This window comes from Hordeum vulgare, chromosome 3H (assembly GCF_904849725.1).
Source record: "Hordeum vulgare subsp. vulgare chromosome 3H, MorexV3_pseudomolecules_assembly, whole genome shotgun sequence".
NCBI lineage: Eukaryota > Viridiplantae > Streptophyta > Magnoliopsida > Poales > Poaceae > Hordeum > Hordeum vulgare.
The window spans coordinates 541,462,352-541,534,440 of record NC_058520.1 but is presented as its reverse complement, the minus strand read 5'-3'; the positions used below and the strand labels follow the sequence as shown (position 1 = coordinate 541,534,440).

At 44.2% G+C, this 72,089-nt stretch overlaps 1 pseudogene; it reads right to left on the bottom strand.

Annotated features, from left to right (window-relative positions):
* Positions 1–20,633: 20,633 nt before the first annotated feature.
* On the bottom strand, positions 20,634–64,158 carry LOC123442003 (annotated as a pseudogene).
* Positions 64,159–72,089: the final 7,931 nt, after the last annotated feature.

Sequence of the window (72,089 nt, the reverse complement as noted above, 5' to 3'; positions counted from 1 at the left end):
CCTTTCTTACCCCATACATCTACTGTCAGACTTATACCCACGACACGCACAAACGTACACTATTAAACCCTCTAGCAACTGAGAGAGAAGAAGCACAGAAGACATGCCATGACATACGTGAGAGACCCACGGTCATTGGCGACGCTGAAGAATGCCCAGGTTTATTATAAAGGTAGGAATGGCAAATGTTTTTAAATAATTAGGTGATTTTTGTACTCGTTCAAATCAACAACTAAGCAAAAGGACTAGTTAGGACCGGTCTTTGTAAAGCCCGACCTCAAAATCCCAAACCCAAGCGTGTCCCGAAACATATGAACAGTGCCTTTTTGTTAAAATATTTTTTTCCAATATCTAAAATATATATTATACCTACATTTCTTATAAAATAATGATTTATCCTGTTTGGGAATATTTTTGGGTTGGGTTTCGGACAAAAAAGTTGAGCCCTAGCCCGGCCCGGATGTCGGGCTTTTGGGCTGGGCTGTCCATGCCCGGGTGTACTTCAAAGCATATCATTACCCGTCGTCGAGGGTGCTTCAAGCTGAGTATAAGTTCTGTCCGGCACTCTGCCGGGACAAGAAACAGAGGAGTTTCGGTCAAATACGGTGCATCATTTGCGATCTAAAGCAGTCCGTGTTAACTTATCATTCAATACCGTGAAGGCTTCTTTCATTGCGGTACCCCAAGAAAAAGGGACATCCTTCTTTGTAAGCTCATTGAGAGGTGTAGCAATGATGCTGAAATGTCTCACAAAATGCCTATAAAAACCAGCGAGGCCAAGAAAACTCCTCACTTGTGTGACCGTTTTCGGCTGTGGCTAAATCTCAATAGCTTCAATCTTGGCTTTATCAACTTGAATTCCCCATGGAGTAATAACATTGCCAAGAAAAGATACTCCGTCGGTGAAAAAGGTGCACTTCCCAAGCTAACCAAACAAACGTGCATCGCGTAGAGCAAGAAAAATAGCATGCAAATGTTCCAAATGTTCCTCCAAAGATCTACTATAAATCAGTATATCATCAAAATAGACTACCAGAAATCGTCTAATGAAAGCATGTAAAACCTCTTTCATTAATCTCATGAAAGTGCTAGGTGCATTAGTTAACCCAAAAGGCCTGACTAACCACTCATATAATTCAAACTTAGTTTTAAATGTTGTTTTCCATTCATCTCCCAATTTCTTACGAATTTGATGGTATCCACTATGCAAATCAACTTTGGAGAAAATGGTAGAGCCACTTAATTCATCAAGCATATCATCTAACTTAGGAATAGGATGACGATAACGAGTAGTAATATTATTGATGCCTCCACAATCAACACACATTCGCGATGTACCATCCTTTTTTGGCACTAGAATAATAGGAACAACACAAGGACTAAGGGATTCGCGTATATAACCTTTGTCGAGTAGCTCTTGTAGTTGAGGCATAATCTCCTTCATCTCCTTTGGATTGGTACGGTACGGAGGACGGTTGGGTAGCGATGCACCACGAATTAAATAAATCTGATGCTCAATCCCTCTAATAGGTGATAATCCCGATGGCACGTCTTGTGGAAAGATGTTAGCGAACTCCTGCAAAATGTTAGTGACAGCAGGAGGTAGAGAGGGAGGCACATCCTCGAAAGAAAATAATACCTCTTTGCACACAAAAGCATAGCAAATAGATATTGTAAAATCCAGATCAGTAATATCAGATTTAGTAACAAGTAAACATCCACTCTTGAATTTTAATTTAGATGCAACGCTAGATGATGGTTTATTAGGTTTATTGTGTTGCTCAAATTCCTTTGCCACAATCTGATTTTCACTCTTATTTAGCTCATGTTTTGATTTACTAGCTCTAGCAACATCCTCCTTCATAATATGTTCACGAGACATAGGAAGCAAGGTTATATTGTGATCCTTATGAACAAGAGTATACTGATTTGTCCTACCATGGCGTACATATTGTTTATCAAATTGCCATGGTCTGCCAAGTAAAACAGAGCATGCTTGCATGGGTACCACATCACAATCAACATAATCAGAATATGTAGCAATTCTAAAATGCACACGAACAGTATGTGTTACCTTAACGTTGCCACTATTATTGAACCATTGGATGCAATAAGGATGATGATGTGGTTTGGCGATGAGTGATAACTTCTGCATCATATCCATGCTAGCCAAGTTGTTCCAACTCCCTCCATCGATGATGACGCGAACAGAACATTCCTTCACAACTCCCTTTGTATGGAACAAATTTCGCCGCTGATTTTCCTCAACCTGTGTTATCTGCACACTCAAAACACGTTGAGCAAATAAACTTTCATACATGTCGGCGTAGTCAACGACCATGTATTATGTTTCCTATTCAGTATCGTCGACACCCTGTTTGTCACTAGCAAGAAGAGCCAAAGTCTCCTCATCATTATCACTATCAGAGTCATATCCACCATCCTCAGTAACAATCATCACACACTTGGATGGACACTCTCTCTCATAGTGACCTCCACCCTGGAAGCAACGACATATAACCTTATGTGTTCACCCTGTGGATGCAACGAATGAAGACGCGCTCTATGCAAGCCCGGAAGGTGTGCTCTTGGCAGAAGGTGGTGGAGGTGCCTATTTCCTGCTATCTCAGCTCGAGTTAGTGGTTGAAATAGGTGGTGCCGCAGTAGGACATGTGGAAGTAAATGAGGTTCGTGGCATCCATGATGAAGTGCGACCTGCAGAAAAAATTAGTTCTGGCCAATGCATGTTCATTGTGCACTTCACGTTCAGCTTTGCAAGCAAGATGGAATAAACGAGTGATAGTGTTATACTTCTTGCACTCTAAAATGTCTGAATATCTCTATTCAATTCACCCATAAAACATGCAAGCATAGCTTCATTATCCTGAACTATACCACATCTAATCATGCCAGTTTGTAATTCCTAATAATATTCTTCTATAGTATTTTTTTCCTTGTCTTAAACGCTACAATTTTTGAAGTAATTCACGTTGATAATATGGTGGGACCCAACGAGTACGCATAGAAGTTTTCACAACAGCCCAAGTAGTTGGAATATTAGCATGATGTATTCGACAATGTTCAGACCACCAAACACAAGCAAAACTAGTGAATGAACAAATAGCAGCAGGAACACGTCTATCCTCAGGAAATTGTAAGCATGTAAAATGTTGCTCTGTTTCTAAATCCCAAGTAAGATATATATCAGGAACATATAGACCATCAAATGTAGGAATATTTAATTTAAATTTAGGGATATGGTCATGACCCTGTACCTGAGGGGGTGGCGTTGCCCTACCATTGCGATTGTATGCATGTGGACGACACGGTGCTTGTGGTGGTGGTTGTTGTCCCTGGTGCTGATTTGGAGCAACCTCTCCCTCATCATCATAATCACCATCATAATCCTCATTCTGTTCAGCCACAGAAACCTTGGTAGTAGTAGCAGGAGCAACACCAGGAGCAACAATACCAGAATTATGTGCTTGGCCGAAAGGCACACATCGCGCTCGTCCCACAAAATCCGGGCCTCATTGGTGTCATTGTTGTTGTTGATGGAGAGGGACGGAAGCTGCAACTGGTGGTGGTAGACGGGTAAGCACCTCATTGAACTTTGCGTCCATCTTGGTGTCGAATGTCTTCTCCAAACCGTCTAGCTTCTCCATGGCCTCCCCAAGGCAAGTAACGAAGAATTGTACGTGGTAAGCCATCATTTGCTGAAATTTATCATGGTGGTCCTGGTTGGTCAAGCTCTCCCAGTCGATCTCGTCGGTTTGTGATCCTGGCATGGTTAGCAGCAATATGAACACAGAAGAATATGAACCTACAGACTACTAGGAAGTGGTGTTGGTGTTGGTGTTGGTGGTGTGTCACAAATTCGTCAAGAAAATCTCACATTCTTACCAGTTTTTACCCAACAGCAGGTGGTGATCGGCAACCGGTGTAGTCAAAACTCTCAAAACTTGGATAGAGCGGTTTCCAGGTGGTGTCAAACACACGATGTAGATGTATGTGGACCTGGGAAGGCTTATAATATGGTAGCAAAAAGGGCAACAATAATCATTTCAGAGATGCAAAGTTGTAAGGACGCTCAATGATGGTACCGTGCTAGTCCTAGGCTAGACCATACTAGAGATGTGAGCCTAGAACACCAATAAAATCACGACACGTAATCAAGGGAAGAGCCACTCTGATTTTATTTTATTTTTTTTGCTTTTTTTCCTGAAACCTACTCACGCAAGGAAACGAGAAACCAAAAACAAACGAATCTCGAAACAACACCTAATATGTAAATGACTCGGATTGATGGCACATATGTGGTGGGATAGATGGTAATGATGACGATAATAATGGGTGATGCTATATGGTAGAGGTGATGATAGTGGTGGGTGGCAGCCTGATCGAAGATGGGGGTGGCGGTGGCGTGACAACTTGTGAATAGAACTCAAAACTCTAACGGAATAGACTCTAAGACCAGCAACTCGACACGATGATGCAACTTCAAGTTCAACAAAGCAAAATACTGAACAGAAAATTGCAAAAGGCTGACATTGGCTCGGATAGGATGAACTAACCCTAATTTTTTTGGCTTTTTTTGCATGGACTATAGGTATGAAGAACAAATCGAACTAAACTACGAAAAACTAGTAAAAATCTCACAGAGCAACCTGGAAATCTGATACCACTTGATAGAAGCAAAGTTGTCCCAACTTTCAATGAGATGGTGGCTATCATTTTAGCAATCGCTAAACCAACTCCGAGAGGTTATTGATCATGCCGGAGTATGATCAACCTGACCATGAGGGCATGTTTCCTCCACGCAAACAAAGAACAAGCAAGAAACTGAAATTGCAATCTGGATATTGCAAATATAAGAGGAAAGCTTTATTGATGAAAGTGGGGTTCCGTGATGTCTTGGTCTGGTCGTAGAACACAAACGAAGAACGCGAAGTTGCAAATATGGCGAACTTATAATCTAAAAAAAAATGAAGTCTAAATGGTATCCTAATGGCTGTATATATGAGGGAATAGAGAGGGATTTTCGTCACCCTTGGAGGAGAGGTCCGAAAAACGACCCTAAACTCAGTTTCCCCACACACACGGACTCTAAAAACAGCCTACACGGTAGTATTTCGAAATTACATGGGCCTGGCCCAAAAATAAGGTGACGCAGCACCTATAATAACCTATGGACAAAATTTATGAAGTGACATCTTGTATATTTCATCCAAGCCTTCATGCTTTCCTTATGGTGGCTTCAAAGTCCGAAAATCAGCACTGGAAGCTCCCTTGTTCTTTCCCTGGTGTGCACCTTCCCCTCCATGCTTGATCCCACTCCAATGGTTATCCTCCTTGTCCATGCTAGTTCCTTCATTCATAAGAAAAACAAAAGTATCTAATTTAGGCAGCATCATATGTTCATGAACATTAGAAGGATTTCCAAGAAACAAAAGTACTTGGTAATTCAATTAGCGTACACGAGCTCTAGTAACTGGTCCATTAGGTATAGCAGGTGTAACAATGGTATCGATGTCCTCATCACCCCCCCGGGGGCGCACCCTGTTGGCTTGGCGTCACCTTGTGTGGCGCCATGTCTCCCACTTATGCTTCCAGGTCTTATTTGTGTCCCAAAAAATCACCAAAAAATTTCGTTGCATGTGGACTTTGTTTGGTCATGATTTCCTCAAAAGAAAAATACATGCAAAAAATAGCAACTAGCACTAGGCACTCGATTAATTGGTTATTTCTCAAAATAATATAAAATAGCACATAAATGCATATAAAGCATCCAACATTGATAATATAATAGCATCGGAACAATAAACAATTATAGCTCCATTGGAGACATATCACGTACGATGTTCAGAGACACCATTACACTATGGTGTTCGAGGTGGCATGAGTTGTGAAATAATTTCCACATTGTCTGAAAATCATGCCAAACTTGTAACTCACATATTCCCCTCCACGATCATATCATAGACATTTTATCTTCTTATCATGATGATCTTCAACTTCACTCTAAAATTGCTTGAACTATTCAAAAGTTTCAGACTTGTGTTTCATCAAGTAAATATACATGTATCTACTCAAATCATCTATGCTTCATCAAGTAAATAATGATAAATGTCATGTGCTTCGACACTCATTGGACTACAAACATCAGTATGTATAATTTCCAACAAGTCATTTGCCCGCTACATTGAACTGGAAAACGGGGTCTTAGTCATCTTGTCCTTGAGGTATGACTTGCATGTCTCAAGCGATGAAAATTGGTTGTTTCCAAAAGTCCATCAGCATGGAGTTTATTCATGCTCTTTGCACCAATATGACAAAAGCTTGAGGGAGATGCTCTTCCTCAAGTTGTACATAGTTAAATATCTCCTTCAATGCAACTTGTTTCTTATGTGTAGGGAAATATTTTGAAGAGAGATAGTTCATCATATTTTGGGGACTACACACACAACCAGGAGCACGTGTATTAAATCAATCTTTAGCTTCAACCTTTAGCAACAAAGGAAATAACTTAAGGATATGATATATTTTTATCATGAGGGAAAAGGGTAGCTATTTCATTCAACTTATGAAGATGTGCCACAAATATTTTTAGATTCATAACCATAAAAAGTACTGGATTCTACTAAAGTAATTATTTCGGTGTTAAATGATAATTCATAATCATTATCATCAACAAAAATAGGAGAGGTAACAAATTTAGGATCATACTTCATCATTTTGTTCATAGATTTTTGTTTTAACTTCTTCATCAAAATCTTAAGATCATCTCTATCCTTACAAGTAAGAAATTTCTTAGCAATCTGCTCAGTCATAACATAACATTTATGTATATCAAGCATCTTAGTTTTAGTAGGAGTGCTAGGTGTAACAGGTGATCCAATATTTTCATCATTTTCATAGTTTTCAAGTTCTCTAGTTTTAGTAATATGAGGATCAAGTAATTAATTTACCTAGTGGCACAGTAGTATTATCAAGCATAGTAGTAGCATAATCATAAATAGCATCCATGGTGGAAATAGTGTATTTTACTTGCGACATATCAGATTGGATAGAAGGTGGTGGTGTTCAAGTTGACTTAAAATAGACGGTGAATTAAATACAGAGCTAGATTGTGCTACTTCTCAAACAACAGCGGCAGAAATTGACACGTTGACGGAGATTGGGCTTGCATTGGTTTTTCCCTTGAAGGGGAAAGGGTGATGCAACACAGGAGCAATAAGTATTTCCCTCAGTTTGAGAACCAAGGTATCGATCCAGAAGGAGGGTCTCCTCAAGTCCAGAGTACCTACGCAAACACAAACAAGCTTGCACCCAACGCTTCAAAGGAGTTGTCAATCCCTTCAAGATTGTTTGCAAAGTGAGATCTAAAGGCGGAAAGTGCAACGAGGTAAAAAGTGTAAGGCTAAAAATATGGTGTGGAGTAGACCCTGGGGGTCATAGTGTTCACTAGAGGTTTCTCTCAAAATAGCAAGTAATACGGTGGGTGAACAAATTACTGTCAAGCAATTGATAGAACCGCACAAAGTCATGACGATATCTGAGGCAATGATCTAGCATATAGGCATCACGTCCGAGACAAGTAGATGGATACTTTTTGCATCTACTACTATTACTCCACACATCGACAGCTATCCAGCATGCATCTAGTGTATTGAGTTCATGATGAACAGAGTAACGCCTTAAGAAAGATGACATGATGTAGAGGGATAATCTCAAACCAATGATGAAAACCCCATCTTTTTACCCTTGATGGCAACAACACGATGCGTGCATCGCTACCCCTTCTATCACTCGGTGAGGTCACCGCACGGTATGAACCCAAAACCAAGCACTTCTCCCATTGCAAGAATCATAGATCTAGTTGGCCAGACAAAACCCACAACTCGAAGAGAATTACAAGGATATGAATCATGCATAAGAGATATCAGAAGAAACTCAAATAATATTCATAGATAATCTGATCATAAATCCACAATTCATCGGATCTCGACAAACACACCGCAAAATAAGATTACATCAGATAGATCTCCATGAAGATCAAGGAGAACTTTGTATTGAAGACCCAAGAGAGAGAAGAAGCCATCTAGTTACTAGCTATGGACCCGTAGGTCTATGGTGAACTACTCATGCATCATCGGAGAGGTCATGGTGTTGATGAAGAAGCCCTCCGTGTCCGAATCCCCCTCCGGTAGGGCACCAGAACGTGCCCCAGATGGGATCTTGCGGAGACAGAAGCTTGCGACGGCGGAAAAGTGATTACGATGCTCCCCTGTTATTTTGGGAATATTTGGGAATTTATAGGCGCAAGATCTAGGTCAGGGGACCTCCAGGGGGCCCACAAGCCTGCATGGCCCGCCCCTGGCCGCGGGGTGGGTGCTTGTGGGGCCCCTGGGGTTCTTCTGTCTTGGCTCCCAAGTCCCCCGATCTTCTTCCGTTCCAGAAAAAATCTTTTTGGGGATTTTCTTCCGTTTGGACCCCGTTTCAAAATCTCCTCTGAAAGGGGTCAAAAACATGGAAAAAAACAAGAACTGACACTTGGCACTGGATTAATAAGTTAGTCCCAAAAAATAAATAAAAGGCATGCAAAACATCCAAAGTTTGACAAGATAATAGCATGAAACCATCAAAAATTATAGATACGTTGGAGACATATCAAGCATCCCCAAGCTTAACTCTTGCTCGTCCTCGAGTAGGGAAGTGATAAAGAATGAATTTTTGATGTGGAATGCTACCTAGCATAGTTGTCCTTTGCAACTTCTTTCACGTGGCATGAATGTTCAGATCCGTGCAATTCAAAACAATAGTTTGCTATTGACATGAAAATAGTAATACTTCAAGCAAACTAGCAGAGTAATCATGAACTTTCAAAATAACAAGGCCAAAGAAAGTTATCCCTACAAAATCATATATTCTGGCTATGCTCCATCATCCTCACACAATTAATGTAAATCATGCACAACCCCGGAATTGGCCAAGTAATTGTTTTCGCACTCGTACTTTCTCAAACTTTTTATAACTATCACGCAATACATGAGCGCGAGCCATGGATATAGCACTATAGGTGGAATAGAGTGTGGTGGTGGTTGTGAGACCAAAAAGGAGGAGATGGTCACATTGACTCGGCGTATCAATAGGCTATGGAGATGCCCATTAACAGATATCAATGTGAATGAGTAGGGATTGCCATACAAAAGATGCACTAGAGCTATAACTATGTGAAAGCTCAAGAGGAAAACTAGTGGGTGTGCATCCAACTTGCTTGCTCACGAAGACCTAGGGCAATTTTGAGGAAGCCCATCATTGGAATATACAAGCCAAGTTATAAAACTAAGATTCCCACTAGCATATGGTAGTGACAAAGCAAGAAGCTCTCAATCATGAAGGAATGGTGCTAATATGAAGCAAAAGTGTGGAAAAAGATAGTAGCATTGTCCCTTCTCTCTTTTTCTCTCATTTCTTTTTCTTATTTGGGCTCTTGGGCCTCTTTTTTTCTTTTCTCACTTTTTTTGGGCTCTTTGGCCTCTTTTTTTGTTTCCTCACATGGGACAATGCTCTAATAATGATGATCATCACACTTTTAGTTACTCAAAGCTCAATGATCACAATGATGATGACTCCATAAGAAATGCCTCCGGCAGTGTACCGGGATGTGCAACGATCTAGTATGATCACGCAATGGCAATATGAGTGTGACGGCACAAATCATAAGACGAAACGGTGGTAGTTGCATGGCAATATATCTCGTGATGGCTATGAAAATGCCATAGTAGGTAGGTATGGTGGCTGTTTTGAGGAAGGAATTTGGTGGGTTTGTGCACCGGTGAGAATTGCGCGGCACTAGAGAGGCTAGCAATGGTGGAAGGTGAAAGTGCATCTATACCATCGACTCAACATTAGTCATAAAGAACTCACATACTTGTTGCAAAAGTTTTTATTAGTAATCGAAACAAAGTGCTAAACGCATAGTCCGAGGGGAAGGGTTGGTAGGTGTAAACCATCGCGCAATCCCGACCCCAACACAAAGGATGACAATCAATAGATCAATTATGCTCCGACTTCCTAACATAGCGGTTCACCATACGTGCATGCTACGAGAATCACTAACTTAAACACAATTATTTCTAGATTCACAACACCCTACTAACATAGCTTTTAATATTCCTGAATCCATGTCTCAAAACTAATTGAGAGGAACCGAAACTTTTCTTTCTACTCAATGCACATGAAGATGGGGGTTTTTGCATCCTCTTTGGGTACCTAGCACATGGGACCACTTTCATAGCATAATCCAACTACCAAATCACGCACCACCGTGCTCTAAAGATATAAGTGAAGCACAAGAGCAAAAGTATCTAGCTCAAAAAGATATAAGTGAAGCACTAGAGCAAAAGTATCCAGCTCAAAAGATATAAGTGAAGCACTAGAGCAAAAGTATCTAGCTCAAAAGATATAAGTGAAGCACTATGAGCATTCTAGCAAAATCACGATGAGTGCATGTCTCTTTCTCTCAAAAAGGTGTGCAGCAAGGATGATTGTGACACAACAAAAAGAAAAGACTCCTAAGATACAAGACGCTCCAAGCAAAACACATATCATGTGGTGAATAAAAATATAGCTCCAAGTAATGTTACCGATGGATTGAAGACGAAAGAGGGGATGCCTTCCCGGGGCATCCCCAAGCTTAGGCGTTTTGGTGTCCTTGAGTTTGGCTTGGGGTGCCTTGGGCATCCCCAAGCTTGAGCTCTTTCCACTCCTTATCTCTTTCTCCATGAGAACATCACCCAAAACTTGAAAACTTCACAACACAAAACTTAAACAGAAACTTGTGATAACATTAGTACAAGAAAACAAACTACCACTTCTTTTGGTACTGTAGCAAACTTGAATTCTATCTATATTGATGATGGGCTACTGTATTCTCATTTTTCCATGGCTAGTACACCCCCAATACTAACCATAGTTTCATCAAAACAAGCAACCAACCCAACAAAAACAGAATCTGTCAAAAACAGACCAGTCTGTAGCAATCTGTATACTTCGTGTACTTCTAGTACCTCAAAAACTCTGATAAATTACTACGGTCTGGGGAAAAATCATATCAATCAGAAGCAAAAAGAATCAACTCAAAAGCTCTTTCTCAATAAAAATGAAAAATCATCTTGTGAGCGAAAAGTTTCTTTCTTTTTCCAGCAGGATCAAACAACCATTACCAAGACTAATCATAAAGGTTTTGCTTGGCTCAAACACAAAAAGAAACACAAAAGTCACAATCATAACAGAATTATGATAGTGTGGATGAAACAAAACAGAAAGAAAAAGAATAAAATCATTGGGTTGCCTCCCAACAAGCGCTATTGTTTAACGCCCTTAGCTAGGCATTGATAATTCAATGATGCTCACACAAAAGACAAGAATTGAAGCACAACGAGAGCATCATAAAGCATGTGAAAATTATATCTAAGTCTAACATACTTCCTATGCATAGGCATTTTATAGGAAAACAAATTGGCAAGACAACCAATAGTTACCAAATGCAAGGAAGAAGAAAGAGACAATAGCAATCTCCACAGAACGAGAGGTAATTTGGCAACATGAAAGTTTCTACCACAATATTTTCCTCTCTCATAGTAATTACATGTGGGATCATAATCAAATTCAACAATGTAACTATCACATAGGATATTCTTTTCATGATCCACATGCATGCAAAGTTGACGCTCTTTAAAAATAATGGGATTATCATCAACTAAAGTCATGACTTCTCCAAACCCACTTTCAATAATATTGCAAATATCATATTCATCATGAGGCTTAATTTTTTTTCAAGATCATAAGAAAAATCATCACCCCACTCATGATCATTGCAACAAGTAGTGGACATAGCAAAACTAGCATCCCCAAGCTTAGGGTTTTGCATATTTTTAGCATGATTGTCACTAATAGAATTTATAGTGAAACCATTGCAATCATGCTTTTCATCCAAGGAGCCCTCGTGAATCACTTCATAAATTTCTTCCTCACAATTTTCAGATGCACGCATCTCAAGAAAAACTCCATAAAGATAGTCAAGTGCACTCAACTCACTAGCAATTGGATCAACATAATTGGATCTCTTAAAGAGATTAGCAAGTGGATGAAGATCCATATCAATAGATTTTCAGCAAGCGAAGATGCAAGCATATTGAAGGCACATGGCAACACAAGCGAACCGAAAGCAAGCGAGAGAAAAGGGCGAACGAAAAAGGCAAACGAAAAAGGGAAATTGTGAAGTGGGGGAGAGGAAAACGAGAGGCAACTGGCAAACAAAGTAAATGCAAAATATGAGTTTGCGACACTTACTTGGATGAGTTCTTGACTTGATCTTCCTCCCCGGCAACGGCGCCAGAAATCCTTCTGCTACTTCTCAAACAACAGCGCCATAAATTGACACGTTGACGGAGATTGGGCTTGCGTTGGTTTTTCCCTTGAAGAGGAAAGGGTGATGCAACACATGAGCAGTAACTATTTCCCTCAGTTTGAGAACCAAGGTATCGATCCAGAAGGAGGGTCTCGTCAAGTCCAGAGTACCTGCGCAAAGACAAACAAGCTTTCACCCAATGCTTCAAAGGGGTTGTCAATCCCTTCAAGATTTTTTGCAAAGTGAGATCTAAAGGCGGAAAGTGCAACGAGGTAAAAAGTGTAAGGCTGAAAATATGGTGTGGAGTAGACCCTGGGGGCCATAGTGTTGACTAGAGGCTTCTCTCAAAATAGCAAGTAATACGGTGGGTGAACAAATTACTGTCGAGCAATTGATAGAACCGCGCAAAGTCATGACGATATCTAAGGCAATGATCTAGCATATAGGCATCATGTCCGAGACAAGTAGACCAATACTTTCTGCATCTACTACTATTACTCCACACATCGACCGCTATCCAGCATGCATGTAGTGTATTGAGTTCATGACGAACAGAGTAACGCTTTAAGCAAGATGACATGATGTAGAGGGATAAATCTCAAACCAATGATGAAAACTCCATCTTTTTACCCTTGATGGCAACAACACGATACGTGCCTCGCTACCCCTTCTGTCACTTGGTGAGGTCACCGCACGGTATGAACCCAAAACCAAGCACTTCTCCCATTGCAAGAATCATAGATCTAGTTGGCCAAACAAAACCCACAACTCGAAGAGAATTACAAGGATGTGAAATCATGCATAAGAGAGATCAGAAGAAACTCAAACAAGATTCATAGATAATCTGATCATAAATCCACAATTCACCGGATCTCGACAAACACACCGCAAAAGAAGATTACATCGGATAGATCTCCATGAAGATCATGGAGAAGTTTGTATTGAAGATCCAAGAGAGAGAAGCCATCTAGTTACTAGCTATGGACCCGTAGGTCTATGGTGAACTACTCACGCATCATAGGAGAGGTCATGTTGTTGATGAAGAAGTCCTCTGTGACCGAATCCCCCCTCCGACAGGGCACCAAAACGTGCCCAGATGGGATCTTGTAGAGACAGAAGCTTGCGGCGGCGGAAAAGTGATTACGATGCTCCCCTGATGTTTTGGGAATATCTGGGAATTTATAGGCGCAAGATCTAGGTTAGGGGACCTCCAGGGGGCCCACAAGCCTGCATGGCCCGCCCCCTGGCTGCAGGGTGGGGGCTTGTGGGGCCCCTGGAGCTCTTCTGGCTTGGCTCCCAAGTCCCCCGATCTTCTTCCGTTCTAGAAAAAATCTTTTTGGGGATTTTCTTCCGTTTGGACTCCGTTTCAAAATCTCCTCTGAAAGGGGTCAAAAACATGGGAAAACTGGTACTGGCACTTGGCACTGGATTAATAAGTTAGTCCCGAAAAATAAATAAAAGGCATGCAAAACATCCAAAGTTTGACAAGATAATAGCATGAAACCATCAAAAATTATAGATACGTTGGAGACGTATCAGATGGCAGTTCTTTACCTCCCCTCGTCTTAGAGGGTACAATCTTGGTTTTGGTATCTCTGAGATTCTTCATAGTGATAAGTAGGTAGATAATTCCCAAGTGAACTTAATAATGGGAGCTGAGATCCCCCACAACGGTGCCTGAAAAATATATTGATGACCGCCAACTATAGGGGATCACAACATTCTTCAAGGGAAGTATTTACCCAAATTTATTGATTCAACACAAGAGGAGCCTAAGAATATTTATAAGCCTTAGCAGTTGAGTTGTTAATTCAACCACAACTGGAATATTATTTCTCTGCAGGAAAGTGTTAGTGACACAATAGTTTGATAGTTTTGTTAGCAGTAGTAATAGTAACAATGGTAACAGTGACAGTAGAAATAGAAGTTTTGTTGTTTTCGGAACAATAGTAAGAGCAATAGTAGTAACTTAGGAAGCACAATATGAGAAAAGTGGAGGCATCGAGAATCGATGGATATTTGGATGACGGTAACTATGTAACAGTCACAACCTAGAGCGACACACAACCAGCTACATAATCATATGTAAGGATGTATTCCGTATATAGTAATACATGCTTATAATAAGAGCTTGCATAACATCTTTCATCCAACCCTCCCATGGCTCCTGGGTCTTATTTGAAATCTAAGGGTACTTAAGGCCTCCTTCTGATTGAGAACAAGAACAAAGCATTAACACATACTGAATACATGAACATCTCATACTATAGTCATCACCGGAAATAATCCCAATTATTGTCAACTTGGGGTATCCGGATCATTACACATAGTAGGTGCATACAACTTGCAAGATAGGATCTAAAAGATACTTACGTTCATGAAAATATAATAGGTTCAGATCTGAAATCATGGCACTCGGGTCCTAGTGACAAGCATTAGGCATAGCAAATTCATAGCAACATCAATCTCAGAACATAGTGAATACTAAGGATTAAGGCCTAAAAAATTTACACGATTACATGCTCGATCTCATCCATCTTCATCTACCTCGAGTATGCCTAGAATGAAATTACTCACTCCCGGTGGTGAGCATCATGAGGTTGTCGATGATGAGGACAACAATGATTTGCCCTCTCCAAAGCTCAAAAGTGGCTCGAGCTTTGGCCTCCCGACAAAGAACATGAGGTGGTGGCAGCTCTGTATCATAAAACGTGATGAAACTTCCTGTATTATTTTTTGGGCGAGACAATACATATGGAGTAGGAAGTAGGTCAAACCAAGTTGTGAGTGGACCACAAGAGCAGGGATGCGCCCTGCATCTTGTAAACGACCTCTTGGCCCCCTCCTCCATGTCTCCGTTCCAGTATTTATTGTATTTATTCCATAAAAGTCCTCAAAAAGTTTCGTCGGATTTTGAGAACTTCTATTTCTGGACAAAAACAACACCATGGTAGTTATGTTAAAAATAGCGTTAGTCCGAGTTAGTTTCATTCAAATTATGCAAATTAGATTCCAAAACAAGAGCAAAAGTGTTTGTAAAAGTAGATATGCTTGGGACGTATCAGCTACCACACCTAGTAGGAACACAAAGCTTCTCTATGATCTACGTAGTGGGATCTGATTAATTTATCCAACAATATTGGTGTCCATATTTCTCTAGAACTAAAAACTAGGACAAGATGTTTGATGCCTTGGAGATATCAAAAGATATTCTCGAGTCCCAACCAATCGTGGGTGGGTCCAATGGCACTAGGATATGGAACTTTGTGTCTTAATTTTGCATTTCCATCATCTATGGTTTTAATGGATCTTTATCTACGTCTAGAGATTCAGTAACTATTATAATTGTAGATGAATAATACTTATCCATAATGAATTTCTCCAATATATTCTAGATATAGACAACACCGGTAGCATAATGTATGAGTGAAGGTGCTCAAGGTTTAAACTAAATCCTTCATATAAAATTCCATCATTAGAATAATCACGTGTTTAACATGGATGTGTAATCATCATTGTAGGAGTAATCCTTGTGAATAAGGAACTCAAAATGTGAGTAGTATAAAAATGTACTGACATCAATAAGTTGTATAGTGACTTGTCTATTTTACACACTTATGTTGCGTTTTGCATCTCGATTCAGAAAGTGAGATTCCACTCGGAACCATCTATGTCTGCATCTAGTGATCTAAATGGATATGTAATAACTACATCTATCAACTGCATAGAAAGATGATTTTGTACAACCAATGGTATAATGTATCGAAAAGAGATTCCACCTCTAGAGAATAGTTTGGGTATCTACGTGAACCCTTGTGCTAAAAGACTTGCTATATGTCTCACCACCTCGTTGTTCTCATGTCGTTTTTGTAAGAGAAGTGGGTAGGTATTGCTTTTGTGATACCTTTCCATTATTAAGCAAGATTATTACTACCTGGATTGCACACTTTGCTCGAGCTTAGTCTTGGGTGTTTTTCACACTTCGCCATGTCCATGGTCTTTGGATTTGAATCATTTGAAAGGTTTGTTTGCAGTAAAGTTGAGAAATGTATGTCGAGAATTGTAGACTTTCAGTTATATGTCTCTCTAGAATTGGGTGACTATTCACAATTTCCAATGTGGCTGAGTCGGGTGTTCCAATCTCCTAGTCATTGTGTGCACTGTGAGTTGGGTTGGTGGAGGTTTCCCATGCACTCGGTGTATACTACCCATTAGGTGTCTGTCAACATGAAGTTGACTCTATTTACTCATTCAGAAGCCTCAGTATCCTTGCTTGTGAGAAGCTAAATCCTAAAGTACTGTTGTTGTTCTTCTCCCTCTCTTGCTTTGAACGTACATTTGAGCGGTTTCAGTTAGTACCTCCACTTTTTCTGTCATCTTTTTGCAGGATTGTGTGACACCTTTATATTCAGTAAATGAATTTGGTAGGTTATTTTTGATGTGTTTCAAATCTTTTGTATGTGTGGTTCACATCTTTGAGTACGTGAATTTGAGGTGGAAATGTGTTGAACATTCCACTAATTTCCTGGCATTCTTTATGGTACTTGTAGTCTCCCACTAATGCATGTAAATGTTACCCATTGAATCAACATATTGGCCATAAATAATTACCCATGTGAGGAGCTTGAGATATTGAAGGAAATACAGTTATTGCTCACATAGATCCCAAATAAAATTGAGGGGGCATTGATGTATGACGGGGCGGTGATATCGGTATGTAACCGAATTACTGTAACAAAGATAGAGGGGAATAATGTTATGCAGTTTGTTTATGGGCATGCAAAACTGCATGACTCCAACGTGAAGTTAGTAAGTTGCAGTTCTAAAGTAAGATCATGCAATGAGCTTAACAATTTGTATAATGGATTCTAGCAAACCATTTTTATTCTACACATATAGGACAAAGTCCTAAAATTCAATCCTAGAGCCATAATGAAGGCACACAGGGAGAATTTGCAACATTGTCCATTCAATTTCGATTAAAATTGATGTCTCGACAATGAGCCAATGGTTTAGTGTGGAAAAATCACATGTGAGACCATAGTATAGATGTGTCTTCTAGAACCATGGAATACCTGAATAGTCTAGTCAATGGTTGGGAAGAGACACTTAACCCGACTTGATGCGCTGAAGGAGTCTGAGTGTTTCAGCGTAGACTTTAAATTGCGCAAGCCTTAAAATTAGTTTACTTGTGTCAAATGTAGTACACATAAAATCCAAATATTGTCAGAATTTAGCATCATATTGGTCATAAACAAATGGAATTACTCATAGTTTCTATTTTAACCCAATGTCAGAATGATTAAGGTGAGTATGGAAGTTTGTCATGTAAAATACATTTTGAAATACTATCCTATACGCAACAGGTGTTATGGGTTTTGTATTATGTGTAATACAACCTATATGATAAGGAGATAATTTGTTTTCCATATCGGTATATGGTGAAGAGAAAATTTTCTCTTTGTTGTCATCATAAATTTTGGTATGGAAACTATTTTTACGGATACCTGTATATTAGGGTACAAGTTGAATGTGATGTAATAAAGCTTCATCGATGTTGCTCAAGGCCCATAGGTATAGTAATTATGACTATACTTGAGTCAACAATTACATCATCACATTGTGATTGTTAAAAATGCCTCATTTTCTCTTAGTAAGAGTGAAAACATTTACTTCCCCTATTATAGAGTTTGTGGTGCATATGTCCACAAGGCACTTATCTTCTTTCATGGGATTGACCCCCCGTAGAAATCTATATATAGACATGAAGATTCTAAGTATGAAAATCTCAATTAGATACACATATATATGAATTTATATCAAAATGTCGATACAATATATTGTGATGTACAATATATGATGACAACAATGCTTATATTGCTATTACAATATCACAAATGGACAAAAATAAATAAATCACTTAGGAGATTGAGAGACTAGTTGAAGTCTCCAAACATGTCAATTTAGGCTTACTCAACCAACATGTTCTCCATGGGAGTAAGGTCCTCTCGCTGATGGAAAGTCATGGTGTTGCTCGGTCCAGGAGGAACATCGTGTGAAGAACCAGTTGCATTTGCACCGTGTGGCTGAAGGTTAAAGTTGGATTCAAACCTTTTGCATCCACGCATTGTCGCTATCCCACGAGAAAAAAATGATCTTGAGGTCCAGGACCCATATATTGTAGTTGTGGCCGTTTAGGATGAGTGCCTCAAATTCTTTAGACATCAGTTACTTACATGGGTAAACTAGAGATAATTAATTTACGGGCGCTAAAATAAGGACCATCATGATTGATGTTGTAATGAACTTTGCAATATTAATGAAATTTCAAGAAGTTGGCTTGAAATCATTAGTATGAACTTCAAATTGTTAACATAACACTTGGCACATAATCTCCAAATAATTTGAAGTAGATCTAGCAGCATCATTAGAGGAGTATAATCCGATGGAATTGGTAGATTCTCACACTTCAAATGCCTTGTGTCACGACTTAATGAAATGTATGGTACAACACTTTGGCCATTATAATGTACAAAAATACAAAAGTATGCTGAAAGAGTAATGGTAGATAATCTGCAATGAAGTAGATGTACACTCTACCTAGTGATCTCAGAAAATCAATTTGAAGAAATCACTTATAATTTTGCATATATGCTCGTATTAAGCCAAAAAGTATCACCTAAGATGAATTGATTTTTATTGATAAGAAATTGAAAATCTCAATTGAAAATAATACATGTAAATAGGCTGCAAATTTCATGCTCAGGTGAAAAACTATAATTGTGTAGATCTCAAATTATTCAGCATTACACATCATTGTGCCTCAAGTTTGCAATATAATTTAACCAAATGATAATAATATTCTCAATCGCAAAACAATGTGATTATTGTACACATAGAAACAAGTTATAGATATTAATAAATTAGCAATCATATTAAACATGTTAAGCATTAATAGACACCCATTTTTGAAATTTTGAACTCAACAGAAACTGTATTAAACGCATCACTTAGATTGCCTCCACTCTTTCTCGTGTGCGGTTTCGCGATAGGGGTTTTTCTGATCATTGTCGCGACCGGCCTCGAGGGATCGCAGGTCCTAGAAGACACACGCTGGGGTGGCCACGGGCATTGGCTCGCCGCCACATGAGTGCATTGGTTACAACAAGGTGAAAGATGAGCAAATCGCTTGATTTTATTTCCATTTTATCTCACGGAGAAGTGCTTTGAGTGTTCAGTGCCGCGTCCTACAACCGCCTACATGTTGCAGCGCTACGAGGCGTTGGGAGTTACGTGGTCGATGGAAAACGGTCGTCTAGCTTTGCGCCTCCGTGATGTGTCGCAGCCGATCCATAAAGGGGCCATGGCTGGCTACACTGTCGTAATGTGTGTGCAAATCCTGTCGCCGGTGCCAATTCGTCTCATGCTTCGCTCCTATACGCCTCTTGTTTGGCCTTTTAGGTGTGCGAGGCGACTGATTCATTAAGAAATGACGGTAGATTTGGTTTTGAAGCAAAGGGTGGAAGCGGAGTAGGTGATACCCAACAGAGTGTGGTTTTCTATAGCTCGACCTCCATGGTACCCCTTATCTAAGCCATTCATTTTAGCATCAAGATCTATGCAGATACATTTGTCTTTTTTCTTTCTCTCAAACAAGACAACATATAAACTTCAAATTTGGCAAGACAACAGAACTTTCTAATACGAATGGGAGAAAAACTTTCGGATTTTTTCATGCATTTTAAATGCTTAGAGCAATTTTTCAATCAAAAAAATCTCATTTTTGTATATTTATGTCAAACCAAAAAATCTAAAAAAAATTCACACATTCTTATTAGAAAGGTTGTTTGACCTGCAAAGTTTGAAGTCCATATGTTCTTTCGTTTGAAAGAAACAAAAAAAGCGAAATTTTCTCGTAGTAAGTTAGATGAAGAGAAGAGATCTCAAAGAAATTGTTGGAGGGTGAGGATAAGGGGCTCTGTGTAGGACGAGCTACAAATAAACTTTACCGAACATAATCCATACACATGCATGTTCAAGTTTCATGATCCATACACATGCAGGTTTCGACACAGTGATTACATGTTGGTATGACATGCTACTGATCTTGACACTCATGAATGATCAAGTTTCATGATATTGGCCTTATGACACCCACATAGGTCCAGGTATCCTTATCGGCCCTGAAATATTCTGACCTAAAACTGTATGGCGATCTTCAAGAGCTGGAGATAGAAGCCTTGAAGGTGTCTAGCTTGTGCTTATCCATCAGAACTGTGAGATCGGCATTGAGCTCCACCTCCTTCTCCATATACTCTCTCTTGAGGTGCAGCTTCTTCTTCTCGTGTGCCTTTATCAGCTCGTCCCTTTTTGACATAAACTCCTCCACGCCCTTAGCCTGGCAATCTATGAAATGATGTACTTCCTCCTTCCTGTGGAGGGTGACATGGATTAAATATAGATAACGTTAGTTTGGAGAATTTCTATCCACAAACACACATTTGAAAGTTTATCTCATTGTGTCAAAAATGGAATACGGGTGTTTCATCCAAACAATTTCTGTATTACATCCTAATAAGAATCATGTGACGCAGACCGAAAAAAGGCATCCAATCAAGCAGTACTAGTTACGCACATTAGCATGCAAATTTCAGCAGTCCCAGAATCCACATCATACCGTCTAGCCTTTGCACGCTCCTCCTTTAGTCTCTTCTCATATTCACTTTCTTTCCTCCATGGCCTTGTAAAGGTTTTCTATCTGGTCATTGAAAAATTTCTCCTGGGATTTCTTCTGCAAAGTGTAGGAAACACATGGTGAAAAAAGGCGATGACATCATAATGAGGAAAAGTGTAACAAAGACAAATTCAAAAATAATGGGGAAGTATTTTAGGGGAATCCGACCTAAATATGGATTGCTTTATCACAAACAGCATAATGATCCATACTGCCCAAGACATAAATAATGTGAACTTTATAATACGGTTGTATAGCCCAGTAGAGATATGAAAATTGGTGCTTAGTCATTTATACTAGTGTAACCATTGAGAAACGAGTATCTCTTCCTCATGCTCCATGTGCTTCTCTTTAATCCTACGCATCAACACGGTATTCTACAACTTTAGAGTGTTTCCGTGTCTTCACCAGCCTATTCTTCATACGATTCAGTTACTGATTGTCTAGGCTCTTTTTCTTCATAGATACCACTACCATTTCATTATATGATTTCATATCATATTTCAGGCAACTTTTTCCTGAAAATATAATAAAGAACTTATGTTAAAAGTATAGTAAAATAGGCAATGTATCTCTTCAGAATATCATCAAGTATTTAAGGTCATGTTCAGTAGATGCACAACACGTTGTGTGGGTGACACATTCTTTTACAGTGCTTCAATGTGTATTGAACATGCAGGACACATCTTCATAAACACAAAAATGCTACCTTTGTTTCTTCTTACGATGTAATTGATTTATTCTCACTAATAACTCTTACTAATATAATGAACCAGGCCCTCGATATTAGAGCAGGTATCCATATATATAGTACACACAAAAAAATAATATAAATGAGCTATGAATTTCCACGGGAATGCATAAGCCGTGCATATTATACAAAAACTAAAAGCAAAAGGATGCCATGATCATAGAAAAACTGCAAGTGCAAGGGTGAGGAAAGAGGGACATGGATCTTTCCCTCATTATCTCCATATTATCCCAAGCTACCAATGGCATACTGGCTTCTACTAACTAATATAATGAACGAAACATGCCCTCTGAACCATCACATGATCTAGGACCATAATGCAATTGCTACACACACCCAAAAGTTAATAATCAAATACATCAGGAAAACTTAACAGGTTGTTGTATGCTGCTTCAAATACACGTTTTTAAGTCCGAACGAAGTCCATGTATTGTCATTACAAAACATAAATAAAAAATGTCAAGTTCCTTCAAATATTCAACATGTCAACGCAATAAATAATAGAAATATGGAACTTGACATGTGTATCATGTTGCATCCGCAAGATTTTAGTAACAACCAGGTATTTACCAAACGTGGAGCTTCTCAGCCCGAGCTACCATATAACTAAGCAATTGTATGGAAGCAAAGTATTAAATGCATGAAAAGAAGTTCAAACAGTTTACCTGTGTGGTGCTTATTGAAAGTCTCCATATCATCTATGTTTGCTAAGAAACCATACAGTAGTCTTCTCCCACCAGGTAAGAACCGATGCTTAGAAGGAGCTTGCCATGCTTCCCGGTCTATTCTTTCATTGAAGAAGTGCTTATGCAGACGCTCAGCCTCCATATAACCCATAGGAGAGCTTTCGAATGTTAACACGCTCATGCCACAGTGGCCACCTAGACCATATGCATGGCGTGCTTTGGTTGCATCATATTCACGGAAATAATCGAGAAGCTCTTAATTGCCCATTCCTAACTACTAGACACCATCAAAGAATAGCAAGGTTAGAATACAATAATCATCATCACTCAACATTGAAATATTATATATTAAAGTGAAGCCTGTTTTTAGAGAAAGTGATTTTTTTATTAAAATTGCAACCAATCGAACACACATACATGAACTAAAACTGATTCACCAAATCTACCATATAGACACAACAGAAACACATATTCATATTTAGTGTGGAATAGGTCCACGACCAGAAGGAAGAAAATGCATCACCTTGTCATCGTCATCTTGTTCCAGTAAAGTTTTCATGACATTAACCATTGGCGGTCATACTATTTCGCGACCAGTGCTTCCTCGCAATCCATCCCATTTCCCAAATTGCTCATGAGATGGTACCAGTGTAGTTCATAACTCCTGTTCTAGCAATGTGGCAAATTTTATGTGGAGCTTAACCCTTCTAGAACCCTTTGTTCTAGCATGTTTCACCAAAGATTGTAGCCCATGGAACCAGTAAATTGCCCCAGGTCCTTTTGGCATGTCGAACAATGCCTTGGCCTAGCCTGATCATGTATTTGTTCCTCATTTATGGTATCAATGACTTCAAAGAATTTTCTGAACCACTTATTCTTTTTCGTGTCTCAAAACTTTTTAACTTGCATCAGAATCATTGTCCTTATTCATATCATCATCAGTGTCATCATTAGACGAATCCTCACCTGCAAAACTATCCTCAGGGTAAAAACTAGATGAAGGAACCTCGTCCTTGTTGCTTTCAGAGCCATATGTATGAGACCTGGATGTTGGGTTGCCCCCCCCCCCCCCCGGTGAACACCCGGAACCCATTCGTCATTCCCGGTACATTCCCGGTAACTGCGAAAACCTTCCGGTAATCAAATGAGGTCATCCTATATATCAATCTTCCTTCCGGACCATTCCGGAAACCCTCGTGACGTCCGTGATCTCATCCGGGACTCTGAACAACATTCGGTAACCAACCATATAACTCAAATATGCATAAAACAACGTCGAACCTTAAGTGTGCAGACCCTGCGGGTTCGAGAACTATGTAGACATGACCCGAGTGACTCCTCGGTCAATATCCAATAGCGGGACCTGGATGCCCATATTGGATCCCACATATTCTACGAAGATCTTATCGTTTGAACCTCAGTGCCAAGGATTCATATAATCCCGTATGTCATTCCCTTTGTCTTTCGGTATGTTACTTGCCCGAGATTCGATCGTCAGTATCCGCATACCTATTTCAATCTCGTTTACTGGCAAGTATCTTTACTCGTTCCGTAATACAAGATCCCGCAACTTACACTAAGTCACATTGCTTGCAAGGCTTGTGTGTGATGTTGTATTACCGAGTGGGCCCCGAGATACCTCTCCGTCACACGGAGTGACAAATCCCAGTCTCGATCCATACTAACTCAACGAACACCTTCGGAGATACCTGTAGAGCATCTTTATAGTCACCCAGTTACGTTGCGACATTTGATACACACAAAGCATTCCTCCGGTGTCAGTGAGTTATATGATCTCATGGTCATAGGAACAAATACTTGACACGCAGAAAACAGTAGCAACAAAATGACACGATCAATATGTTACGTCTATTTGTTTGGGTCCAGTCCATCACGTGATTCTCCTAATGACGTGATCCAGTTATCAAGCTACAACACCTTGTTCATAATCAGAAGACCCTGACTATCCTTGATCAACTGGCTAGCCAACTAGAGGCTTGCTAGGGACAGTGTTTTGTCTATGTATCCACACATGTATATAAGTCTTCATTCAATACAATTATAGCATGGATAATAAACGATTATCTTCATACAGGAATTATAATAATAACTGTATTTATTATTGCCTCTAGGGCATAATTCCAATACTGGATGCCAACTGCGAACCATTTGCGAGAGGTGGCCTCACAATTAGGTTTTATCTCTTATATGTTTGTGATGGTAGCCCGCGATTATCTCCGGCAATAGGCCTACGATCAGAAGGCTGAGTTCTATAGTTCCTCAAAGGAAGTTAAGATCATCCACTTCGATTGCAAGCTTGCCATGCGATAGTATGTGAAGCATTTGAGGAGGAGCCTCATGGTGGCCATTGTCCTCTCCCAACTGCTTGGCCTGATTTCTTCTTCCAAATATCCCCGCGATGTAGGACATGATTATGCAAGCATGATTAGATAGAACAATATATATATATATATATATATATATATATATATATATATATATATATATATATATATATATGGACAACAATTAAAAAATGTGGAAAATATAAATGTAATCAAAGTTTTACTATAGGAACCTGGTACAGGAATTGGTCTGTGGACCTTCCATGTTGAAAATGATGTAAACATTTGATGGAATGGTAATTAAAAAACCATTTTCTTGTGGTCATTTGTGAATTAATTCTATATCAACGCATGCTAAACTAAGCAAAATATCAACTTAGACCATGACTACTAAAACAAGCACTCACACAATGATTTTTGCAAAATTTATGCGATAAACACTTTTCTGTATTTTTCCTAGTTTGGTGCAAAAACATACTTAATTTAATTTAATAGTTTATAAGACAATATATAATTGTATCACCCAATATTATTGCTAAATTATGATAGCCCATATGAGTCTAACAATTACCTTACAATTTCTATTTAACTTCTGGATGTGTCAATAACATAGTTCCTATTTTTGCCTAGTAGCAAATAAAGTAAAGAATACCAAATAAGGTACAAATGCAAAATAAGTAAAAATGCCAATAATAGATTTTTTGTTTTCTTAGCTAATAGATGATTTCTTGTAGTAACGAAGAGGGTTGATTATCACCCTTATACTAACCCCAATATTGGTAGGTCTAGGCCGGAAAAACACTCTAATTGGTGTTGGTCAAACTTTTCAAGAAAATAAAACTTTGCCCACACACTAATCTTATAAAGGGAAGACCTACGCCATTGATTTTAAAGAAACCAAAATTAAAATAGCATAGATTAGTTTACAGAAAAGAGAAGATTATGGAAGATCTTTTTTGTTTAACACCTTGAATGTGGTGGCCCTTCTCTAGAGGTGCTTCATAGATTGTATTGGATGATTTTACTAGTAAATGCACCAAATCTTTGAAGATTTTTAGCATTTTTTTGCCCAGCACGAGTCAAAAACAGAATCAAAGTATGCTGGTAGTTTCCCCAAACGAGGCAGTACCACCGTACCAGGATTCTTTACATGTGCTCTTTTTCTTATGGTAACCGCACAAATGTGGTGCCGACCAGAAGGTTCCAGAGATAACACATGTCCAAAAAACATTATAGAAAAATCTCTCCAAGGAAAAGAAAGTACAAAGGAGTCCTTATGTAATGTTACGACTGCCATTTCCACTGCTAACCGTCACCAAATTCATAGGAAAGCATTATTTACATTTACCTTTTTTAGGGTAACCTCAACACAAAAACGGGACCAACCAAAAGGTTCAGGAGAACACGTGTCCACATAATTTTGCGAAAAAACCTCTCCAAAAAAAGGAAAGTACAAATGAGTCCTTAGGTAATCCTGTAACTACCATTGTCGCTGCTAACCGTTGTTGGACTCATATGGAAAGCACTAGCCCACCAGGGCGTTGTGAGTAGATGAACCAAACCATTGGCAAGGCCTTTGTCGTTGTCGTGCGTCGACCCGGATCGTCCCCACCCTCCAGGAGTCTCGTAGCCAACATGAACCGATGACCTCGTTGGGGTCGAGCGCCAGATCCGTCGCAATCAATCCTCAAGCCCAGATTTGGAATCCCTATCCTCTCTCGCCCATCGGTAAAAATGCCAAAGACTATAGCCACCAGCCATAGACCTAAATTGGCAGACCCGTAGGGTCGATAGGAGACTAAGCCCACCGTCCCTTCGACACCGCTATGAACGCCATTGAGACGAGACTTGAACCGAGGCATTATTCATGGATGTGTAGATGTCATCACCGCACAAGCAGTGTCGGGCTAGACATGAAGCCTACCTTTTCTACGACTGGAGCCAAACCACCAGGGTCCCCACCCCCTCCATTCCCCAGAGCAGATAATGGATGAGGCATGGACCGGCGGCATTGAAATTATGTAGCCACCGGCAATTTTCGACACCTTCAAGGTCGAGCATCGGATCTGCCGGCATCTATCCTCAAGCGCCAAATGCGCCACCATAAATCCTCAAGACCAAGATTTGCCGCCATCAATCCTCAATCCCATATATGAAACCGATATCCTCTCTCATCCAATTGTAACAATGTCAGCGACAACAACCACTGGCCAAAGACCTCAACCCTCACACCCGGAAAGTCAATGGGAGATTGAGCCCACTGGCTCATCGCTGCCGCCGTCAAGACGAGTCAGGGCATTATTCTTGGATGCACCGCTGTCGTGCCGCCGCACACAAGAGGTCTACCCTATCTACAGTGGGAACCAAACCACCGGGGTCCCCACCCCGTCTAGTCATTAGAGCAGACGACAAAGGAGGCACAGACCATCGATGTTCAACTAAATACTAGCTAGATATCATCACCGAAAACCCCATAATCGGCAACCAGAGAGAAACCAATTAATCTACATAAAACTCCCAGCCAAATGAACCAAAGGCCCGAACGAAACATCCAATTCGCCGCCTGACCCCGTCCCCTCGGGGCGGCAAAAAGGCGACGAAGGTGTCCATTAATGGCGGTCTTCCCCCTTCTACTTCCCGAGGCCATACCCATCCACTGTGTAACAGCCTAGAATTAACGCTCAAGAAGATTCCCCTTTTATTTTGTTGTCATCATGTTAATTGTTTGGTTGTCGCATTCATCGTCGCATCATGCACATCATTCGCATTGCATCGACAGTCCTTTGTCGTCTATTTTCCAAACTTGCATCCCTTGTTAATTGTCGGTTCCATTTTTGTCGTCGACCGTTTCGAGACCAACCACACACGCACGTGCCCCTGACATCTTTAAAATATTATTTTTAGAAGTGTGTATAACAAGGGTACGTAGATCGGAAATCCCCTTTCGTAGATGGACATCACCATGATAGGTCTTCGTGCGCGTAGGAAATTTTTTGTTTCCCATGCGACGTTCCCCAACAGTGGCATCATGAGCTAGGTTCATGCGTAGATGTCTTCTCGAGTAGAACACAAAAGTTTTTGTGGACGGTGATGTGCGTTTTGCTGCCCTCCTTAGTCTTTTCTTGATTCCGCGGTATTGTTGGATTGAAGCGGCTTGGACCGACATTACTCGTACGCTTACGAGAGACTGGTTTCATCGCTACGAGTAACCCCCTTTGCTCAAAGATGACTGGCAAGTGTCAGTTTCTCCAACTTTAGTTGAATCGGATTTGACCGAGGAGATCCTTGTATAAGGTTAAATAGCAATTGATATATCTCCGTTGTGGTGTTTGCATAAGTAAGATGCGATCCTACTAGATACCCATGGTCACCACGTAAAACATGCAACAACAAAATTAGAGGACGTCTAACTTGTTTTTGCAGGGTATGCTTGTGATGTGATATGGCCAACGATGTGATGTGATATATTGGATGTATGAGATGATCATGTTGTAATAGATAATATCGACTTGCACGTCGATGGTACGGCAACCGGCAGGAGCCATAGGGTTGTCTTTAAACTAACGTTTGTGCTTGCAGATGCGTTTACTATATTGCTAGGACGTAGCTTTAGTAGTAATAGCATGAGTAACACGACAACCCCGATGGCGACACGTTGATGGAGATCATGATGATGGAGATCATGGTGTGACGCCGGTGACAAGAAGATCGTGCCGATGCTTTGGTGATGGAGATCAAGAAGCACATGATGATGGCCATATCATGTCACTTATGAATTGCATGTGATGTTAATCCTTTATGCACCTTATCTTACTTAGAACGATGGTAGCATTATGAGGTGATCTCTCACTAAAAATTTCAAGACGAAATTGTGTTCTCCTCGACTGTGCACCGTTGCGACAGTTCTTCGTTTCGAGACACCACGTGATGATCGGGTGTGATAGACACAACGTTCACATACAACGGGTGCAAAACAGTTGCACACGCGGAACACTCGGGTTAAGCTTGACGAGCCTAGCATGTGCAGACATGGCCTCGGAACACATGAGACCGAAAGGTCGAGCATGAATCGTATAGTTGATATGATTAGCATAGAGATGCTTACCACTGAAACTATTCTCGACTCACGTGATGATCAGACTTGAGATAGTGGATTTGGATCATGTACCACTCAAATGACTAGAGAGATGTAATTTTTGAGTGGGAGTTCTTAAGTCATATGATTAACTGAACTAACTGTCATGAACATATTCTAATGGTCTTTGCGAATTACGATGTAGCTTGCGCTATAGCTCTACTGTTTTTATATGTTCCTAGAGAAAATTTAGTTGAAAGGTGATAGTAGCAAACTTTGCAGAGGATTGTCCTCGTTGCTGCGTAGAAGGCTTATGTCCTTAATGCACCACTCGGTGTGCTGCACCTCGAGCGTCGTCTGTGGATGCTGTGAACATCCGACATACACGTTTCTGATGACTACACGATAGTTCAGTGCAAAATACTTAATGTCTTAGAAGCAAGGCGCCGAAGACGTTTTGAAACGTCACGGAACATAAGTGATGTTCTAAAGAGATGAAATTGTGATTTCATGCTTGTGCCCTTGTTAAGAGGTACGAGACCTCCGACAAGATTCATTGTCCACAAAGTAAAGGAGAAAAGCTCAATCGTTGAGCATGTGCTCAGATTATCTGAGTACGACAATCGCTTGAATCAAGTGGGAGTTAATCTTCCAGATGAGATAGTGATGGTTCTCCAAAGTCACTGCCACCAAGCTGTGAGAGCTTCGTGATGAACTATAACATATCAAGGATAGATACAATGATCCTTGAGCGATTCGCGATGTTTGACACTGCGAAAGTAGAAATCAAGAAGGAGCATCAATAGTTGATGGTTAGTAAAACCACTAAGTTTCAAGAAAGGCAAGGGCTAGAAGGGATACTTCGTGAAACGGCAAAACAGTTGCTGCACTAATGAAGAGACCTAAGATTAAACCCAAACCCGAGACTAAGTGCTTCTGTAATGAGGGGAATAGTCACTGAGGCGGAGCAACTCTAGATACTTGGTAGATAAGATGGCTGGCAAAAGTCGAAAGAAGTATATTTGATATACATGATGTTGATGTGTACTTTACTAGTACTCCTAGTAGCACGAGGGTATTAGATACCGGTTCGGTTGCTAAGTGATTAGTGACACGAAATGAAAGCTACGGCATAAACGGAGACTAGCTAAAGGCAAGGTGACGATACGTGTTGGAAGTGTTTCCAAGGTTGATATGATCAAACGTCGCACGCTCCCTCTACCATCGGGATTGGTGTTAAACCTAAATAATTGTTATTTGGTGCTTGTGTTAAGCATGAACATGATTGGATCGTGTTTATTGCAATACGATTATTCATTTAAAGAGACTAATGGTTACTCTATTTGCTTGAATAATCACCTTCAATGGTTTATTGAATCTCGATTGTAGTGTTACACATGTTCATGATATTGGTGCCAAAATATACGAGGTAATGATGATAGTACCACTTACTTGTGGCACTGCCGCTTGAGTCATGTTGGTATAAATTGCATGAAGAGGCTCCATGCTAATGGATCTTTATACTCACTTGATTTTGAATCACTAGTGACATGCAAATCACACCACATGAGCAAGGCCTTGTTTTCATTGATATGAAACAAGATAGTAACTTGTTGGAAGTGATACATGTTGATGTATGCAGTCCAATGGGTGCTGAGGCGCGCAGTGGATGTCATTATGTTCTTACTTCAATGACGATTTGAGTAGATACAAGAGTATTTACTTAATGAATCACAAATCTAAAATATTGAAAAAGTTCAATTCTGTTTCGGATTGAAGTTCGTCATAACAAGAGGATAAACTGTCTACGATATGATCATAGAAATGAATATCTGAGTTACGAGTTTTGGTACGCAGTTAAGACAATGTGGAAATTGTTTCGCAGTTCATGCCATCTGGAACATCATAGTGTGATGATGTGTCTGAATGTCATAGCCACGCACTATTTGGTATGGTGCATGCTATGATGTCTCTTATCGAATTACCACTATCGTTTATGGGTTATGCATTAGAGACAACCGCATTCACTTTAAATAGGGCACCGCGTATTTCCATTGGGATGACACAGTATGGACTGAGGTTTAGAGAAATCTAAACTGTCGTTTCTTGAAAGTTTGGGGCTTCGACACTTATGTGAAAAAGTTTCAGTCTGATAAGCTCGAACCCAAAGTGGATAAATGCATCTTCATAGGATATCCAAAACAGTTGGGTACATCTCCTATCTCAGATCCGAGAGTAAAGTGTTTGTTTCTAGAAACGGATCCTTTCTCGACGAAAGGTTTCTCTTGAAAGAATTGAGTGGGAGGGTGGTAGAACTTGATGAGGTTTTTGAACCATCACTTCAACCAGTGTGTAGCAGGGCGCATGAAGTTGTTCATGTGGCGCCTACACTAATTGAAGTGAAAGCTGATGATGGTGATCATCGAGCATCGGATCAAGTTACTACAAACCTCGTAGGTTGACAAGGTCGCGTACTACTGCAGAGTGGTACGGTAACCCTGTCTTGGAGGTCATGTTGTTGAGCAACAGTGAACCTACGAGTTATGAAGAAGCAATGGTGGGCCCAGATTCCGACAAATGGCTTGAGGCCATGAAATCCGAGAGAGGATCCATATATAAAACAAAGTGTAGACTTTGGAGGAACTACTTGATGGTAGTAAGACTATTGAGTAAAGATGGACATTTGTAAGGAAGACAGACGATGATGGTGATAAGTCACTATTAAGAAAAGCTCGACTTGTCGCAAAGATTTTTCTGACAAGATCAAATAGTTGACTATGATGAGACTTTCTCACTCATAGCGATGCTAAAAGTCTATTGGAATTATGTTAGTAGTTGTTGCATTATTTGTGAAATATTGCACATAGGAAGACAAAACATTGTTTCCTCAACGGTTTCCCTGAGCAAACATTGTATGTGATACAACCAGGAGGTCTTGTCGATCCTAAAGATACTAACAAGTATGCAAGCTCCAGCGATCCTTCATTGGACTGGTGCAAGCATCTCGGACTTGGAATATACACTTTGATGAGATGATCAAAGATTTTGGGTTTGTACAAGGTTTATGAGAAACTTGTATTTCCAAAGAAGTGAGTGGGAGCACTGTAGAGTTTCTGATAAGTATATGTGGTCGACATATTGATGATCAGAAGTAATGTAGAATTTATGTGAAGCATAAAAGGTTGTTTGAAAGGAGTTTTTCAAAGGAATACCTGGATTGAGCTACTTGAACGTTGAGCATTAAGATCTATGGAGATAGATCAAAACGCTTAATAGAAGTTTCAACAAGATGCATGCCTTGACAAGTTTTTGAAGGAATTCGAAATAGATGAGCAAAGAAGGAGTTCTTGACTGTGTTGTAAGGTGTGAATTTGAGTAAGACTCAAAACCCGACCACGACAGAATAAAGAGAATAGACGAAGGTCGTCTTCTATGCCTTAGCCGTAGACTCTAAAGTATGCCATGCTAAGTACCGCACCTGATGTGTGCCTTGCAGCAAGTCTGTTAAGAGGTACACAGAGTGATCTAGGATTGAATCACTGATCAGCGGTCAAAGTTATCCTTAGTAACTAAATAGACTAAGGAATTTTTACGTGGTTAAAGAGTTCATCATAAATGGTTATGTCGATGCAAGCTTTGACACTAATCCGAATAACTATGAGTAGTGAAACGGATTCGTATAGTAGAGTAGATATTTGGAGCATTTCCGACTAGCACGTAGTAGCAGCATCTATAAGATGACATAAAGATTTGTAAAGAACGCACGGATCTGAAAGTTTCAGAACCGTTGACTAAAACCTCTCTCACGAGCAAGACGTGATCAGACCCCAGAACTACATGGGTGTTGGATTCGTTGAAATCACATGGAGATGTGAACTAGATTATTGACTCTAGTGCAAGTGGGAGACTGTTGGAAATATGCCCTAGAGGCAATAATAAATTAGTTATTATTATATTTCTTTGTTCATGATAATTGTTTATTATCCATGCTATAATTGTATTGATTGGCAACACAATACTTGTGTGGATACATAGACAAAACACTGTCCCTAGTAAGCCTCTAGTTGACTAGCTCGTTGATCAAAGATGGTCAAGGTTTCCTGGCCATAGGCAAGTGTTGTTACTTGATAAAGGGATCACATCATTAGGAGAATCATGTGATGGACTAGACCCAAACTAATAGACGTAGCATGTTGATCGTGTCATTTTGTTGCTACTGTTTTCTGCGTGTCAAGTATTTGTTCCTATGACCATGAGATCATATAACTCACTGACACCGGAGGAATGCTTTATGTGTATCAAACGTCGCAACATAACTGGGTGACTATAAAGATGCTCTACAGGTATCTCCGAAGGTGTTCGTTGAGTTAGTATGGATCGAGACTGGGATTTGTCACTCCGTATGACGGAGAGGTATCTCGGGGCCCACTCGGTAATACAACATCACACACAAGCCTTGCAAGCAATGTGACTTAGTGTAAGTTGCGGGATCTTCTATTACAGAACGAGTAAAGAGACTTGCCGGTAAACGAGATTGAAATAGGTATGCGGATACTGACGATCGAATCTCGGGCAAGTAACATACCAAAGGACAAAGGGAATGATATACGGGATTATATGAATCCTTGGCACTAAGGTTCAAATGATAAGATCTTCGTAGAATACGTAGGATCCAATATGGGCATCCAGGTCCCGCTATTGGATATTGACCGAGGAGTCACTCGGGTCATGTCTGCATAGTTCTCGAGCCCGCAGGGTCTGCACACTTAAGGTTCCACATTGTTTTATGCGTATTTGAGTTATATGGTTGGTTACCGAATGTTGTTCAGAGTCCCGGATGAGATCACGGATGTCACGAGGGTTTCCGGAATGGTCCGGAAACGAAGATTGATATATAGGATGACTTCATTTGGTTACTGGAAGGTTTTCGGGCATTACCGGTAATGTACCGGGAATGACGAATGGGTTCCGGATCTTCACCGGGAGGGGGGGACCACCCACCCGGGAGGGCCCAAGGACCTTGGGGGTGGTGCACCAAGTAGGTGGGGTGAGCCCAAGGCTGTCTTGCGCAAGATAAAGAAAAAACCAAAAGAAGAGAAAGAAAAAAAAGGAAAGGTGGGAAAAGAGAGAAGGACTCCACCTTCCAATCCTAGTTGGACTAGGATTGGAGGAGGACTCCTCCTCCCCTTGGTGGCGCAGCCCTTGGGGCTCCTTGAGCCTCAAGGCAAGCCTCCCCTCCCTCCTCCTATATATATGGAGCAATTAGGGCTGATTTGAGACAACTTTTCAAGGCAGCCCGACCACATACCTCCACGGTTTTACCTCTAGACCGCGTCTCTGCGGAGCTCGAGCGGAGCCCTGCCGAGATTAGATCATCACCAACCTCCGGAGCGCCGTCACGCTGCTGGAGAACTCATCTACCTCTCCGTTTCTCTTGCTGGATCAAGAAGGCCGAGATCATCGTCGAGTTGTACGTGTGCTGAACGCGGAGGTGCCGTCCATTCGGCACTAGATCGTGGGACGGATCGCGGGACGGTTCGTGGGACGGTTCGCGGGGCGGATCGAGGGACGTGAGGACGTTCCACTACATCAACCGCGTTCACTAACGCTTCTGCTGTGCGATCTACAAGGGTACGTAGATCGGAAATCCCCTCTCGTAGATGGACATCACCATGATAGGTCTTCGTGCGCGTAGGAAATTTTTTGTTTCCCATGCGACGTTCCCCAAGACCTCTATCTCTCTCTCTTTCGGATCTCTCTCCCCCTCTCTTTGTGGAGGAGCCGCCCGCCATGCACCTCGGCATAGCGCCGCTTCTGAGCTCTGCCCGCCACCATGGTTGCCTGGATCTCGTGCAGGATGACCGGATCCGGTGACTCTGGCCGCCCCCGGCTCGTTCCGTCGCCTGCCATGCCCCGCTGTAGCGCTTGGTAACCATCATCAGCCCCTACCTTCGTCCGATCGGGAGAACGAGACAACGAGCAATGTGCTCGTGCGCCTAGGCCGCCTCGCCAGCTGGGCCGAGCCGCGTCGCCAAGGCCCAGCCACAGTCGGCCCATCCCTCCTCTCTAAACCAGCCGGCCCCGTCCCCAGCCAGCAAGCAGAGCTGCTCCTCGCTGGCCCAGCTCACCTCTACCTCGCCTCATGGGCCACCGCGTAGCCAAGGACAAGCCACGTCGCCAGCCGCACCCTCGTCCGGCCTGCCTTGCGAGGCCGAGCCTCGGCCCCAAGCCGGTTGACCACACCTGCATGGGCGAGATCCCACTCAGGTGAGCGCTATAGCGCTATCCCTCGCGTGTGCACGCTATGGCTATCATGCGCCCATCAATTTCGGCAACTCCGTAGTTTTTAGGTTCCGCAAATTTATCTAATTTCGAGGGAATTTTCTAATTACAGAAAATTGCATCATTTTGCATTGATAATGTCTAAATAGCCGTGCATCAGATTAAGATGAATTAGATATGTAAAATGTTGAGAATTTCATATAGATTAATAATATCTAACTTTCATGCATGTTTAAAAATGTTTAAACTGATGTTTGCATTGTTTTGCATGATGTAATGTTAAAAAGATTTAACTCTTAGCAAAATAACCGTTCATCTCATTTAAAAACTTTATACATGGAAAATGTTTAGAATTTTGTGTAGTTTCACAATATCCAACTTTCAACATTGTTAGAAACATTTAACTTGTTGTTTTCATTTAAATTGCATAAATGTCATGTTAAAATGATTTGTTTCATAACTAATTAACCGTACCTTCGATTAAAACGATCCACATATTTAACTTGACCATAAAAATGTGTACAATAATATGGTAGCATTTATTTTTCAGTTTAACAACTCTAAAATTGTTTTATATGCAGAACAGTACCGAAATCTTAATTTGTATATGGGGACTTTCCGGAATTGTTATTCGTTGTCCGGCTCATTTAATCTTGCCAAGAATTTCGTGTAGCTTCACAACGTCTTGTTGCATCCGTGATTAACATGTTTCTGGCTGCCATTGCATATATTTTGCATTCATGGCATATTATCTTGTGATGATCATATCTTTTAGATCGTAGCTTAATTTTAGATGATCTATATATGTAAATCGACTAGAATGACATGCAGAATCACATGGCCCACTTTATTTTGCTGTTTAATAAATATAAAATGTGTTTATACAGGTCTGGACCAATTTCGAAATTAACATATGGGTCATTTTGGAAATGTTGTTTGTTGTTCCGACCTCATTTAAAATGCCTAGATAATGTAGTTTATTTATGCTTCACCTCTTGCCATGTTTAACAACATTTAACATTGTCGTGTACCTAAACGAGAGTGAACTAAATATTTGAACATGGAGTTACGTCAATATGCATCTCGTTACATATTGAGCTTCACTTAATGTGTAATATTTGATTGATGTGCTTTGTCATGCCTTGCATAATTGAAATGGACATGCATCATATTTGATTGTGCATCTTTTCATGAATATGTTGTGGTGTTTATTATGTGTTGATCATTGTTTCTAGATTGTTTCTTCTCGATAGATTTCCGAACCGCTTCGGAGTGTGATGATCATTGGACTACGTGGTTCGTCTACTTTATGGATTTGTTCTTCTTCCAAGCGGGATCACAGGCAAGATGATCATTTTCTTATATACCACTACTATCATTGCTATGCTAGTTGTCTCGTTTCTATCACTATGTATCTTTACCCACCACTTAAATGTCAGCCTCCCAACATTGCCATGAAAAGCCTCCAACCCCTCCACATCCCAGCAACCAACTGTTTAGCTATGTTACCGCTTGCTTAGCCTTCTTATAGCATTGCTAGTTGCAGGTGAAGTTCCTTCCATATGACAACATGGATTCTTTTGAATATCACCATAGTATTGCTATTTAATTTAATGCACCTATATACTTGGTAAAGGGCGGAAGGCTTGTCCTTCTAGCTTGATGTTTTGTTCCACCTTCATCGCCTAGTTACTTGTGTACCAGTGTTATGTTCCATATTAAGCGCTCTTAACATGTTTGGGGTTGTTATGGGGACCCCCTTGACTTTCGTTTTGGGTTAAAACTCTTCTAGAAAGGCCCAACATTGGTACTACATTTTCCTAATAACTACTAAACTTGCATAGGGAACCTGTCTACACCCGTGGATAATTAATCGACCCCCCGGGGCCAATGCTACTCGTGAGTGTTGGTGCAACCCAGAGGAGCTTACTAACACTACTCGGGGCAACTCGGTGTTTGGTGTGGTAACCATAGCTCATCCGTCGTTTCCTGAGAACGAGATACGGCTCCTATCGGGATCATCGATGCGTCGGGTGGCCTTGATGGAATTTTTGTACCTTTCTCGAACGTCTGGTGCGAGCGATTCTGAGGATACTTTGGGCTATCTCGAGGTTGCGGTTTTCCACCAGGAACCCGAGGAGATCATAAGTTTTCTGTGGTCGAGGTTTCTGACATAGCTTCCTCCTCTAGTTCTTATGGTATAAATCCTCGATCCCAAATAAAAAGAGATGACATGCTTTAAGTGTAGTTGGCCTGCTCACTATGTTGGAAACTATATTGAGCCAAAGAAATGCTTCATTTGCTCTGGATTTCACAATGTGAATAACTATTTGGCATCGGCTAGAAACCTCATCCCACAGCTACTTACTTTGGAAGTGCAACAGTTCCGTTGGGATTTTACCATGTGGATATACCTGTTGCAGCTGGGTCATGTTGGCTGAATTACAAAAACTCTACTATGCTGAAAGTTGTCAATGGAGAGGTTTCTGGTGAGGAGCTGGTGATCCAACTTAATGGCATCTTTTGCAAGAACAAGGAGTGGCCTTTGCAGATCAGAGAGATAGAAAGCAAGAACTTTTGGTGAGGTATCTCCATTGGAAGAATGTTGAAGACCTAATTGAATCCCATGTATTTAATCTGCCTATTGATGGTGTGTCTGTTAAATTATGCGAATGGGAAAGAATGTTGGATGAATTTGGAGAACTTAAAGAGGCCTGGCTGCAAATAGATGGAATTCCTCCCAAGTGGTGTGCTTGGAAAGTTTTTGCTCAGGTTGCATCTTGCTTTGGCATCCTGGTGGATGTGGATTCGGATGGCATTTTTAATAGCTTTTATGAAAATATCAGAATCAAGGTGGTGTCCAGGGATCAAACTAAAATTTCATTAGAGAGGCTAGTGGAAATGAATAAAAAACTTATCTGTTGTTGCTTGCAGTAGAGGGATTTGAACAAGTGGGTGAAGATTTTGAAGGAGAAGAGGATGATCTTGATATGGATAATGGAGAACTGAACAAACATAATGGTGATGATCCTTCTGGACAGGATAAAATGGATAATGATGAGAATGATGATGGGGCTATAGATGAGTTGGATAAGGCCAATTTCTCTGAAAAGAATAATGGATTCACTAATGGTAGTAAAAACTTCCCAGAGAGTTGTTTTTTCTGAAGTGGATTATCACCCTCACATGATGGATAACTCAAATCATGAAGAATTTATTTAGGAGCTGAGGTGCATTACTCCAAACACAGACGTACATGTGCCTGACCATAGGGACAACTTGATTGAACCTGTTGATGATACACCTATTCAGTTCACCTTGCATACTGCTCTGAACAATTGGGAAAAATTGAAATGGTGGAATCAGATGAGGAATATCAAGATATGATTACTAAGTTACACTGTTTGCCTAAGGATCTTGCTACAGCTTTGGGCTCTGTTAAGAGATCTCTGTTGGAAACTTTGGAAAAGTCTGAATTAGAGAAGAAAATGAAACACGGTACTAGTGCATCTACCTCTTGGGGTGTTAACTTGCTAGGAGACAAGTGACCACAAACCATGAGAATGTCAAGATTATGGACAAGGCGACTACTTATATGTAGAAGAAGAATCTCGAGGTTCCTCCAACATTTAAAGGTAAATCATTTGCTAACATTGATCCTTATGAACTTGCTTCTCAAACTGTTAAATTGGACTTATGTGTTGGTAATACTGAAGGGAAAAAAAGATATTATTAGGGACTTGGTATTTTCTGAGAAAGTTAAATGTCCCAGTTTGCTGATTCGAACCCGGAGATTTTCTCCTAGTGGATTTAGAATCTGAAAATGTTGATCTCATTCTTATTAATGATAAAGTTGGGGATGTTCAACCTCCTAGGTCAGGGGGCACTGCTAACCTGGATGTTTGTAGTCTTGTCCTCAACACTAAAAGTAGGCCTTGTGGTCTGTCTCGCCCCTTTAAAGTAAAATGATTGGAGCGTTTTGGAATGTTCATGGGTTAGGTAAACCTAGTAAAATATAGTGCCTAGGAGATTTCCTTAATAGTAATTACGTAGACTTTGTTGGTTTATTTTAAACTAAGAGAAAGATCATAGATAATAATATTCTCTAATGTATTTCTGATAGAAAGGACTTTGAATGGTTTGTATTACCTGCGATTAACACTGCTGGGGGATCCTTGTGGGTCTGAAGAGAGATTTATATGAGGTTATAGGAGTTATCATTAAAAAATATTGTGTTATAGTCATTATGGAGAATAAGAACGATGGTTTTGTTTGTCACCTTATTGCTGTATATGGAACTTCCTACCGCGAATACAAGCTAGAGTTCATTGCTGAACCGCGTGAGGTAATGTCTACTTTGACTTACCCAGCTCTATGAGGAGGAGACTTTCACCTGGTTAGATCTATTGCTGATAAGAATAATGGTATAATTAACATTCGTTTTTCTTATCTATTTAACGAATGGATCAATAAGTGGTCTTTAATGGAGATTTTCATTGCAAATAGGAGTTTTACATGGAGTAAAAACCAGAATAATCCTATATTTTCTATGACTGACAGAGTTTTTGTGTCTTGTTCCTAGAATATGAAATATCCTTTGTGTGTTTTATCAGCCCTGCCTAGGATTGGAAGTGATCATACCCCTCTCATTCTAGGTACAGGGGCTCGGAGGGTTACCTCCCAGAAATTATTTCGTTTTGAAAAATGGTGGCTTAACCAAACTGACTTTAAGGGTCTGGTTGGAAAAATTGGAACTTTCCTGTTGAGGAGAACTCTGCCATGGATGTTTTGATTAATAAAACCAGAATCTTAAGGAAAATAATGAAAGGTTGGAGTATTAATATTGAAGTAGCTATTAAGAAAAATAAAAAAAACATTGTTGCTAGAGTTTGATACCCTTGATGTTTTCTGTGAAAAAATTAATTAGATGATGTGGATAGATCCAGGATGAGTGACATCAAAAAGGACCTCCAAGAGATTTGGCATAAAGAGGAAATTGCCTTATGGCAACAATCAGAGATAGAAAAATTAGATATGGAGAAAAAAATAATACATATTTCCATGCATTGGCTAATCATAGACATAGGAAATACCACCTTGTTGAGTTGAATGGGGAAAATGGACCTATTCATACCACTAAAGAGATGCTAGACATAGCCACCTCTTTTTACAAGAATCTTTTTGGGTATGAACCAAAACATAATATTAGCTTTTGTCCTACCTTTTGGGAGGAGGATGAGATGATTACACAAGAAGAGAATGATATGTTGCAGAAATCCTTTTTAGGAAGAAATTAAAGCATCAGTTTTTGACTCGTATGCCCACAGGACCCCTATGCCAGATGGATTGTCCTTTATGTGTTATCAGACCTTTTGGGAAGATATTGAAACTAATTTCATGGATTTAGTTAGGGATTTTGAGGAAGGTACTTGGGATCTTCATAGGTTAAACTTTGCTTTAATTGTGTTGATTCCTAAGGAACGGGATGCTAAAGATATGAAGAAATTCACGTCTATTAGATTGAGTAACTGCGGAGTGAAAATTATTTCTAAAGCCATGACCAATAGGGTTTCCCTTTTTGGGCACATGATTATTTCCTCTAATCAGACTGCTTTTATTAAAGGCTGATGCATTTTGGAAATTGTAATTACGGCTCATGAGGTGAAAAAATCTGGGAATCCTCGTCTGGTGCTTAAGTTAGACTATAAGATAGCTTATGACAGGGTCGGCTGGGATTTCCTTTTTGAGATGCTTCATTCTAGAGGCTTTGGCCCAATATGGATCTCTTGGAACAAAAGCACTTTGGTTAATAGTACTTTCAGTGTTAGACTTAATGACACTAATGGTCCTCACTTTGGTAGGGCGGGGGGTAGAGGGCTTAAACAATGACATCCTTCATCTCCTTTGCTTTCTAATCTTGTAGGTGATGTCTTTACAAAAATGCTCAAGAAGGAAGCTTCCCAAGATTTAGTTTCTGCGCTTCTACCTAATATTATTCCAGGTGGGGTTATCAGCCTGCAATATGCTCATGATACCATCCTATTTCTCGAGAACTCTGTTGATAAAGCCAGGAACTTTAAATGGATTTTATCCTGTTTTGAATGCCTATCTGGCATGAAAATTAATATTCACAAAAGTGATCTTATGACCAGGAATGTGGAGGAGGATGTAGACAACCTTTTTGCTCAAATCTTTTCTTGTAAGATTGGGGATTTCCCTATCAAATATCTAGGATTGTCTGTGCACTATGACAAGCTTAGGCAAGAATTTGGGGGTATGGGGGTTCCTAATATTAGAGAATTGAATATGGTCCTGCTATCTTCTTGGGGCAAAAGATTTTTTAACAACAAAAATAGTGACTGGAAGAAGATTATTTTTGATAAATATGATGTGGGTTCTCCAAACATCCTTTGTGCTAAAAGTGGTAGAGGATCTACCTTTTGGAAAAGTCTTACATGGGCTCTTAATGCCACTAGAACTTTTTACAAATGGAACTTGGGTAATGGTGCTAACATCAGTTTTTGGCAAAACACTTGGGCAGGGGAATGTTCCCTTAAGGTTTAATTCTTGGACTTGTTTGATATTTGTAACCAAGCTGACTTCAGTGTTGCCCAATTGTGGGATGGGAGAGATCTTAAATTGTCTTTTAGGAGATGTGTTGACCATGATGGGATGGACAGGTGGGAACAATTGGTTACCTTGGTGAGGCAATATCCTATTACTATTGATCGTGATACTCTCTTTCGACCTTGGAATCAAATGGGATCTGTTCACTCAAATCCTTTTATGATAAAATCAATTTTGTGGGTGTAGGTTTTGCTATGGGGGGTAAACTTTCGAAAAAAATTGTGCCCACAGAAAATTCATGTGATCTTATGGTTATGCATATATAACAAGGTCCTTTCGAGGGATAATCTAGCGAAAAGGGGGGAGGTTGCTGATTTAACATGTTTGTTTTGTGGGAGAACGAATCTCTTCCGCAATTGTTGTTTGATTATGTGGTTGCTAAGCATGGTTGGTCCTTTGTTTCTGAGTGCTTTGATTTGATATCATTACCAGGTTTAAGGATGTTTATGGTTTTTGGCATTCAAAAAAGAAAAATTCTGTTTTGAGCATGGTTATTGATGCCTCCTTGTGGAGTATTTGGAAATTAAGGAATGACTTTTGTTTTCAGGGGCGCAAATGGAGAAGCATGAATTGTGTCCTTGCCAAGCTCAGTTTTCATTTGCAGGAATGGAAAGTTCTCTCCGTCGACACTCAGGCTATTTTGGTGATGAGATGCATTCGCCTTCTCGACAAAAAACAAGGTGAAGTCTTGAGGATCGCATGGAGATGATCCGGGAGTCCTAGTGATTTGTAGTGGTCTTCATTGTTGTTTTTGGGTATGCAATAAAATTTGTTGTTAGGCTGGGAGGACTCTACTATCGTGGTGATGTTTGTATTTGTTTCCTACCTTCCCCACGTGGGTTTGTGTCTTTCTAGATGCTTTCAACTTGATTTGTTATGGTTTGAGATCTATGCCTCATTTAATAAAAGTGGGGTAGGGGAAAACCCCTTTCTATTAAAAAAAACTATGCACCTACATGAAACCGCATTACCGAGCCCCTCCCTTCCTCCTTAGTGCTCACCACAATCGAGCGAAACCAAGTCCCCTACTCGAACAATTCGCCCGCCCCACCAGCGAAATCGACCCACATCCGGAGATCCCCGAAGCAACGAAACGAGGGAACGCGATCCCCGAAGCAACGAAACATCTTTTGCGAAGGAGATGAATGAGCAATTGAGAAAAAAGGTAACAGCAAGGATGGCTACAAGTACGGGAAAACACCTCACCTCTTTCACGAGCAACCATTGGAGGGTTTTCGTTGTCGGTGCCATCATCACCGGGAGGCCGGCCGCCGCCAAACATCTTGAGTGTCTCAGCGGCTCGCGGTGTGGGTTTTAGGGGGGAGGGGGAGGCCACCATAGCATCCAGAGGGGGAGGCACCTCCTATATAGCTAGCGCATAGCAAAAGGCTAACTAACGAGTCGGCACATTGCCCATTGATTGCGGGACCCTCGTCCGCTTCGCATGATCGCATCTCGGTTGGATGCACCCCTCACGCTGACCAGTGGGGATGGGGGATCCACCCCTGGTTTCAATTGGCGGGTTGGTGTTCGGCGGTTGATGGGGTCTTCCTCCTCCACGCAAACAAGCTTCATTTCACACTGTTCGTCTGCCTGATAGTTTGGTGATTTTTTTATTAACCAGTTTGATAAATTTAAGCGTAATAAAGACTATTGCAAACATGTGATTCGCCAACGACAAGGAGGAATTTTCTTTTCCATCGCGCTTTTGAATTTCATTGAGTTGGTGAGGAAATTGAAGGGTGTAATCCTTGTGATCAATTCTTCGGGCAATGTTTCTCGTCTCATGCTTAGTGCCCATTGGTCAAAGAGTATCTAAGTTTGGCAAGCGCGTGTTCAACATTGGCATGCATGTCAAGATGGTTGTCACTATGTTCTAAAATTCACTATGCTTTCTAAGTTTAGAGCTTTCCCAGTCGATCGAGGTGTTTGAGTTGAACATGGTCTACATTAATGAGTTGTATACGTGCAAGAAATTTCTCCATATATGTGTAAATTGATTAAAAGATATTACATAATCGCACCGCTAAGAAAGCCCCATCAAAGCACCACACTGAACCCATTAAATGTGATTTCTTGGACGCCCTCTAAGCGATGCACATCATCATCAATAATGTTTAGATATGGAGAGTAAAAACATGCATGGGTTTGCTCATTCATCCCTACCGCATTCATCATTCTGATTGGCCCATCTGTCGTACACTCGCGGTGAGGGGGAAAAGGAAGGTTCCTGGAAGTTGTATGTGCATTGAGCCGAGTGAACATGATGTCTTCCTCATGTTTCATCTTCCGCTCCTCCCACACGCAACCTTCTCGTTCTACCCCTCGCCTCTTCCCCTTCTTCTCCTCAACATCGTCATTTCCATCCACCATAAGAAGTGGTGCACCACCCACATCCTCTCTTTTTTCAACTATCAACCAGGGGGAGCTCCCCACCTGAATTTTATCTTGTTCAAAGAAAAAAATGGTCCAGTTAATAAGGGAAACCAGATCGAAAATCTAAACAAGTTGACCCGTTTAAAAGGGAATCCTGGTCGAAAATCATACAAGTGAAGATGAGAAAAATTGACGCATAAAAAACAGATCGTCCTAGCTATCAGACAGAAAGACCATCACCATGATAGGCACAAGGAGATGTGGGTGCCATCAAGGGGACACAATACCAATACATTGCAAGCAGCCCAACGCGCTGCACCGGCATGTGTACCAAACCATGCAGCATAACACAGGAGCATCCATGATAAATGAGTGCTACATGAACACGAACCTTGACTACGAGCTCCGCCAGAGGAATTTGGAATGATTAGCTAGTTGGGGAGGCATCTAGGATCATCATTGAGCAAAGAAGAAGACAACACCAAGAGCACAAAGCTTGCAACACCACAACAACAGCCATGAGAGGGACTTGAGCATGCACAACAATATGGAGGACCCACCAGACATTGGGAAGGGGCGGATGGGTCATGGCGAAGTACTTGACGAAGATACAATGTTGACAACAATACGGGATGGATAGGGCGGAGATCAGTGGATTGACGCATGGATTCTTGTGATGCCTTCAGGAAGGTTGAATGACGCCAACAGGCGCCATCATCGCAGGGCTTCGCTCGAGCCCACTACTGCACTAGGGATCCACAACAACGCCTCCAAGAAGGGAAGCAACGTCGCTATTGTCACTAGCAAGGAGCTAGAGGAGGGATTTCTCTCGAAGATAGAGTGGCTGAAGGTTTTTACACCTAAGCCATCATGCAACAGAGCTAATGGAAGTGACGAGTAGACGCATTTTTGGTTGTAAGGGTCTCTAGAGAACCTGGCGATGACACGTATGGGCGTGCGAGAGCATGCCTCACAGGAGGCAGGTGACAAGCGAAGATCCTCGGGAAAGCCAATGGAGGTCGAACGTTGTCAGAAGGCACAGTTCTGCACAGCTCCGATCAGAGCTACGCCGCCAGTGCTACCCGTGGAGCGAAGTGGGAGTGTGGGAAGCAGGCGATGGAGGAGGGTGCCATGATACTTGTGATTTGCGTTGGGTTTCCTGTGAAGAGGAACGGGTTATCGCAGCAGAATATGGGTAAGTATTTACATGAGTTATGAAACCAAGGTTTATAAAATCAATAGTAATATCAACAACAACCGTCTTCAGTGGCTGCACACAAAAGAACAAAAAACTTGCACCCAACGCGGTAAAGAGGGTTGTCAATCCCCTTGGTCTCGTTATTTGCAAGCAAGTGAGATGTGTAGATACTTGTAAATTGAAAAATAAAATGAAAACAAGTAAATGGAAGGAAAGTATTGAAGGTTTTCTAAATATATGGTGAATAGACCCACGGGCCATAGTTTTCCCTAATGGCATCTCTCATGAAAACATCATATAGTGGGTAAAAAAATTACTGTTGGGCAATTGATAGAAAAGCAGATAGTTATGTGATATTCATGGCAATGATCATGTGTATAGGCATCACATCCATAAACTAATAGGCCGACTCCAGCCTGCACCTATTACTATTACTCCACTCATCGACCACTATCCAACAAGCATCTAGAGTATTAAGTAAAACAGAGTAATGCATGGAGAACGATGACATGATGTAGACAAAGTGAACTCAAGCAATATGAATAAACCCCATCATGTTGTCCTTAGTAGCAGCAACATAAAGACGCTGTTGTAAATATGCCCTAGAGGCAATGATAAATAGTTATTATTATATTTCATATTTAAAGATAATCGTTTATTATCCATGCTATAATTGTATTGAATGAAAACATAGATACATGTGTGGATACATAGACACAACAATGTCCCTAGCAAGCCTCTAGTTGGCTAGCCAGTTGATCATTGATAGTCAAGGTTTTCTGACTATGTGCAAGTGTTGTCACTTGATAACTGGATCACATCATTAGGGGAATCATGTGATGGACTAGACCCAAACTATGAACGTAGCATATTGATCGTGTCATTTTATTGCTATTGTTTTCTGCGTGTCAAGTATTTGTTCATGTGACCATGAGATCATATAACTCACTGGCACTAGAGAAATACCTTGTGTGCATCAAACGTCACAACGTAACTGGGTGACTATAAAGGTGCTCTACAGGTATCTCTGAAGGTGTCCGTTGAGTTAGTATGGATCAAGACTGGGATTTGTCACTTCGTGTGACAGAGAGGTATCTCGGGGCCCACTCGGTAATACAACATCACACACAAGCCTTGCAAGCAATGTGACTAAGTGTAAGTCACGGGATCTTGTATTACGGAACGAGTAAAGAGACTTTTGCATGTAACGAGATTGAAATAGGTATGCGGATACCGACGATCAAATCTCGGGCAAGTAACATACCGAAGGACAAAGGGAATGACATACGGGATTATATGAATCCTTGACACTGAGGTTCAACCGATAAGATCATCAGAGAATATGTAGGATCCAATATGGGCATCCAGGTCACGCTATTGGATATTGACCGAGGAGTACCTCGGGGCATGTCTACATAGTTCTCGAACCCGCAGGGTCTGCACACTTCAGGTTCGGCGATGTTTTAGTATAGTTGAGTTATATGTGTGGTTACCTAATGTTGTTCGGAGTCCCGGATAAGATCACGGGCGTCACGAGGGTTTCCGAAATCGTCCGGAAACAAAGATTGATATATAGGATGGCTTCATTTGGTTACCGGAAGGTTTTCGGGCATTACCGGGAATGTACCGGGATTGACGAATGGCTTCCGGAAATTCACCGGGAGGGGGGCAACCCACCCGAGTGAAGCCCAATGGACCTAAGGGTGGTGCACCATCCCTTAGTGGGCTGGTGGGACAGCCCAAGAGGGCCTTGGCGCCAAGGAAAGAAAACCAAAGAAAAAAGAATAGGTGGCAAGGAAGAGAAGGACTCCACATTCCAATCCTAGTTGGAGTAGGATTGGAGTAGGACTCCTCCTCTCGCTTGGCTGGTGTCGTGGTTTTGTCACGGCAGATGTCCTCGTGAAAGGACTTAGTACTGGAGCCATCGCACTTTGGCGGCGACTCAAAGGGGTTAAGCGGGAGAGACACGGCGATTTTACCCAGGTTCGGCCCCTCGAGAAGAGGTAATAGCCTACGTCCTGCTTTGTGTGTATTGATGTGGATTCGATTACAAGGAAGGCGTAATTCGCCCTAACCTAGCACTCGATGATTCCTAACCTGCCTCTTCCCCTCCAGACTCGCCTTTATATATAGGTCGAAGCCTTAGGGTTTACAAGAGTCCCAGCCGGTTTACAAATCGTGACCACCGCGGTCTCTAAGTCGCCGTCTTGTCGAACCCAGAGTCCTTTTACAAATCATAACCATCTTACGACTCCAAACCGCCTGGACAGAAGCCCAACTAGCTTTAAAGGATGAATCGCCTTAACGGTGACCCGGCCCATATTTGGCGGGTCACAACTGCAGGTAATATCCCCAACATTAGGCCCCAAATTGACTTGAATTTTCATGCCAATACCTTCATTTTAGTCAAAGGCGATTCACTCTTCTGCGTTCCTCCCTGCACCAGAAAATCTTAACTCGCCAATTGGTGCCGGAAAAAGTCTCTGAGTCGCCTACGCACTTCCCATCAGTATTCTCCTTAGTCCTCGATTTTCGGAAACTCCAACACAATCTCAACGGATCTTTTGGGCGCATCATTATCCCAAAAATTTCGGATGTCATCATGGCGAATCTTGTCTTTCTCAATGGTTCCCGCTCACGGCGCCTCGATCCCCGCGCCCATCCTTATAAATAGGCCGAAGGGACAGGGCTGACACCGTCCACCTACCAGTCCCGTCGACTTCTCTACCATCATCACAGCGAGGAAAAAACGCGCCATATCCCGAAAGCTCCGCCGCCGGCCGCAATCTCTGCCTTCGTCCGAAGAACTCCGGTGCTGCCCGCAGGCCGCCGCCGCCCGAGACCTCCGGTGCTGCCCACAGGCCGTCGCCGCCTGAGAAGCTCCGGCGCCACCCGCAAGCCGCTGCCGTCCGAAGAACTCCGGCGCCGCCTGCAAGTTGCTGCCGTTTCGAAGAGCTCCGGCGCCGTTCGAGGGATTCCAGCACCGCCCGCACGTCGTCACCGTCGCCAGGCTCCATTGCCACCAACCTTCTTCGACCAAGATCTTCAGGTTAGGCCACTGCCTCCTTCTCGAAGGGTAGATTCAGTCCTTGTTCTTGCCGCCGCCATTGCCGTAGCTTCGAAGTTCTACGTTTGCCACCATTTTAGCTGTTGAACTGATTAATTAGAGCGCCATTAGGGCACCCAGTGTCTCGGACAATGCCATCCATCTATGCCCTTGCGGATTTTCGCAACAGACTAGTCTTTTTGAACATGAGACACCATCCTGTTCACACACCGCTCATATTTTAGCCAGGTCCGTAAGATGTTATATCTGTTGGACAGATCCTCTCCTCTTTTACTGTTTTGCAAAAAGCTGTTTGGGAACCTCGTTCTTCCCTTAGCGTTTCGGACAAGAATAAACATTACCACCCATAGCAACATTGCTTCTGAAAACAGCCCCGCTCCGATAAGTCGCCACATCAATCCAAACCGGCCTCCCAATTCGGCGGGTTAAACAGACGCTAATTCCGACTTACATAATAAATGCTCGAGACACGTAATACCATTTTCTTGCCTACTTGTAGCATGGGTGCCGTTTTCAAGAGTGATTGGCTCCCCACGAAAGTTGACGACGCTGTTTTGGCGAATTATGTGAAAGCGGGCTGCTTGGATCCTCAAGACGTCATTGGATGGCGCACCGGGTTAGGAGAAGACCTACCCAACCCTAAGGAAGGAGAGATAGTAGTTTTTGTGGAACACTTAGAACGGGGTTTTAAACCGCCCGGATCTAAATTCCTTAGAGACGCCTTGAACTTTATGAACGTCCGACTTCAGGATTTGGGACCCAATTCCATAAGCAACCTGAGTCAATTCCAAGTCCTTTGCGAAGCTTATTTGCGGATTGAGCCTTCCGTCCCCCTGTTCTGGTACTTCTTCCACCTGAATCGCCAGACGGAATTCCACAACGGCCCCAGTCTGGAACTTGGCGGGGTCAATGTCCAGCGTCGCCGAGACAGTCCGTTCCCTGCGCTCACCATGCCTAGTCATCCCAAGGGCTGGGGTGAATCTTGGTTCTACTGCAAGGAAACATCCCCCGCCGGCGAAAACAAACTTCAAGGTTACAGGCCAAGCCGCCTCCCGGTCAACTTCAAGCTCCCTGACAAGCTCACCGAGGAAGAAGAGTCGGAATTCGTCCCCATTCTGTCCGAACTGAGATCTTTGACAAATAACGGTCTCACCGGGGTTGACTTGATTCGCTGCTGGGTCGAATGGCGGATCCTTCCTCTGAGCCGCCGAGACGGCCTGATGTGCGATTTTGACGGTACCCTGGATCATCCCCAATGCTACTTTCACACAGCGTTGACGGAAAAAGACATAGTCACCATCATCAGGAAACTGACCGGCGAACCTGCAGCGAAATGCGGCCAAATCGGCCTTAATCCCTTCTGCAAGATCAACCCGGCACCCAAGGTACCCCAAAGCTAACTCGTCCTCAATTTTTACTTCATCTGGTTTACGGTCATCATGACTTCACGCCATTTCCCCTTCCAGAAAGGTGACAAGTTCTGGTCTAGAAGACCTAAGAAACAAGCCATAAAGAGTGTTAAGCCGCCTTCCAAGAAAAATAAAGGCAAAAGCAAATCGGCCGCGGCCGAACCATCTGAAGTCGACGAATCTCAAGCCGGCGACGCCCTCTCAGAGGTATCAATCCGTCCTCATCTTCACTCGCCATTCATCGCCTTTTTATCTTTTACTTATCTCTCGCTCCTTCTATTACAGAATGAAGACAACAAGAGCCAGGAAGACTCTGTCGAGGTAATTTCTTTCTCTTCCGATTCATCTCCTCCACCTAAGCCAGCCCGGCGAATATGTGGAAAAGTGCCTCTCTCACATCCAAATGCCTCTTTGGACCCAAATTTCTTACTGAAGAAAACGCAGCACGCCTTAAAAAGGAAGACACGAAGTCATTCTGGCGACTTGACACCTGGCTTGCCAACAAGGAACAAAATAAAACCGAGCGAGGTACCTCCCTTTCTTATTTAAACAACCATCGTTCGGACTGCTTTGGATCACAGTCCTAACTCGCCAGTATGATCGGTGTACCAATTCTGCAGGATTCTCCCCCCACTTCTGGCGACTCAGTGATGTCGACCCTTCCACCAATGATCCGAGTCCCGGGGTAAGTTCCTTGTGCTGATCCTTGAGAATAACACTCTTTTTTTTAATAATAATTTCTTTTAAACACGCCTATCACTTTCATTAGGGCGCAAGCCAAAAAGAGGAAGACCAGTGGGTCAAAACCCGACGCCACTCCTGAACCTCCAAGGAAAGCTACTCCGACTCAAGAGGATCCGAGTCAAAACGAGCTGATAACTCAAGCAAACGTTCCTGAGTCGCCCAAAGGCTCGACGGATGTCCCTAGATCACCAGTCGTAATAGCGACAACTGATGACCCAGATGCTGTGGTCATTACTGGTGTTGGTTTCTCCAAGCCGGCAGATACAATCCTTTCCAAGCATACAGCATCCCCTTCTCCATCAATTCTCGAGTCTGGGCCTTCCAAGGCGAAACTTTCGGACTATGCAGGTCTGGAGTTTAAAGAACTCTGTTCTGGCTTCTCAAGTCGCCTGGAAGCGAGTTACGAGATGGAAAAGAATCTGCTGAAGATGTTAAATAACAAACATGAGGTAAAATTTCATACTTTATATTATCCTCAGTAACCCCCAAGGGCCGGGTCATCAGTAAAATGATGATCCGGGTCTTTTTAAAAGCATCGCAACCAGTAACCCCCAAGGGCCGGGTCATCAGTAAAATGATGATCCGGGTCTTTTAAAAGCATCGTGACCAGTAACCCCCAAGGGCCGGGTCATCAGTAAAATGATGAGCCGGGTCTTGACATCTGTATAATTTCCCTCAAAAATTATACATTAGCCCCCAAGTGTCAGGGGTATTGCCTTGCAATAATTCTGAGACTTGTCTCTGTTTTTAAATTTTGAACAGGAAAGCCTTGCCTAGACCGAACTGGCCCTGGACGACTTAAAGAAGAACTTGGCTGACCAACAAGATGCTCGAGCTCAGTCGGAAGACAAATATAAACTGGCTCTGGTTGAACTGGAAAAACTCAAAGCCGAGTTAGAAAAAACTCAGGCTAACCACAGCGCGGTTCTGACAAGAGCCGAAAAAGCAGAAGCAAAGCTGGCAACTGTGCAGCAGGAGCTATCCGGCTTGAAGCGCCATATTTCCAATATGACTCAAGCCATCTTTGGTAAGCTTTACCTCACTCGCCAATCTTATCCTCTTTCTTAGGCAAAATTCCTCAATGTTTAACTTACCGGTTATTTGATCACAGGCTCGAGAGTCGCCAATCTGCAAGATGACAGCGTGTTGATGTTGAAGGCGATCTATACGCTGACGGAACAACTATACACAGGCAGTGTGCTAACCGTCAAAGTTATGATTGGTGCCAAGGAGCCCATAACCTCTATCAAGAAGGTGCTTGGATATCTATCCACACTGCCTCCCCAGATCGGCGAGTTAACCCGATCAGCCGCCCGGAAGGGTGTCCTGACAGCTCTGAGTCGCTGCCTGGCGTATGCTTCAGAAATCAACTTGGAAGAAGTAGCTGCCGGCTTTCCTCAGCTCAAAGATGACGGCTCGGAGTTCGTGGAGGAAGATTACCAGAAGGTTGTCAAGGATTCTCGACTGGCCGCGACCCAACTTGCCGCCAGCCTTGAGTTGACAAAATATCAGGCGGCTTACGATGACAAGAATAAGAAAATCAGCCCGCCAACCTTCGTGGTGACCAACCTTATCCCTCGGCGACCCAAGAATCCCTTTGACTGGGAAACGGACCTGGCATCAATCTTGACTGATGAAGACGACTTCGCCTCTTTGTCCCGATGCAACTGGGTCTTGGGCGATTTACAAATCGAAGCCGGTCAAAGCTCACGCCAGAACTTAGTAGAATAGATTTTCCTTGACTTTGGCCCAAGAGCCATGTAATAGTCAGTACTATCTTTTGACGACATCTTCTGCAAAAAACCCTTATACCACTTTTAAAGCGGTTTAAAATATTTGGTTAACCTTTATTAGAATCGCCTGAAATGCTCAACCCGCCAAGGATGAAAACCTTGAGCACATTATCTGTGAAAATAAAGAGTCAGAAACAGTTTCAATGAGTAAGCAGCGAGGGATAAAAAACTTTTCAAAGTCAAATCATAACACGAGCAATTTTGCCGGCTCATATGATCGCGACAGGGGGAGGCGAGTCAGAAAGCTCGTGCATCCACCCTGAATGCAGGTTTCGTCGGCTCATACGGTCGCGACAGGGGGAGGCGAGTCAGAAAGCTTGTGCATCCACCCTTAATGCAGGTTTCGTCGGCTCATACGGTCGCGACAGGGGGAGGCGAGTCAGAAAGCTCGTGCACCCACCCTTAATGCAAGTTTCGTCGGCTCATACGGTCGCGACAGGGGGAGGCGAGTCAGAAAGCTCGTGCACCCACCCTTAATGCAGGTTTCGTCGGCTCATACGGTCGCGACAGGGGGAGGTGAGTCAGAAAGCTCGTGCACCCACCCTTAATGCAGGTTTCGTCGGCTCATTCGGTCGCGACAGGGGGAGGCGAGTCAGAAAGCTCGTGCACCCACCCTTAATGCAGGTTTCGTCGGCTCATACGGTCGCGACAGGGGGAGGCGAGTCAGAAAGCTCGTGCACCCACCCTTAATGCAGGTTTCGTCGGCTCATACGGTCGCGACAGGGGAAGGCGAGTCAGAAAGCTCGTGCACCCACCCTTAATGCAGGTTTCGTCGGCTCATACGGTCGCGACAGGGGGAGGCGAGTCAGAAAGCTCGTGCACCCACCCTTAATGCAGGTTTCGTCGGCTCATACGGTCGCGACAGGGGGAGGCGAGTCAGAAAGCTCGTGCACCCACCCTTAATGCAGGTTTCGTCGGCTCATACGGTCGCGACAGGGGGAGGCGAGTCAGAAAGCTTGTGCACCCACCCTTAATGCAGGTTTCGTCGGCTCATACGGTCGCGACAGGGGGAGGCGAGTCAGAAAGCTCGTGCACCCACCCTTAATGCATGTGTTGTCGGCTCATAAGGTCGCAACAGGGTATCATGAAAAATTGCTCTTTCTTTTAAAGAAGAAATCCCCCCGAGTCAGGGAAACATTGTATTATTCCATAAGAAAAACTGAAAAACTTACAAAGCATGGAGTTTTAAGAACTCAAGTGTAATAAGGCCGCAAATGGGCAATATTCCAAGGGCGAGTTGACTCAGCCCCCGTAGTCGGTTGATCAGACCGAAGATCCATCAAGTAGTAAGAACCATTGCGGAGGTTTTTGCTGACAACGAAAGGTCCCTCCCAAGGGGGCGAAAGTTTGTGCATGCCTGTCCGATCTTGTATCAGTCGAAGCACCAGATCGCCTTCCTGGAAGGTACGACTCTTCACCCGGCGACTATGATAACGCCGCAGATCTTGCTGATAGATCGCCGAACGAGCCGCTGCTAAGTCACGTGCTTCTTCCAAGGCGTCCAAAGAGTCCTGACGCGCCAGCTCGTTGTCATGCTCCACATATGCGGCGACTCTAAGAGAATCATGCCTTATGTCAGTAGGGAGAACGGCCTCCGCACCATAGACCAAGAAGAAAGGGGTGAACCCCGTGGGCCGATTTGGGGTGGTTCGGATGCTCCATAATACCGAAGGTAACTCCTCCACCCAACATCCTGGAGTTCTTTCCAGGGGAACCATGAGCCGAGGTTTGATCCCTCGCAAAACTTCCTGATTCGCCCGCTCGGCCTGTCCGTTTGACTGCGGGTGAGCAACCGCAGAGATATCAAGCCGGATATGTTCACGGCGACAGAAATCCAGCATCGCTCCTTGGGATAGGTTAGTACCATTGTCTGTGATGATACTGTGCGGATATCCAAAACGGAAAATCAGCTTCTTCAGAAATTTTAACGCAGTCTCCGCGTCGCAAGCCCCAACTGGCTCCGCCTCAATCCACTTAGTGAATTTATCAACCGCCACCAACAAGTGAGTTTTCTTGTTGGAGGACATCTTAAAGGGACCGACCATGTCCAGCCCCCAGACCGCGAAAGGCCAAGTGATGGGGATCATCCTTAATTCTTGAGCCGGCACATGAGCCTGTCTCCCGTAACGTTGGCATCCCTCACACCGCCGTACTATATCTCCGCATCTGCGTGAGCCGTCAACCAGAAGAAACCGTGTCGAAAGGCTTTTGACACCAAAGAGCGTGACCCGGCGTGATGCCCGCAGTCTCCAGAATGGATGTCATTAAGGATCGTGCATCCTTCCTCGGAAGAGACGCAACGATGAAAGACCCCTGAAGCACTTCGTTTATATAGCTCGCCATTAATGATGACCATGGACTTGCTACGCCGAACAATCTGGCGAGCTAAGACTTCGTCAGTGGGTAACTCGCCACGGGCAAGGTAAGCTAGATAAGGAAGAGCCCAATCCGGAGCGATATGGAGAGCCGCCACCAGCTGAGACTCGGGATCTGGAATTGCCAATTCTTCCTCCGTAGGTACAGCCACGGATGGTTTATGCAAGATATCCAAGAAGACATTAGGGGGGACCGGTTTTCTCTGTGAGCCGAGTCGCGAGAGGGCATCAGCTGCTTCATTGAGTCGTCGATCAACATGATCAACCTGGTATCCATGAAAATAGCCCGCCACATCAGATACGACTCGTCTGTAAGCCGCCATCATAGGATCTCGAGAATCCCAGGTGCCCGAAACCTGTTGTGCCACCAGATCTGAGTCCCCAAAACATCTGACTCGGGTTAGGTTCATCTCCTTTGCTAGTCGCAAACCGTGGAGCAAGGCTTCATACTCCGCCGCATTATTTGTACAAGGGAACATGAGCCTGAGGACGTAGCAGAATTTATCTCCTTGGGGGGATATCAACACCACACCAGCCCCCGAGCCCTCCAACTGCCTGGATCCATCAAAATAAATAGTCCAATAGGTGAGGTCGGGGCGATCTTCCGGAGCCTGAAGCTCCGTCCAATCATTGACGAAATCAACCAGCGCCTGGGACTTGATGGCCGTGCGGGGGGTATACTGGATGTGATGTGACCCAAGTTCTATCGCCCATTTGGCGATTCGCCCTGTCGCCTCGCGGTTTTGGATGACGTCGCCGAGGGGCGCGGAACTTACCACGGTGATTGGGTGTTCTTGGAAATAATGTTTAAGTTTCCGACTCGCCATGAACACCCCATAGACCAGTTTTTGCCAATGGGGGTATCGTTGTTTGGAGAGAGTTAACACCTCACTGATAAAGTACACCGGGAGTTGCATCGGGTATTCCTTTCCTTCCTCCTGTCTTTCGACGACCACGGCCACGCTGACCGCTTTGGAGTTCGCGGCAATATACAGGAGCATGGGCTCCTTTTCAGTCGGGGCCGCCAGGACCGGCGGGTTAACCAGCTGACGTTTCAAGGCCTGAAGTGCCTCGTCGGCTTCCTCTGTCCACACGAATCGGTCATACTTCCTCAACAATTGATAGAGCGGAATCGCCTTTTCTCCAAGGCGGCTTACAAAACGACTGAGAGCCGCGATACGACCCGCCAAACGCTGGACTTGGTTAACGTTCGTCGGCTTGCCGAGGGAGGCAACCGCTTCGATTTTGTCCGGGTTAGCCTCGATGCCGCGCTCCGATACCAAGAAACCCAGTAGTTTCCCCGCGGGTACGCCGAAAACGCACTTGGCAGGGTTTAGCTTCATCTGGTATACCCGTAAATTATCAAAGGTTTCCTTAAGGTCTTCCAGAAGTGTCTCCTCCCGGCCGGTCTTGATAACAATGTCGTCAACATAAGCATGGACGTTGCGGCCAATTTGGCTATGGAGGCAATTCTGGATGCAACGTTGGTAGGTCGCCCCTGCGCTCTTGAGCCCGAACGGCATGGACACATAGCAAAAGGCCCCGAAGGGAGTTATGAAAGCAGTCTTTTCTTGATCTTCCACAGCCATTTTGATCTGATGATAGCCTGAGTAGGCGTCCAAAAAGCACAATCGTTCGCATCCCGCCACCGAGTCAATGATTTGGTCGATGCGGGGAAGAGCGAAAGGATCCTTGGGGCAAGCTCTGTTGAGGTCCGTATAGTCAATGCACATACGGAAGGTGCCATTCTTCTTGAGTACTAACACCGGGTTAGCTAGCCATTTGGGGTGAAAGACTTCCACGATGAACCCGGCGGCTAACAGACGGGCGACTTCCTCTCCAATCGCCTTTCCTCCCTCCTCGTTAAACCGGCGGAGGTATTGTTGAACAGGTTTGCATTTTGGGTCAATATTAAGATGGTGCTCAGCGAATTCTCTCGGTACACCCGGCATGTCAGAGGGTTTCCATGCGAAGATGTCCCGATTCTCACGGATGAATTCGATGAGCGCGCTTTCCTATTGGGGGTCCAGACCCGTCCCAATGGTAAACTGCTTGGACGAATCGCCAGGGACGAAATCGACTGTCTTCGTGTCATCCGTTGGTTTGAACTTGAGGGGCGACTCGGAGTCTGTAGTCGGTTTCTTGAGTGGTGTCATGTCCGCCGGGTCAACATTGGCCCGGTGGTTTTTGAGCTCTTCCGCCGTGCAGGCGACTTCCGCGTAGGCTGCGTCTCCTTCCTCACACTCTTTTGCAATCCTCCTATCTCCGTCGACCGTGATAGGCCCTTTAGGGCCGGGCATTTTGAGCTTGAGGTAGACGTAGCATGGGCGGGCCATGAAGCGAGCGTAAGCCGGTCGTCCGAACAGCGCATGGTACGGGCTTTTTAATTTGACCACCTCGAAGACCAGAGACTCCGACCTGTAGTTCTGTGCAGTTCCAAACACTACTGAGAGCCTGACTCGGCCAATCGGATAAGCGGATTTGCCCGGGACGATGCCGTGGAAAACTGTGGTTGAAGGCATCAAGTCTTTCTCTAATAGATTCATCCTCCGGAAGGTGTCGAAGTATAGGATATTAATGCTGCTACCGCCATCCATTAGTACCTTCGATAGAGTGTAACCCACCACTTGGGGAGCCACGACCAAGGCCAGGTTGCCCGGGTTATCTATTCTCGGCGGGTGATCCTCTCTGCTCCATGTTATGGTCTGTTCGGACCAGTGGAGATATCTGGGAACTGCCGGCTCAATTACGTTGTATGCCCGGTGATTTACCTTTTTATCTCGTCTGCAAGCATTAGTGGTGAAAACATGATATTGCCCATTACTTAACTGTTTGGGATTGTTACGGAAGCCCCCATGGTCATCCCGGTCCTGCGGAGCCCCCTGCGGGGGTTGCGGCTGGAAGACTCCCGGCGGGTTGTACCGCCGGTGGTGGTGTACCGGGTACTGGCCGCCGCCTGGCTGCGGCCCCCCCTGAGCCTCCTGTTCGGAAAAACCGCCGAAGGGGTTGTGCCTTTGGTTGGGCGCGGCGAGTTGGTCTTGGCGACGGTTCGGGTCTTCGCTCTGGCTCTTCTTGATTGCCTCGGCCCGGAACTCCCGCATCACGAAGCAGTTCTCCCAGGAGTGACCCGCCGGGCCATCGGCCGTGGCGTGGTGCGGGCAAGGGCCTTTGAGTAGTTCTTCGTAGTTGCGCGGTCTTTTCCCGCTGAAGCCTCGATTCTTCTTTTTGCCGTCGTTGGCGTTGGTGTTGGCAACCAGATCCGAAGGCTCCTCGTGCGGCCTACGTTTGCCGTTGGTCCCCTGGTTGTGACGGTTGCGGCCCTGGAGGCGGGCATGCTTATTCGTTGGATCGCCCTTCTTGGGCGAGCTACCCTTGCCATCTTCGCCGGGATCCTTGGTATCGTCGTCTTCGGCGTACCTAGTGAGGGTATCCATCAGCTCGCCCATATCCTGAACTTTCCGTTTGAGTCGCCCCAGCTTCTGGACCAGCGGTTCGTAGTGGCAGTTGTGCTCGAGGATAAGCACGGCTTGCGCTGCCGTGATGCCATCTGATGAATGGATAATTTCCGCGACTCGCCGCGACCAATGATGCGCCGACTCATCCGGGCGTTGCACGCAGTGTTGTAAGTCGACGATTGTCATCGGCTGTTTACAGGTTCCCCGGAAGTTTTTGATAAAACGCTCCTTTAACTCGGCCCAGGACTGTATAGAGTTGGGCGGTAAATTTTTTAACCAGGTGCGTGCCGATCCCTCAAGCATCATGGTGAAATATCTGGCGCAAACCGCCTCGTTTACGTCGAGCATGTCCATGGCGATCTCATAGCCCTCGATCCAAGATGTCGGTTCGAGATCTGGCGTGTAGTTTGGCACCTTTCTTGGTCCTTTGAAATCCTTGGGCATTCTTTCGTTTCGAAGGGCCAGGGACAAGCAGGGCACCCCGACTCGCCCTCCGGTCCCCACGGGAGGAGTCTGAGCCTCCTCAGTGTTGGGTGGGTCTCTTCCCGGCGGGTCACGCTCGGGCGGGTTGTCCTGCGGGGGGCGTCGTGGGGTGCTGTTCACGGCCGGCTGATCCTCCGGCCAGCCCCTGGTATAGCTCGCCTGGGGGGTGGAGTGCAATCGCTCGGGGCTGTGTGAGAATTGCGCGTTTTGTACCACCGCTGTTTTCAACATTTCGATGGCGTTCCTTGCTTCGATCTCAGCTGGGGTGTTGCCGTGGATCGGGAGGGACTCCAGATGGCGAGTTGTGGCGAGCACGTTATCCACCGGGTTAGAGAAGTGGCCTCGGGGGGTGCGGAACCGAGGGATTTGACCCTCAGTCGACTGAATCGGCGGGTTAGGAGGGCGGCCCATCCCTCCTGCTGGAGCGGCTCCCGTCACGGGCGTCTGGGGAGTGTCGAACAGGCGAGTCGGATTGAGATCATGGGGTAGGCGTCCTTGGTGCCTCCGCTGATGGACAGCATCGGATGCGCGCTGCTGCCTTTCGAGCCGCCAATTGTCGGTACTCAACCGCATCCTTTCGGCCGTAATCTGGGCCTGTCGAGTTTCCATCCTGGCGGACTCCGTCTCAGCATCCTGATGGGCCTTTTCCACCGCCTCCCTCAGTTTTGCTAGCTCCGCATTTATCTCCCCTTGGTTCTCCGGCGTGAGGGGGGTTGACATTAGCCTGGTGATTTCCGCCGCTAACTCCACTAGGACTGCTGACGCACTCCTGGACGTCCCGCCGGTTCCATCGCCCCCGGCGGGGTTTGGCGTGGGTTGAGTCGCCCCAGCCATGTAGATGGCGATCTGGCGACGGGTTCGATCGAGGATTTCCGGATCCATGGCCAACGACAAGCCCCCAAGTCCGTCTCCGTGGAGGGACTGGATGGAGTTGGACTCGCCCATGGATGACTCGTCGTCAGAGTTGACGGGGGTGACCTCCGGAGCCGCCGCGCGCTCTGGTTCCTCCAATCCCTGTGTGAAGCCCACAAAGACCGGGCGGGTCAGTTTCCGGGTGATGACTGGTCGGACGTACCTGGCCGGCTCGACGATGTCGGAGGAGGTGTCCGGTTCGGGAACGGGTGACCCGATCATGCCGACGAAAACGTTGATCTTGCCGAAGGGGACCCTGTAGCCTCACTCGAGAGAATTTGCTTCAGGTCCCCATCGCCTGTTGTCGATGTAGGCTATGCCGCGTCGGCTCCAAGTCATGAGCGCCGTCGCGTAACTCCCAGGCCCTGGTAGGGCTCCCTTTGAGAACTCAACTCCACCGTGCGCAGGCCCCACGGTGGGCGCCAACTGTCGTGGTTTTGTCACGGCAGATGTCCTCGTGAAAGGACTTAGTACTGGAGCCATCGCACTTTGGTGGCGACTCAAAGGGGTTAAGCGGGAGAGACACGACGATTTTACCCAGGTTCGGCCCCTCGAGAAGAGGTAATAGCCTACGTCCTGCTTTGTGTGTATTGATGTGGATTCGATTACAAGGAAGGCTAATTCGCCCTAACCTAGCACTCGATGATTCCTAACCTGCCTCTTCCCCTCCAGACTCGCCTTTATATATAGGTCGAAGCCTTAGGGTTTACAAGAGTCCCAGCCGGTTTACAAATCGTGACCACCGCGGTCTCTAAGTCGCCGTCTTGTCGAACCCAGAGTCCTTTTACAAATCATAACCATCTTACGACTCCAAACCGCCTGGACAGAAGCCCAACTAGCTTTAAAGGATGAATCGCCTTAACGGTGACCCTGCCCATATTTGGCGGGTCACAACTGCAGGTAATATCCCCAACAGCTGGCGCACCCATGAGGGCTTGGCCCTCAAGGCAAGCCTCCTCCCCCTCCCTCCTATATATAGTGGTGATTTAGGGCTGATTTGAGACAACTTTTTCCACGTGCAACTCAGATCTAGACACCATAGTTTTACCTCTAGATCGTATTTCTACGGAGCTCGGGCGGAGCCCTGCAGGAGTAGATCCTCACCACCACCGGAGCGCCATCACGCTGTTGGAGAACTCATCTACTTCTCCGTCTTGCTTGCTGGATCAAGAAGGCCGAGATCATCGTCGAGCTGTACGTGTGCTGAACGCGGAGGTGCCGTCCGTTCGGCACTAGATCGGAACGGATCGTGGCACGGATCGTGGGACGGTTTGTGGGACGGTTCGTGGGGCTGATCGAGGGATGTGAAGACGTTCCACTACATCAACCGCATTTCTTAACGCTTCCCGTTGTGCGATCTACAAGGGTACCTAGATACAAATCTCCTCTCGTAGATGAACATCACCATGATAGGTCTTCATGTGCGTAGAATTTTTTTGTTTCCCATGCAACGTTCCCCAACAGTGGAATCATGATCTAGGTTCATGCGTAGATGTTATCTTGACTAGAACACAAGGGGTTTTGTGGACGATGATGTTCGATTTGCTGCCCTCCTTAGTCTTTTCTCGATTCGGCGGTATTGTTGGATTGAAGCGGCCCGGACCGACATTATTCGTACGCTTACGAAAGACTGGTTTCATCAATTGACATGCAACCTCGTTGCATAAAGATGATTGGCGGGTGTCGGTTTCTTCAACTTTAGTTGAATTGGTTTTGAGAGGTTTGCACATGTGCACATCTCCGTTGTGATTTTTGCGTAAGTAAGATGTGATCTACTAGATACCCATAGCAGTCACGTAAAACATGCAACAACATATTAGAGGATGTCTAACTTGTTTTTGCAGGGTATGCTTGTGATATGATATGGCCAATGACGTGATGTGATATATTGGATGTATGAGATGATCATGTTGTAATAGTTAATATCGACTTGCACGTCGATGGTACGACAACCGGCAGGAGCCATAGGGTTGTCTTTAAACTAACGTTTGTGTTTGCAGATGTGTTTACTATATTGCTAGGACGTAGCTTTAGTAGTAATAGCATAAGTAGCACGACAACCCCGATGGCAACACGTTGATGGAGATCATGATGATGGAGATCATGGTGTGGCGTCGGTGACAAGAAGATCGTGTCGGTGCTTTGGTGATGGAGATCAAGAAGCACATGATGATGGTCATATCATGTCACTTATGAATTGCATGTGATGTTAATCCTTTTATGCACCTTATCTTGCTTAGAATGACGGTAGCATTATGAGGTGATCTCTCACTAAAATTTCAAGACGAAATTGTGTTCTCCCCGACTGTGCACCATTGCTACAGTTCGTCGTTTCGAGACACCACGTGATGATCGGGTGTGATAGACTCAACGTTCACATACAACGGGTGCAAAACAGTTGCACACGCAGAACACTCGGGTTAAGCTTGACGAGCCTAGCATGTGCAGACATGGCCTCGGAACACATGAGACTGAAAGGTCGAGCATGAATCGTATAGTTGATATGATTAGCATAGAGATGCTTACCACTGAAACTATTCTCAACTCACGTGATGATCGGACTTGAGTTAGTGAATTTGGATCATGTACCACTCAAATGACTAGAGAGATGTACTTTTTGAGTGGGAGTTTAGCAAGTAATTTGATTAGTTAAGCTCTTATTATCTTGAACATAGTCTAAGTCCACTTTGAAAATATTTGTGTTGTAGATCAATGGCTCACGCGACAGTCACCCTGAATTTTAATACGTTCCTAGAGAAAGCTAAGTTGAAAGATGATGGAAGCAACTTTGTAGACTGGGCTCATAATCTTAAGTTGCTCCTGCAAGCTGGGAAGAAGGATTATGTCCTTAATGCTCCGCTAGGAGATGAACCACCCCCCGCGGCTTACCAAGATGTTAAGAACGCTTGGTTAGCACGCAAGGAGGACTACTCAGTAGTTCAATTTGTCACTTTCTTGCTACTACAGTTGCCTCCTATGTTGTTGTTGCTCGCTTGCTATTGTTGTTGGCTGATGCTGCTTTGATTGCTATGGCCGCCGCTGCCTCCAGCTGTTGCTATCTCTGCTCTCTGTTGCTCTTCTATTGTTGATGCTTACTGCTCGGCCGTTCGATGTTCGCTGTTGTTGTATGCTAATGCCACTGGCGGCTGCTCCTAGCTACTATGCTTTGATGTTGCTTGCCGATGTTGCTAGCCAAGGCCATGGCTATGTGCGTGAGCGTGAGTGTGTGTGTGCTATGTGTGAGGATGAGAGTGTGTGTACAATTAGTTTGGACTAATTTTCTATTAGTAGTTGGGAGCTGCTACGCGTCCACCGACGGATGTTTAGTAAACATCCGTCACCTCAAGGGTCGTTGGATTATCGATGCAGCCGTCCGATCTACGTCCCCGCATCCAATAGTTCTTGAAACAGAGGTCGGGTTGCAGAAACTATAGCCGCGTTGCAAAAACAACAATCGTGCTTCAAAAAAATTCCTAGAACAACGATCGCGTTGCAGAAAATAATTTACGTAACTCCCGAAACAATGGCCGAGTTGCAGAAACCACGACCCTGTTGCAGAAATGTTGCAGGCCAGTTGCGGAGCTGCCCCGACGGTGGAGGGCGGCGGGCAGCCCGGCGACGGAGGGCCGCGGTGTAGGCCGACGGGGCGGGGCCGTGGCGTGGGGTAGCGGCGGAGGGCGAGCAGGGGCGACGGAGGGCGGCAGGCAGGACGGCGACGGAGGGCCGCGATGCAGGCCGACGGGGCGGGGTCGTGGCGCGGGGCGGCAGCGGAGGGCGAGCAGGGGTGGCGAAGGGCGGCAGGCAGGTCGGCGACGGAGGGGGCGGCGGGGCCGGAGCAGGCCGACAGCGGAGGGGCGACGGGGCCGCAACAGGCCGGCGGTGGAGGGGCGGCGAGATGCAGCAGGCCGGCGGCGGCGAGGTCGTCGGGGCCGAGGTGGAGGCACGGATGGGCAGTTTTGTGAAACAACTGCCCAGTTTCTGAAACAACGATCCAGTTTTAGGAAACAGTTCGCGATCAGATCGAGGCCAGATCCAACGGACAAGCGGGCGGCGGATGGATCACACGGATGAGTCGGTGGAAGGTAAGACTTTCCCTTAGTAGTTAGGAGTTAACTAGTGCTAGTTTAGTTAGTGTGTCAATGACATGTGGATCCCATTGCAAAAAATAACCTTTCAACTAAAATATGTCACTCACATTCAGGTTCTACGATCACTATTCCCCCTTTTGACCAGTAAAATTGACTTGGTCAATTCGGATTAAATAAATACATAGAATTTTAGAAATTCGATGTAACGACTAACATGCGGTCCTTTCCGATCTGGGGATCGAGGCCCCGAATTGGAAAGGAGCGCATCTAAGCGTCTCGCAAACCAGGTATCATTGCACATACGTAATATCAACAGAATGCCAATAAGGGATTCAATTGCCATCTCATAAATATATCAAAGTACATCACGCATACAATCAAAGTAGTTCCGCTACGAACTACAAAACAAGGGAAATGGCTATGCTACCCTGCCTGCTGGCCCACGATCACGACCACGCCTCAATCTTCTGGATAGTTCACGTACAGGCGGTCGTTCTCCTCATTGTACTGCCACGCCAACTGCGTGCCGTCGGGATAACCTGTCTCTGGGGTACCTGAACCTGTTGGTGTTGTGAAGGAATCTGTGAGCCACGGGGACTCAGCAATCTATGACCTCGGTGCCAGAACTACTCAAGTATTAGGTTGGATAGGTGGAGTATTTAGGTTGCAGCATCCTGAGCTTGATATGGTGGCTAACTTACGTAGAACATATATGAAGGTGGTCTATACTAGCGGTCTATATGATAGATGATCACAAAGTGATCCTGAACACCTACCTACATCAATCATAACCCCACCGTGTTCCCGATCGAAGAGAGATCTTTGAGGGGACAGTAACGGTTACACACACAGTTGGCAATTTTATTAGCTTATGTTTAAGTTATCTATTACCGGATGTTAACAAAATATTCCAAGTTGCCACATAACCGCGGGCACGGCTTTCCGAAAGATTAAACCCTGCAGGGGTGCTCCAACTAGTCCATCACCAACGTACACAGGCCGCAAAGTAATCCTCTATCACGAATCTCGTGATCTCGTCGGATTCCTTAGAGGAAAACCTCAACTCTAGGGAGAATCAAAGCTTCACCGGCATTCCTATACGCAAGATATATCGCTAAGGTAAGACAAGACTAGCAGGACCTCCCGTCGTGTCGACGACCCTGATAAGAGCCGCGTATCTAAGTCTCAGGACACGACGGATGAGCTACGCGCACGATGGCCTGATAGAAATCACTCAAGTTGCCCTGAGTTGGCCCCGAGCAGTGCCCAGTTTGGACCAACACTCATGATGAGCACTGGCCCGGGTTGTTGATTAAATTCCTCGGGGTTGCTATTCCCTATGTAGATTATTATTAAGTGATTAGCAAATTAACACCAATGTTGGGTCCTACCGGACAAGTCTTAACACTACGCGATTTATCAAGGGGGTCCCCATAACAACCCCGAACGTGTTAGGAGCGATCAAAATGGAATCAAACACCGGTAGACGGTAAATAAGGCGGAAATAATGGAACAAAGCACCCGGCAAAAGGCTAGGCACATGTTAAGATAATGATATCAAGCTCATGTTACCACATGAGAAAAAGCACTTGCATCTAGCAACGCTAACATTAGTAGCTGAGCAAAGCCTACTTAGCCATTCAAGTTTGCTAGGAAGGGATATGTGTTTGGTTTCATGGCATAACAGGAGGCAATTATTTCAGTGGTAGGCAGCGAGCATATGACAAGGAAACGTAATCTAGCATAACAAGTCTAGACATGGAATCAAGGTCATATCATCTTGCATGTGATATCCTCAGCTTAGAATGGTTCTTGTTCGTCCTGCACGTACTCTCCCGAATCCACTTATTCATTCTCCGATCTCGGTGCTACCCAACATAAGAATAACATCCAATGAACAACATCACCTCAAGATGCAACAAGCACATGATGCATGAGATGAATATGAGCATGCATCACTATTTCTATCACTAACACAAGCATAAGGAGTAAATACATGTTCCTGGACAGAACTGCATCCTAAGCTATTTAGACATGCATGAGAATGACATGATCAGATGCATCTCGTGAAAATGATGCAAAACCATATAAAGAACATTACAATCGGAGCTACGGATCAACGGGAATCAACGAAACAAGATATGAAGCCCTACGTGTCAAAATCATCACCACACACTCAATTGGCACAACTCTGGTATTTCCCGGTTACCAAGACTTAAAACAAACCAACATGGATGGGGTGGAGCAAGGAATAACACCACATCATCAACTAAGCACTCACAAACATCAAAATGACAAAACTACACAATCTGCCATAAATTGCATCATAGCACTTTGTGAGCTACATGCAAAGCACCTACAACCACCCAAATATGACAAATAATATATGTGGATGTATCTATCCAAGAGTACTACAAGCACTAGCAAGATTCACACACAAAGAAATTAAACACAGAAAGTTACAATGCTGCAAACTTGCCCAAAAATATGATATTTCAGGGACTTCGTGAAAATTCTAGATTCTCACTATCTGTCTATGCTCTGAAGCATTTTGACAGCAGCCAAAACAATATCTACAGGACTCCAAATGGAATGCAATTTTACAGGGAGCTAGACAAACATATCAGCTCCAACTTTCTAGTTGGAAGCTAAGGCCAGATCCCAACACACTAACCTGCACAACCTCATCAACAGGAGAAGAAAATATATAAATAGATTCTCACACTTTGTGAAAATCTCAGATTTTCACTAATCTGGAATTTCAGCCACATGCCCACTTTGTCTAGGCACAACTTGCACACAAGATACCCTAAGTGAGAAATGACACCAACAAGCTATAGAGGGGATCACCCTCTACTTCCACAACAAAATAACATGCCCTTGGGCTCATCACACTCCATGGAAACAAGGACTAAACTTAGAAAAAATCTGAATATGTCATCTCCAAAAAGTGTTCCAATGGCAAAACTAGGTTCACCAATAGATTCCTTAGGAGATTATACCCCAAAATCATATAAAATACATGTGCACTTGGTTGGAGCAAGTGAGCACAAACTAGGGTAGAAAATCTACAAAGAAACATATATATAGTGAATAGTGCATCATTACATGTGCTATTCACTATATCAAACCTACATAAGCATAATCACATGATCACAACATCAAGGGGGTTACATGAGGGCTAGACCTCATGTCTATGTGCATGTGGTAGATCACCACATCATCACTAGCAACAAGCACAGTAAATAATATTAGCTACACATGATATAGACACAACACCCCCTACACATGCTAAACATGGCATGCACCAATAGTGCAACACACACACCCAAATATGAGGTGAGGGGGAAACCAACCACACACATACACATGCATATGTGTCAACACACACACTACACCCCAACTCATGCATAACAAAAGGAAAACAATCTCCACAAACTCATGACTCTACAAGCACATGAAATATACTAGAACACATGCACCTACTCCACTAAATCTTATAAGATGCATATCACAAGAACTACTAGTGCAGCCACATAAACAAGAATAAGCTAGCAAACTTTCAAGAAGACAACCACATACATATGGAATCCTACCAAGTAGACTACACACACACATATGCAAATATGTGGTCACATAGCTAGCAACAACTATCACACACCCTTGCTGGACTGAGAGAAGGGAAAAAATAAAGCCACAAACACAAATCACTACAAGGCTACCAGAATAGGAGCTGCACATATTTTAAAACAGTAAAGAGGAAAAATAAAGGAAACAAAGGGACACAATAATAAAAAGGGGGGTGCTCGGGTCAAACCCCAGACTTGATGGATCTGCCATGTGGTGCAAACCACCCTGCTAGTGCCATGTGCTCGATAGAAACAGAGCAGCTAGCAGGTTAAACCTTACTAATGTGCTACCTACAGACGGAACAGGGAAACAAATAACAAAAGGGGTCGAAGGGGGATCGAACCCACGACCTGGTGCAACACACCCTCGCTACTGACCACTGTGCTACCGCAGCGACATCTGACAGAGGATGGGTCTGAAACGAAGAGAACTAACGCGAGCACTCGGTGCTCTGCACAGCGCACAGGGTCGCCGACGACAGGGAGGTCGCCGTACTCTCTGCTGATGTTGCTGCACCAGGAGGGGAAATGCCCCTCTGCTACTGCACGCCTCCTACCCACATCTACTCGCTGCCGCACCAAGCTACTGCTACTGCACAACACATCACTACAACACGCCGCACCAACACCTGCTGCTACTGCTCGGGACAGGGATGAACACCACCAGGATCCACTCGAGGGTGAAGGGAGGAAGGTGGCCGGCTCACCTTGGGGGAAGGAAGAGGGCCGCACGGTGGAGGAGGCCGGATCTGAGGGGAAGAAGAGGGTTGGAGACGCCTTGACGCCGATCCAAGAATTCCTGCTGCAGAATCGAAGAAGAGCTTGGAGTTCACCGGGGAGCCACGGCGTGGACGAGCTCCTGGCCATCGTTGAGGTCGCTCCTCGACCTCAGCGATGGCGGGAATGGAGCGCAGGAAGCATCCCCTCGCTCCTGGACATGGCGGATGGCGCGGGCCGTCTACGAGAGCGGGGGTATGACGCCGACGGGCTGCTCTCTCTCACTGCTCCTATCTACAGAATTCTTACCAGGGGGAGGAGAAGAGAGATGGGAAGGAGATGGGGAATGGAGCGGTGGCGGCGGATGGGAAAGAGGGAACCCTAGGAGAGAGAGGGCACGGACGCCCACTAAAATAGGGGGACCTCGACTTTAGTGCCCTCACGGCGACAACGCGTCCTCCTCTGTTGGACTGGCGGAAAGGGGGCAGAGAGGGGGGAGACGGCGTCCAGGAGGAAGAAGGGACGCATGTGGGCTCCTGTGCGCACGGGGAGAGGAAGGGATGGGACGGCCTGTGGGAGTGAGCCCACAGGTGGTGCCATTTAAGAGGAAACACTCCCTGTACTTTTCTATTTACAGAAACAATAGGGAGTAAAAGAAAAGCACAAGAAAAACTACAAGTGCAAAAATAAAAATGGCACTTGCATTGGACATGTAAAATCAAGTCCTAATTAATAAAAATGAGAACAAGAATTTAGGATCAAGTAGTTATTTTACAAAACAGCCATGGTAGGGACTGTTTTGTAATTTCTTACACCTTTTGAACACCCATTCAAAACCAGCAAATCACACATCTCATCCACCACAATTCTAAGCTAAAACATGAGCAATTTTAAAAGAGGGAAGGAAGAAGAGAATCTTGACATAGAGAAGAAATAGAGAGGGAGGGTGAAGATGGTTTTGAAACCTAAGCATATACTATCACATGCATCACCCCACACAAGTTATACATCACATGAACAACAACACAAGGCACCACATGGAATCACAAGAACACAATGCAACTCAAGGAGAAGACATGGTATGAACCCAGATGCATGCAAACAAGGAAGAACATAAGTGTCACATGAAATCATAGAAGCAATATGACATACTCATATCAAAGACAAGGTGGACCCACATGAGATAGGTTCCAAATAGAGAAGGCTACACTTGGGGCATTACATTCGATAAAACTTTCAAAATCATATAAAATAAACCTTAACTCGGATTAAAATAAGTTACATAGGAAAAATGATCGGAAAAATTATGACGAATCTGATTATGTCATTCACATGTCCTTGAGCCCCCTCTAACATAGTGAACATGGACATTTTGTATTAGGATCATTTGTCCGAAAAATACCTCGAGCCGGGAAAATTTTCCAGATATCTTCTCCTTCTTTTAAAATGCTTAGGGGTGCAAAAGAGCATGTCACCCACACATCTTGCCGTGCCCTTGCATTTGTGCTGCATTTGATTGATGCGTTACTTAATTGTTCCCCCCCCCTTCATTACTTCTTTTCCGGTAGACCCCGGGACCGATGTTGATCTGGTGATCGACTACTTCACCGTCGAGGGTCGGTATCTGTGTGCAGAGCAACAAGGCAAGCAACCCCCCCCCCCTTGATCATTCCTATATCGCCATTCTTTCTCCCTCATGCTTGCATTAGATTTTGCTACTGTTGTAGATGGCTCCTGTTCTGATGCATAGCCTATTTTTGATACTCTGTTGTTATACTCTACTACATATTAAATGTTTAGTATAGGTGGAGCAGTGATCCCCATTGACCCCCTTAGTCCCAGTTGTCCCCTCTTTCTCATCGAATTTTCGATCTTCTGATCGACGAGCCAAGACCCATCACATCACTCACACTCCCCCCCTCCCTTGTTGTACGACTCTGCAGAGCTACTATTCTTGGAAATATGCCCTAGAGGCAATGATAAATGGGTATTATTATATTTCCTGTTACAAGATAATCGTTAATGGGCTGGTGGAGTCAGCCCAAGAGGGCTATGGCGCCACAAGTAAATACCAAAGGAAAGAAGAAAAAAAAGGAAAGAGGGAGGTGGGAAGGAGGAGGAGGACTCCTCCTTCCCAAACCGAATTGGAGGAGGAGTCCTCCTCCACCCTTCGGCCGGAGCACCCTTGGGGCCCTTGTCCCCCAAGGCTAGCCCCTCCCCTCCTCCTATATATATTGGTGGTTTAGGGATTTTTGAGACATAACTTTGCCACGTGCAACTCTAGCCTATTACACATATTTTTACCTCTAGATCGGATTTCTGCGGAGCTCGGGCAGAGCCCTGCAGGAGTAGATCATCACCACCACCGGAGCGCCATCACCGTGCCGGAGAACTCATCTACTTCTCCGTCTTTCTTGCTGGATCAAGAAGGCCGAGATCGTGATCGAGCTGTAAGTGTGCTGAACGCGGAGGTGTCATCCGTTCGGCGCTAGATCGGAACCGTCCGTGGGACGGATCATGGGACGACGGTGATTTGAATCATGAAGTTGTACCACTACATCAACCGCGTTTCTTAACGCTTCCCGCTTAGTGATCTACAAGGGTACGTAGATCTAATCTCCTCTCGTAGATGGACATCACCATGATAGGGCTTTGTGTACGTAGGAAAATTTTTGTTTCCCATGCAACGTTCCCCAACAACTAACGAGTACCGAGAGTGACACCTCGTTACGTACTCCTGATGTTTGTTGTGTAGTGTAGTTAACCGGCGGTGGTTTAAGGAGGGCGATTCTGTTGGGGAACGTCCCATGGGAAACAAAAAATTTCCTACGCGCACGAAGACCTATCATGGTGATGTCCATCTACGAGAGAGGATGAGTGATCTACGTACCCTCGTAGACCGTACAGCAGAAGCGTTAGAGAACGCGGTTGATGTAGTGGAACATCCTCACGTCCCTCGATCCGCCCCGCGAACTATCCCGCGATCAGTCCCACGATCTAGTACCGAACGGACGGCACCTCCGCGTTCAGCACACGTACAGCTCGACGATGATCTCGGCCTTCTTGATCTAGCAAGAGAGACGGAGAGGTAGAAGAGTTCTCCGGCAGCGTGACGGCGCTCCGGAGGTTGGTGATGACCTTGTCTCAGCAGGGCTCCGCCCGAGCTCTGCAGAAACGCGATCTAGAGGAAAAACCGTGGAGGTATGTGGTCGGGCAGCCGTGGAAAAGTCATCTCAAATCTGCCCTAAAACCTCCGTATATATAGGTGGGAGGGAGGGGGCCTTGCCTTGGGGTCCAAGGACCCTCAAGGGGGTCGGCCGAGCCAAGCGAGAGGACTCTCCCCCCCCCCCCAAACCGAGTTGGACTAGGTTTGGTGGGAGGGAGTCCTCCTCTCTTCCCACCTCCTCCCCTTTTTTTTCTTTCCTCTTGATTTTTCTTCTCTTGGCGCATAGACCACTTGTGGGCTGTCCCACCAGCCCACTAAGGGCTGGTGTGTCTCCCCCAAGGCCTATGGGCTTCACCGGGGTGGGTTGCCCCCCCCCCCCCCCGGTGAACTCCCGGAACCCATTCGTCATTCCCGGTACATTCCCGGTAACTCCGAAAACCTTCCGGTAATCAACTGAGGTCATCCTATATATCAATCTTCGTTTCCGGACCATTCTGGAAACCCTCGTGACGTCCGTGATCTCATCCGGGACTCCGAACAACATTCGGTAACCAACCATATAACTCAAATACGCATAAAACAACGTCGAACCTTAAGTGTGCAGACCCTGCGGGTTCGAGAACTATGTAGACATGACCCGAGAGACTCCTCGGTCAATATCCAATAGCGGGACCTGGATGCCCATATTGGATCCTACATATTCTACGAAGATCTTATCGTCTGAACCTCAGTGCCAAGGATTCGTATAATCCCGTATGTCAT